We start from the raw sequence: 67,363 nt of genomic DNA on the forward strand, positions 1-67,363 counted from the left end.
GAGGCCGACGATAACGCCGACGACGACGCGAAACCCAGGAACGGACGCCAAAGAGCCATTTGTGTAGCCAGCCCTCCTCCACAGTCTCTCCTCCTCCCTTCCATCATCCTCCCTCGCCCGGAGAGCCGACAGCGCGCATGCGCGGCGGCGGAGCAGCAGATTCGTCGGCGAGCTCGTTACGAGGCCGACGACAACGCCGACGACGACGACGCGAAACCCAGGAACGGACGCCAAAGAGCTGCGCTCTAAAAAAAAAGTTAGTTCTGTAAACTGAATCGGTTAGAGCCTTCAAGCGGACCACTTTGAAACAGGAATTTGCAGTTTGCAGTTCTCGCAAAGGAAATGCGAAGCTTTAATAAAATGGAAACATCCGTGGCCTAGGAGTTTAAGACGATGACGGCGCTTCCACTTCTTCCGGATGTGACATTCTTAATTTTTTTCTTGACAATAGTTGTCCCCCAACACACTGACGCCTGAGGATGCGACACGTCGCCCATTTTCTAGGCGTACGAGCTAGCCGCGCTGCCAGTTTACATAGATACCTTGTTAGTAATGACTACCCGTCCGGCCTGAACCGGACCTATATATGTAATGCCGCCATGTCAGTCGATCACGCATTTCTTTCTTTGCATTCGAATGTCTGCGGCAAACCTCGAGAAAGAAAATACCGGATGTGTGCTAAGAGTAAGCAACAAGTACACCACGAAATTCAGTTCGCTTTATAATTCACTGTTTACAGCACAACGCACAGGAATCGCAACGATAGAACTTATAGCATTACAAGCTGTCGGGAAATCTGCGTTTTGGTGGACAAACACCGATAAGACGTGAAGAAACGCCCTCTGTAGCCAACCTGGGAAGAATACAGGAGTAATTAAGGCAGAAAGTTGGGCTAGTTGGTGTTGATGGATTTGCTAGCGCTCTGTCCTGTCCCAACGTTTTTCCTTTAGCGCTAGTAAAAATGTCTCAGCGAAGGATACAGGAGGCAGCCCTGTCCAGCTCAACCCTCGAGGACCAGCAAGCTCTCCTGGAAAGAGACAGGGCTCGGCGGTCTTAGCCAACGGAATCCCGGAATAAGGATCCGACCACCCGGCCTTCCCCTAACTTCCTTACCTTTTTCCCGTCAATCAAACGTTTTCAACACCATCAAGACGCAAAGAACACTTACGCGCTGGGTCATCAGTCCATTTTAATCTCATATTACGCGATTAAACAAATTAACAGTACAAGCTTAAAGAGATGCTACGCGGTTTACCGTGTAAGGTGTGCGCAAAAATAAACAAAATAGTTCGCAGCAGTGGTTTCACGCCGAGTCAGTATCTAACACCAACGTGTTCACGGTGACGCGCCTACCGTACCTGGTCACGGAGCCTGACACCCGTGGCGATGCGGTGTGAACGTGCAGGCGACAAAACTTTCTCCGGGAAACGACGGCTGTTACGAGTGTAGCGAAAGCCGACGACACGCGAGGACAGGAGTTTGGGGTGCGTGGCTGCGTGTCAAATTGTCCACTGACATCCGCAACGTCGTGTCTTGTCCCTTTTCAAACCACCAGCTGGCTAACCAACCTTACCAACCACTGAACACATTTCTCACCACCATTCGTATCGACGTGAGCGTACGACGTCTTCCAGGGAGCCCATCGTACTCCTGTGATTACAATGTCCATCGCGAGTATATCGATCGCTATACTCCCCCACTTTTCGCTATCCCGATCCTTGCTAAGTATGCATGACCTCAAGCATTGCCCACATACCGGAGTCCTTAACTCCCACTGGACCACCTACAAGCCGAGCCTTCAGATCACGAGGCCAACCATCACGTGACAGACTACGCGTAAAACCACCCTGATAGGCCTAGCTAGGCCTAACGCCCTGCCGACCGCTGCGCCCTCTAAGCGCAGCGATGCCACTTCGCCCACGCCTCGACCGCGACGCCTACCAATGCGTGATGCAGTCTTGCACGTCCGGTGCCGCTACGTAACTGCGGTTGAGGAAGCCGCGAATGTTCTCGAGGAACTGCGTCCTCTGGCTGGTGCCGTTGATGTTGAAGTGGTCGCACTTCACGCTGCCCTTGAAGCGGGCGTACCTCCAGACGTCGTACTCCACGTCGTACGCGGACACGGTGAAGTTCACGCGCAAGAAGATCCGCTTAGCGGTGCAAATCTGCGGAGAGAGAGAGAGAGAGAGAAATACCAAATTGATCTGTGTAAGGGTTGTGTTCGTGTAAAATAGTCGTACCCCCCACTTGGCAGCTCGAAATTAAAAAAAAAAAGACTGCTGAGGAAAAAAGAAAGAAAGATGAGACGACTGAAGGTGCCAATGCAGCTTGTATTCTATTTGATTCTGTATGCGCAACTTGCCGTGTCTTTGCACATGACTGCGAAAGTTGTGAAAAAAAAAAGAGTTGCTGTGGCACTCTCCACAGGTCATCATCATCATGCGCCTATTTTATGTCCACTGCAGGACGAAGGCCTCCCCCTGCGATCTCCATATATTACCCCTGACCTGCGCCGGCCGATTCCAACTAGCGCGCGCGAATTGACTAATTTCATCACCCGACCTAGTTTTGTGCCGTCCCCGACTACGCTTCTTTTCTCTTGGCCAGCAAAACTTTTTGTTGGGCTAGTTAGTGCATTACTGAAGTACTATAGCGCCAAACAGACGACACAGGAAGCGCTCGTCCGTGTCTCTTCTTCCTGTGTCGTCTGTTTGGCGCTATAGTACTTCAATTTTCTCTTGGCACTCATTCTGTAACCCTAATGCTCCACCGGTTACCTATCCTGCGCATTACATGACCTGCCCATCGGCTATAGCCGTTTGCCCTCTGATCCACGCCGCTCTCTTCCCGTCTCTTAACGTTACGCCTAACATTCTTCGTTCCGTCGCTCTTTGCGTGGTCCTAAACTCGTTCTCGAACTTCTTTGTCCGTCTCCAAATTTCTGCCCCATATGTCAACAGAGATCCGCATTCGTCGTGAAAGCCGTGCGCTGTGAACTTTTGCGGGTGACTGTACGTCGTTGTGGTGGTGGTGGCGCTTGCGTAGGGTCGCCCATAAAGTCCGGCAACTGCTTCGCTGTACCTCCTCCACTTTCACGGGGCGGAACGGTGGCGGATTTTTTTTTTATTTCGGGTCACTGCTAGTGTCCGACGAGGTCTTATAAGCAGGAGTGCATGTAGATACGTGTTAAGTCAGACAAGTGCATGTGCGCAACGACGAGATATAAAAAAGGGATCACCAATGTACGCGCGGTTGAAAAGAAGAAAAGAAAATTGGACGCAAACGGCGCGCTCCCGCCTGTACTTCGTCACGATCGGTAAAAAAAAGGAGTGCGGTTCGCACACGATCGAGGGCTATATACGGTGTGGCGCCAAAGTCAATCGCGATGAGCGCTTGGACTTCCAAGCGCCACAACTAAGATCCAAGTGTTTTTCTGTATCTTTTCTTTATTGGACTCATTGATTGTGCGTTAACATTGCTATGGCTTACTTGACTTTTCCCATATCCGCGTAAAGCGAATGAAAATGCCGTCCGTATACACTGTATAAAGCTTTCAAAATGATTTGCTTTCGCTTCACCTACACGTCCCATCCTTATGCCCATAGCTAGGGAGGATGTCAGTTGAACGTATATTATGGTGATTTCACGGATAACCATCTGGCTATCGCTGTGCCGCTAGTTGTACAACTTGAAGGAAGCAGGTGTTCGAACGCATGTCCAATCAACACGGATCTTGAGCTATAGGCTAGCATTCGCACTATCGATGTTTATTTAATTTATAAGCACCTTACAGAGCCCTCGTACGTGGGGCGTTGTGTAAGGACATCGGTGCAGTAAATACATATATAAAGGTAAATATACGTTAACACCTTCACGACGTAAAACAACGATGAGCGCAGTGAGGTGACATGGCATTTTGTGCTTCGATTGCGGCGTGTCGACATGCTCAGCGCTTGCCGCAGTATTCTTGAGCGCTCTACGTGCCATAATAGATGAATGAGAGAAACGGGTTTAAGAATAGAAAATTTTTTTTTTCGCGCGTGTAAGAAAATGCTTTCGTGCACCTAAAAAGCACTTTCGAATCTGCACATGCCAAAGCAACTGATCATCTGACTATTGCTTGCTGCACCGCCCTCCCCCCCCCCATCTTCCCATTTATATCAGGACCTTCACGCTATAAATAAATAAATAAACAAATAAATAAATAAATATTTATGAAGTGCCTGCCGTAATTTATCACTCACGGTCAACGCCGTGGACGCCGACGCCGACACCCGACACCGACGCCGACGACACCGGCTTTTCTGCGACACGAGCTCCTTAACGCTATCGCGTTAATAAATAAATTGTGACATATATGGTGTCATACCTTTATCCTCATGCCTGTGAGAGGGTCGAAGACTAGCGTGCGTCCAAGGGTCTTGTCGTATCCGATTCTCACGAAGTAGGTAGGGTCGTATCTCGAGTTGTTGCGAATGGTCCAGGACACGTTGCAAGCCTTTGGGTGCGTTGACAGAGAGGCGGGGAAGAATGCAAGAACTTGTTGAGCATTTGAATTAGCGGCACAGCGCAAGTGGGCATTTGGTTAGCGTGCAAGAGCAATAATGCCCGCATGTTGTCGTAATCGTAATTCGTCTACATGAAGCTAGATGAACCGATCACGGAAGCCCAACGGCGAACTTGGAATAATACATTTTCTCAGCGCAGGAGCTTCATAACTTTCCGCTTGTCTTTTTTGTTTCTGCTTTTATTTCATGTCTTAGCACGTGCTTCGCTCCCGGTTTGTGAGAGACATTGCAAGATCCGAAATACTTTTTTTTCCAAGCTACATTTTATTTTTGTACATCTTCCATTCTTCTGTAATAATTGTGATCTGCCTGTATTTTTTTTCTGCTTCTGCATGCAAGTTCTGTTCCTACTTGCTCGCTGTATGCCTTGCAATTGTTATTTCATCTTTGCGGCCTGACATCTTGCTGTGTCCTTCCTTCTTCTTTTAGTTCCCTCGTTCTCATCTTCAGCTTCCTATTCTATCCCCTCCTTCCCAAGCATCTGTGCCCATCTCGGTGACACTTGCTCACAGCCTGTTCCTTCCCCATTTCTCTCTTTATGTGTGCATGTTGTGCTTTCATATCAAATAACAACGATGAGAATATTTCACTTTCTTCCTAAACGTTTACCCGTTTAGCGCTTCTTTGTGTGCGTGCACGTTATTCGACCTCGGCTCGCAAGTGAAAAAAAAATATATGTAGAAAAAAATCTACGTAGTGATGTGTGCCACTGTGCTGAAATGCGTAGAGAAGTCGACGAGGATAGCAATAGGGGCTTGTTGGTACGGCATATCTTATTTATAATGCAAGCTTGGCACGGACAACAGAAGGCACATCAGAAGGACAACAGAAGGCACATCTGACACAAGCGCTGTGTGTGTCAGACGTGCCTTCTGTTGTCCGTGTCAAGCTTGCGCTATAACAAAATAAGATACGCGTAGAGAAATTGAACTGGAAAATTTTTCCACCACTACACTGGCCACAAGAGCGACGCGTCACTAAGGCACTGGGCACACCGCAATGGTTACACGCGATTGCAGTGTATACGCTGATGTATGTAACTTTTGACTTTTTTTTTTCTTGCTCTGTATACCGCATGAGTATCGACAGGTGCCCGCCACTATATATTGTTACGGAAGGATGCCCGCGCCCAATCTGCCACGGAGTCGTACGTCTCGTACATCCAGGACGTGCTGGCACTTTGTCGCAAAGCCGATCACGACATGACAGAAGCTGAGAAGGTCGGGCACGTGCTTACGGGCATTGCTGACGACGCGTTTAATCTGCTCACGTGCAAGAGCTGCTCTGCAGTTGACGCATTCATTAAAGAGTGCCGACAATTCGAGCGCGCCAAAAGCAGACGCGTCTTGCAACCATTCGCCAGACTTCCCAATACTGCCGCAACGTCGACGTGTGAAGATCAACCTGCACAGCAGCATGCGTCGCCATCAGAGGACGTGGTGCGAATCATTAGGGGTGAAGTGGGACGATGGCGCCCGCAGCTTTCTGTTCGCGTAGCCCTGATGCTACCACATTTTCAGTTCCTCTCGTACAAGCCATCGTTAAATTATGGGGTTTTACGTGCCAAAACCACTTTCTGATTATGAGGCACGCCATAGTGGAGGGCTCCGGAAATTTCGACCACCTGGGGTTCTTTGACGTGCCCCTAAATCTAAGTACACGGGTGTTTTCGCATTTCGCCCCCATCGAAATGCGCCGTGGCCGGGATTCGATCCCGCGACCTCGTGCTTAGCAGCCCAACACCATAGCCACTGAGCAACCACGGCGGGTTACAAGCCATCGTAGTCAGGAACTTGAAAACATTGGTTCACAATCTGTGTTTGCTGTCACTTGCCGAGAGAAATTACTCCGTCACTGAGTAGGAGTGCTTGGCTTTAGTTCGGGCTGTCGCCAAGTTCAGGCCATATTTGTACGGCCGCACGTTTTCGGTTGTCACAGACCACCACGCAGTCTGCCGGCTGCCTTCCCTACGGGACCCGACTGGACGGCTTGGTCACTGGGCTTTGCGGCTCCGGGAATTTTCATTTAGTGTCCATTACAAGACTGGACGCCTCCACTAGGACGCTGAATGCCTCTCGCATCACCCCGTGGATCGTCCCGATCCTGTTGCCCATGATGCGGTGACCTGCGTGATGGCTTTGACTGACATGACCGACATGCGCGCTGAACAACAACGCGACGCATGCTTACAGTCCATCATCGCCGAAGTGCAATCTGGCAGCGCCGACGGAACGTACCACATGTTCGTGCTGCATGACGGCATCCTCTACCGCCTCAATATCAACCCTGAATGCCCCGAGTTGCTCCTTGTGTTAAGAACGGCCTGCTGAGGTGCAATTTTTGCCAGCCAGTTGCGACAGCGGCGTCAAACTTTTCCTGGAAGGCCGCCGCAAGCCTCTAGCCACGGCGTCACTAAGTCGACTGCGTCCGGAGGACAATACGCGCGTCCTCGACCCTCCGTCGCAGGAGCCGAGATGAGTTCGACGAAACAGGCTTTGTGCCGGAACACGACACCGCCTACCCGGTCTGCCGCGAGCGGGGGAGTCCCCGAGGGAACGTAGCTCAGGGCTCCTTCCCACGCGCCATTCGAGACGCAAGACAATGGGCAACCGGCCGCGCTGCAGGGGTCCGCTCGGGGAATAAAAGGCACCTTTCCTGACGTATGCCCCGAGTTCGGCGAAGACCGCCTGACCTCGGTTGAGGACCGTGAACCTGTGCGAAAGTGTGTGTGTGTGTGTGCGTGTGTGCGTGCGTGTGTGTGTGTGTGTGTGTGTGTGTGTGTGCGTGTGCGTGTGTGTGTGTGTGTAATCTCTCGTGCAGAGAGGCGACTCGTTTACGATGACTAATCGAACGTTTCGCTCACTTTGGGATCGAGGGAGAACCGAGTGTTTATAAACCGCTGTTGCGCGTCTGCTCGAGTACTTTCTCTCGCAGTCATGCTAGACTGATGAACTGCAACGTCCTTATGTAGATACTGTAAATAAACCCATATTCCTCGTTCTCGATGAGAACCAGTTTTTCCCTTCATCAACGTCCTCAGCGTGGATAAGTTGGCCGACGGCACGGGCCAGCGGCCATCTAATTCATTCCCGACTCCAATCTTGACAACTGGTTACGAACGGTGGGATTGAGCCCCCAATCCTGACACTTGTCCTTCCTCGTCACCTGCGACCCGTCGTTCTCGAACAACTTCATGATGCACCGATGGCGAAACACCTTGGAGTTTTGCGTACATACGACCGCGTACGACGCCGGTTCTTCTGGCCGGGTCTCTACCGCTATGTGCGTCGTTATGTCGCAACGTGCGAATTGTGTGAGCGCCGGAAGAAACCTCCCCTGGCACCTGTCGGCCGACTCCATCCCACTGAACTTCCCTCTGAACCATTCTTTCGCGTAGGCCTTGACCTGCTTGGCGCTTTTCCGACAACGACTCGAAAGAACAAGTGGATCGCCATCGCTACTGATTACGCGACATGCTACGCGATAACAAAGGCATTGGCGACTAGTTTCGCAAGTGACGTCACCGATTTTCTCCTCCACGACGCCATTCTCCACCGCGGTGCACCTCAACAGTTAATCACAGATAGCGGCCGCTCGTTCTTATCTCGAGTTGTCGACGACCTCCTCCGCTCTTGTGCCACTGAGCACAAGCTGGCCATCGCCTACCACCCACAAACGAACGGTCTTACGGAACGTCTCAAACGAACGATCACAGAGATGCTGTCGATGTACGTCTCCAACGATCACCGTGAAGACGCCACGCTTTCTTACGTGACGTTCGCGAATAACTAGTCCCGACATGACACCGCAGGATATTCACCCTTTTATCTCTTGAATGGTCGCGACCCCAGACTGCTGTTTGACACCATCCTGCCTTCTGTACCACGTGTTGCAACTGAGTACGCTCGTGAAGTCATCGATCGCGCTCTCATGCCATGTCAAATCACCCAATCTCGTTTATTAGCCTCGCAACATATACAGAAAGAGCGTTACGACCGCTGCAATCACGATGTTAAGTTCGCACCAGGTGCTTGGGTGCTCTGCTGGGCACCATATCGTCGGGTCGGCCTTTTGCAGAAGCTTCTCTCTCGCTACACAGGGCCTTATGAAGTCCTACGCCAACTTAACGACGTCAACTACGAGATTTCGCCGCTACACTTTGATGCATCCTCAAGTCAGACGCCTGTCGACGTTCGCTCGCAATTCTTCACCTACCATGCGCGAGACGTCATTTCGCCACCCGGGGGTCCTGTTACGGAAGGATGAAAGAAGAGAGAGGAAGAAGAAGATCGGAGACGCTGACTGCTGCGTGTTGTTGGTTGTCTGCCATCTTAACTATTCTGAGTCGTGCTGTATATATATGGTGGAGGAGGAGATAACATTGTTGGGTCCTGAGGAACCCCTTCCCACCCACTCTTGGTTTAGTGGTCGGCAGGGGTCGCGCGCCGCACCCACGTTGGGACGGGAAGCCCGTGAGCCTTCGCCCTTTCGTGAGCCCTCTGGACGGCCCGGAGCTGGGTCTGGTGGTCGTCGCTTCGCAGGGCGTCCATCCAGTCTTCTTCTTTGCTGAACACGGTGCCGCTTAACGCGGAGCATTGCCAAAGCATGTGCGATAGCGAGCAGTACGATTCGCCGCAATCCGGACATTGCGGCTCTACGTCCGGTGAATAAAGGCTCATTCTACCTCTCGAGGGGAACGACCTTGTTTGCAGCATTCTGAATATAGATCACTGTGGTCTAGTGAGTTTAGCGTGGGGGAGTGGGAAGGTCCTCCTTGACAGCTGATAGTGCGTTGTTATTTCGTTGAAGGTGAGCAGCGGGTCTCGGTGCCTCTCTCCCTCCCCGCCACTTCGCTCGCCACGATCGCCGCGGTGCGTGAGTCCTGGTGCGTGTCCGTGTGCCAGCTCGTTGGCGTTGGGAAAGTCGGGGTGCACGTCGGTTCCCATGTGGGCTGGAAACCATTTGAGGATGTGATGACCCGGGGCTCCCTCACTGCCGAGGACGGCCGCCGCTTTCCGCGATATCGAGCCTGAGGTGAATGCTCTGGCCGCCGATCGCGAATCTGTGTATACGTAAGGACGTTCGGGGTCCCTCATTGCCATGGCTATTGCCACCTGTTCGGCCACCTCGGACGTTACCCCCTTGACCGATGCTGCGTTAATGATCCTACCATCCCAGCGTATCGAGGCGGCCGCGTACCGGTCGCTGCGCCCGTATACTGGGCCGCGTCTACAAATGCCGCCAGTCCCGGACAGTTGGCGGTCGATTTTAGCAGTGCCCGGGCCCTCGTCTTTCGGCGCCCCTCGTTGAATTGCGGGTGGACGTTTCTCGGAAGCGGTTCTACCTTGAAAGTGCCCCTGACCGCCACGCTGAGCGCGACGCTGCGTGCGTTGCACTCTGCCTCTGCATTTATCCCTGTTTCTTCTAAGATGCGTCTGCCGGCCATGGTGGTCGACAGCCGCACTACCTGTGCCTTGGTCTGTGCTTCGATGATTTCTGCTAGCGAATTGTGGACCCCTAGCCGATCGAGCCGCTCCGTGCTTGTACTGATCGGAAGACCTAGCACCCTCTTGATGCTCTTGCGCATCAGTGTGTCTATCTTGGCCGCGTCTCTCTTGGTCCATTTTAGCGCCGAGGCTACGTAATTTACGTGACTCATGAGGAAGGCGTGGAAAAGTCTGATGAGATTGTTCTGGTAAATATAGTTTTTATATACTCGCAACATCCCCGTTACAATATTATGCCTTTAGTCCCAGGCTCCTGGGCATACAGGTAGTCCGAAGTAAATGAGAAAAAATTAAAATCGAATTGAAATTTATATGCCGTGTGCTATTTAGCATTTCACCTGTTAAATTTACAATGTACCAGACTGCTGACTGCCTTTTGTCAACCATTCATTCACCTTTACCCATTGTACGTGCGGTAGTGTATGTGTATCAAATATTTCGTCCAATAACTAACAAATGAACTAGCTGACTGACCGACCGACCGACCGACCGACCGACTGACTAATTGACTAATTAGCTTCCCAGCCAACTAACGACCCAATCAAATATTTCTTCCAATAACTAACTAACGAACTAACTTCTCAACCAACTAACTACCCAATCAACTAACTAGCTACCTAACTAGCAAACTAACTAACCACAATCTTGGATGCAAATTACGTTGGCGACGCGGTACGTCCGCAGGGAGAACAACAACAACCCGTTTATCTGTTATAGCTCGACGCTAGTATTCGTCTCCAGTGGCGACAAAATTTTTTTGATAGATCGAGCGAGTGGGCGAGCTCACTTTGCCGGGGCTGATGTCCGGAGGGACGCCCGGGTCCATGCACGGGTTGAACAGCCCGAAGTTGCCGATGGCGGTGACGTTGGGGTCCGGGTGGCGCGGCCGATACCAGCGCGCCTTCATCGTGAACGAGAAGGAGAGCGCGGACAGTATGCCCCTGTCCCATATCATCTGCAGCAGCCGGCCAGAGTCGTTCTGGTCGACGAGGCAGAGAGAGAGAGAAAAAAAATCAACGCGTGCTTCTTTAATGTAAAGAATGGTTTCGAAAAAAACTGGAGGACGCTTAAGCTTCGCCTTCAAGAGTGGAACGCGACAGCGTTCCCGTCGACCCGCCAAGGGATGTAAGACAATGGGCTTCGGCGCAGCGACTACGCGCCCCGCATCGGACGCGGTGAGCGTCGAGCAACGCAGCGTTCGGCGCGGCAACGAAATGTGCGCCTGAGCAAGCGACGCACGCCTGAGCCGTAGAAGAGCTCGTTTCTAAGGCAACACCGCACTCACTAGAAACGCGTTTGTACGACTTTGAAGCATGGAACTCGTGGCTCAGTGGTAGCGCCTCCGTCTCACACTCCGGAGACCCTGGTTCGATTCCCACCCAGCCCATCTTGCAAGTTGTTTTTTATTCATGAAGGGCCTGCTGGGATTTATCGCTCACGGCCAACGCCGCCGACACCGACGCCGACGACACCGGCTTTTCTGCGACACGAGCTCCTTAACGCTGTCGCGTTAAAAATACATATGCGTACGAAGCGCGAGGAAATCGCTCGAATCTTCCAAGTATGCAGGTACACGTATGCGCGGTTATACTTGCAGATAACGTTGCTTTATTAGTACGCCAAATAGTTATCGGTGATCCAATCAGAACGACGTATGTGTCGGGTTGGTTGAAGGAAGCACCCCGTATACCCTGCAGTGTGCCTTTGTCAGTCACTTCGCACCGACGTGTACACGCATTGCACACCTTCGTTGATTTTGATAAAGACTATATTCAACAGTCGCCAAACTTGGGAATTCTCAGTTCTTACAATTTGAAGCAGCCTTACTAATATACTCAGAGCTTGCGCAGACTATGCTCTCGATCATGAATACAAATATGCTCTCGATCATGAATACAAATATTTCAATTCATAATAATGTGTATAGCTAACTTCTTTCTTCTATAAGCCATGCATGCATAATTAACACGGCAATTACATTGATATACCTACAATTCAACACGTGATGTGTTGCTGTAATATAGATGCATGCATATCCATAGTTTTACTTGTATAAATAATTTCTCAGAAGGATGCATTCTTTCACACACTCGGCAGTTACATTTTTATATGGTGTTGGAGTTGCTCGGTGACCTTTAATAATTACGATGGGTCCCGGAAATTGTCCAAGTGGGAAATATATACTGTTTAGGCGCGCTATATACGCTAGGTAAGTCAAAGTGCTCTCAGAAGTGCGCTTTAATTACGTGAACCAGCAAAAAAAGAAAGAGTCGACCTAAGCGTTGACACTAACGAAGACAAGACCTAATGATTCGATGATTAAATGATCGTTATGTATCCCGCATTTCGATGGGGGCGATATGCGAAAACACCCGTGTGCTTAGATTTAGGTGCACGTTAAAGAACCCCAGGTGGTCAAAATTTCCGGAGTCCTCCACTACGGCGTGCCTCATAATCAGAAAGTGGTTTTGGCACGTAAAACCCCAAATATTATTATTATTCGTTATGTATCTCTCTATTCTGTCTCTTTCAGGTTCAGTATTCAGTCATTTCGTATCTTATTTGTATCGTACTTCGCGCTTAATTACGTGGACCTCGTCTTTTTTAGGGTCGACACTTTCTTTTGACCAAGATGCTACGTAGGCTGATTCCGGAGATGGTGCTGTCTGCGGTGAAGTATAGTTAATTTTCGGTTATATTGACGCTAATTACACATGTACCGTTAATTTTACCTAGTCTACGACTAATTCTCGCTTGTCTCGTTGAGACCACAATCTCGATACCTTTTGCGACTCACAACGATGCTCTGCAGGTGCGAAAATGCCGTTTTCTCTGGAAGTGGTTCCAAGATACCCAGATCCTAGATACGCTAACCCGTGTCAAGTCGGCAAACAAGATCCCGTCTTCAAAAACAAGGGTAAGGCGAATGCTTCGTACGGTCATAGCGTCTCGACAAGAGAATTTGTGGCCTTAGTGGTGAAATAGTAGGTGACCTTGAATGAATTACCTTCCGTCTTGTCGAGACGACGGAGAGAGTTAGCTTGTCTGTGAACATTATACCGTTCGCCGAATATCGGAATACTGGTGACCTCGACGTAAGTAGAAGCAATAGTGACGTCATTTGGTGATGTTTAGTTTAGCCAGAATGTACAAAACTATCCAACAAAACGGTCATCATTGCATAGTAAATGATACGTTTCTTTAAATTAAAAAAATAAATACGATTAATACATCCAAAAGAGAAGATACAGAAGCAGTTAACAAGAACAGCTACGATTAGTAGAATTCCACGTTTACTGCCGACAGGTTCACCAGGCCAACTGCGCATGAGTAATCGGCAATGTTGCTTATATTAATGTACCTACCGCAAGAAAGAAGCAAACATTCGTGCTGCCGTCTCTATTGTATTTGTGTTTTGCTCCTGCCTCGCTCTTTTCCCATCGTATCTAGAAAACTACTTTGCATCGACTTTTCCGACATGGACCTGCATGATGCGGGGTAAGTTCTTGCAACACGTGTTCTTAAACAGTCGACGGCTTCTGGCATGGCTTACTAGAGTGAACGGAGTGTGGGAAATCTCCAAAACGGTGGATGCAGTGTGGAGTTCACTTTTGGTTAGAATGGGCTGTCTGACGCTCTGAATCGTTGCAACCCAGCTGAAAGGATAATGTACAACAGCAACACGGGAGTTCTACTCAGAGGCTTACAGGGGACACCAAAGGAAAACAGCGAGGCGGGCTAAACCGAAAGAGTGTTCGCTTAGAGGTCTATCACCGTTTTCTGTGTACCAGTATATATCATTGTTGAGTAGTAAATTGCCGCTGAAGGTGCTGCCGCTGCTTCCTCAACTTGAACCGTCCGCCTCGAGACTGAGGAGTTGACGTATTCTCCACGTGATCGCAAAACACGTCGCACGTGGGCGACGAGCTCACACTTAAAACGCGCTTGAATGCTTAGACTGGTTCTCCTCTATCGTCACTCTAGACCGCTCCAGCTAAACCAAACCAGCGCAACGCTTGTTCGCGTCTCGCTCCAGCTAGCATGATAGCGGCTAAAAGGGCGTGGAGAAAGAGGAGACACTCGCAAAACATGCCGCATGCGCGCGATGAGCTCACACTTAAAATGCGTTAGGATGGTTAGAGTGATACTCCTCCAAAGTTCATCTCGCGGCCGCGGTTAACCAAAACTCCATCTGCTTCCCATTCTTATTGACTGAGTATGATGGTGGCTGTCTCCACAGGCCTCCGCTCAAGCAGCGCTTTGTTTCCATTTATGGTATCGGTGGCGTCATCGGTGAACAGACGACACGCGCGCTACCCTGGCGCCATCTCGTAGCCATCGTCGCCGCAGAGCCTGTTGCGCGACACTACGCTTCTCACGCTTTCGCCATATCCTCCTCCTGCGCTTTCCTCCTAGCGTTCCCTTCGCTATCACCGTCTTTCACTCCCTCGCCCTCTCTGCAGCGCTCCGCGTTCGCTCCTTAAGAGGAAGCTTCAGCTCGTGCCCAACTCCGACGCGGCCTATTCAAGTACATCTAAAACGCAAAAACGTTTTTATGAGATAACCCCTGGACCGATTTTGATGAAATTTGTTGCATTTGAAAGAGAAACTTAAATTCTAGTGACTGTGGGAAGCGGAATTTAGATTTAGGGCTTGGATTTTCTGAAAACGATTTTCAAATATTTGACCGCTTAAAAAAATAGAAGCACGAAGTTTACAAATTCATAGTTCTGCATGAAGACCAGATATCGCGGTTCTGTAAACGGCATCCATTAGATCATTCAAATGCGGACAAACTCAATGTGTCATTTTACATCTTACGTGAATTCGTTACATTGGTTACAACGGTTTTGCAAAAGTTGTATTTCCCTATGTTTAAATTTTTTTTATATTCATGTGTAACATATCAATTTTGTCCGCTTTAGATGTACTATTAGATGCCATTCACAGAATTGTATTATCATTTTTAGTGGTTGAGTTACAGAGCTGTAAACTTGATAGTTTCGTTTCTTGAAAATCTTCAATTTTTGCCAATTTTTAGTAAAACATTGACGACCTAACTCAAAAATTCGAAACCAACAGTCACTAGATTTTAGGCTTGTCTTGTAAATGCAACAAACCTCGTCTAATTTGGTGCAGTGGTTGCCGAGAAAAACGAATTCTGCTTTTACGTGTATTTAGATAGGAGCACTCGAGCTAAAGCTTCCTCTTAATCCTTCGCTATGCTCGTTCGTTACGTTACGTGGTCGCCGACACTCGCCGCAGGAACGGACGCTTAGGAGCTGCGCTCTAAAATTACGTTTAGTAAAATTCGCCGTGTCAAAACCTTGCGATGTGTTCCACGTGTCCTGCCCACGTTACATCTTCCGAGAAGTATAGGCCAGGATATACTTGTAGTTAGACACTGTCACAAGTGACACATTGGAATGTTCTCGCGCCTCACATTGTGTTGCACTGTCAAGGCGCCACTTTCAAAAAAAGTATATTGAAGGCTGTTTCTTGTGACAAAAGTCCCGCCCTTCAGGTAATGCCCATTAGGTCGGTCATTTGTGGTGTAAACAAAAACAAACAAATAAACAACCTATTGACGTTAACGAAACATTAGCTTGACTGAATTAGAGAGTGTTTTCGAGAAAAAGCAAGTATAGCGACACTTGAAAACATTTAGGCAGCGTATCCCTCGCACACCAGCTGATACATGACATGTCACAGTAATGGTGTGGTGCGGTAAAGGCGAAGTTGCACAACGCGGACGTGTTTACCTTTAAGTAGATAGAAATATCAGCTCTGGTGCCGCCATCTAGCGACGCTGCGTTCAACGAAAGAGCTCAGGACCGGTGCTAAAGGGGCCTGCATCACCCAATCTCGGAGGACATGGGCGAACACTAAAGAAATAGAAAATTGGGCACCAACCACACTGTGAAGATGGTTGCCCAGCGAAGCTGTGGTGTCACCTGATCCGATAGGCCAGTATGACGTAACCTTGAACTGGTTCTTGCTGAGCCTGAGTGCACGATGTCGTTTCTAATGCAAAATGTAGAAATATCACTTACCACGGACTGAAAGTAGCGCGCCGTTACGTTTGCGGGGAAACTGTATATGGAGGTAGGCATAATGAGGCATTCCGGCAGGCTGTGATCTTCGATGGAGACGTGGCTTATGGCAATGAATATGTGCGGAGTGAAGAAGGTCCTGCGAAGAAAGCACGAAAAACAAGATAAAGCTTCGCTTATTATCGGACTGTTTATAGAGCCCTCTCAGAGCCGTCAAAATCGTAGTGACGCAGCACCTTTTAAAGTCAATACTTATCGTCATCCAGTCTGCTGCAATTGTCAGAAAAAATACTTGCTTGATCAATTGCATAAACGCATAAACTTGCATCAGAACCTACACGTACATAGGTAGAGTAAATTTTGTTACAGCGAAACCGTATATGGTTAGCCGATTCGTCCATCTGTCGCCTCTACGCCGGAAACTTCTCTGGCGCAACCCAATGCGCATGCGCGAAAAAAGAAGAGACATAGGCGTGCCATTGGCAGTGCCAGTAGTGACGTCGTTGCTCTCCGTCGCAGCCAAGCGCGCGCGCAGCAGTTTCTCTCCGACTCCGAAATGGATAGGCCCCGCGTCATACGTATACTCCTGCGGAGCAGGCAGCCTTCGATCAGCAATGAAGCGAGCAGCACAGGGAAGGAGCTCGTCTACGCCGTCCCGGTTCTGTAGCCTGGGCACAAGAACAGGCTCGTGCAGCCGAGCGCATTCATCAACTGCGTACCGAGGATCCGGCAGCGTGCCAAGCCATCGTTCAATGAACCGTCGGGATTAACCCAGTGATAAACACTGGGGACGCACGTTTCAGCGTCGCTGCTTAACCACCTGTACGAAGTGCTTGCGTGGTGATTTTATTTAGTTCATTCAGATAAAATCGTCTGTTGCTTTCCTGAACGTATAGATACAAGGCTAATGTGCGGCAGTTCCTCGCTTCAACCTCTCATTCTGGACTGCCGCGTCATCTGGTGGCATTTGAAACGCACAACATGCTCATCTTTTGTTGACGGTGGTGGCGCACCAGTACGTCTTAGACAAAGCGTCAATTTCTCTGAAACCAGTGGCAACGAAATTAGAATTGACATATGGTGTCGCCTGGGTCTAGTTTAGTTTACACCAGATTAATTCAGCTTATAGTTCCTGCTTCAATTTTGAAAATGACGAAAGCTGCTGTCCACAGGAGTGGACACATGGTCTGAAAAAGTTATACGTCCTGACAGCACCGAAACAGTATTCTTTCAGATCGGCGAGTTCAAGCTGGTATGGCTGGATAAATTTTAATATACTAGCCTCAAAAGATGTGCCCGAAAAAAATTTGCCAGCTAAAATTACAGTTGAGCGCTAAGTGATGCGAAACATTGTTGATTGGTAGTAGCAGGTTCTCACGTACATAACGTTGTAATTTTCTGGAGCGAAATGTACGCCACAGGTTGTGAAGGGGAAATCATTATATTACATCGCATCGTAGAGATGATGGCTACATATACAATTTCACAATTTTATATTGTTAGAGCATGTAAAATTATATATTTGTACGTCACTTTACACATTTACTCTATCTACATTGGTTCACTGATTGTGGCTTCGACCACGTCTTGACCAGTAACATCACGGCTGATTTCCCTGGTGGATTTCACCGGTTAGGGCGGAGCAAGCCCAATGTACGTCATTGCTGACGTCAATGCGCACTTGTGCAGGAATGCAGGTGCACCGAGCCTAGGACCCGGGAGTGGATGAGTCAAACGATAAGTGATTCAACAGTTTCATTGGTCCTCGAACTACCGAGTCTGGAGCTCAGATTGAGCGCTTTCTGGACGCCTATTGGTAACGGCTGTGCGCTCCAAATGTAGTCCTGGGTCACTGTTTGAAACACTTGACGGCACTGCCAACGGGATGGGCCTTCGTCAGCGGTCAGATACCTGGCAGAAAAAAAACCTATCTGTGTTTGACAAAAATTATTCGCATTAAGAGAAGAACCTAACGACGCGAGCGCATGCGTGTATTTCCTTTTCCTTCGTCTATGTCCTTTCGCACTTATATTACATTCCTAGTATTGCATTACGGCGAACATGAAGCGCCCCTCAAGTGGCCTAATCGTAAATTTCGGTTATGAATTAGCCAGAGGTTGTAACAATTCCAGGGGGGGAGGATAGGTATAGCCATAATTTTTCAGAAGGGTTCGATAACAGCGGTGACAAAAGCAAATTCATCAACATGCAATCCTCCACTTAATTTGGTGTATATATGTGGAACTCAGTAGACCTCTTGCATACTGCCGACAATCATGTGCCGACATTGGCTTTCCGCCTCCATCATGAAGGGTATAGGCGTGCGACCAAACGAACACAGGATGGGCGCAGGAAACTTTTTTTTAATGCTAACGCATAAAAAACGGGATTATACACGTCCTGCGGTATAGTTTTCGAATACACCGAGTGGACGCCGTTCACTCACTCGAGTAGCTCCAGTAGTTCGGGCCACTGGTTCTCGGGCAGCGGGATGCCCAGTGCGGTGGAAGGCTGGATGTCCGAGAAGTTGGGCTTCAGGTGCCAGTACGTGTCCAGACTCTGCGTATAGTGCAACGAGGTTCAACAGCACTTTCTTCTACAGTTGCAGCCCGCCCAGCTCTTTCATTGCTCACACTACATCGTGTTGGCCCCCACTCGATTCAACGTTCCTTACTATCACACTCCGACTCTGGAAACCTAGGGAGAATTGAGAGCCGGTTGGAGCTGGTACGCGTTTTTCGCAAGACCACAGGAACGGCGCACGATGGACCAAGTACACCGAAGAAACACAACGTGGTAGCTGACTCGCCACTGAAATTTTTATCGGGAATGCATTGAGTAAATGCTCACGAACCACAACGCGTGTGCCAGGAAGTGCGAAAAACAAGCAAATTTGCTTGAATTACAATGTCAATGTATACAAAACCTCAGCGGGAAAACTCAGTGGCAGTGCCTATAGGCTCTCCTGGATTGATAGACGGAGCGTAAGGTAACCTCCCTACCCCCCCTACCCCCTCTCCCGAATCTGCTCAATGGGCCGCGAGGCAGGCTGTGGTGGAAGCCTCCGGAAATACTACTGACCACCCGAGCAAGGAGAAACGCTTGATCACTTCAAACCGGTATAAGCTATGCTTCCAGAACTTCCCTCTCGTGTATTTAGCCAGGCAGGGTTTGCTCAGTGGCAATGGAATAAACGCAAAACTCCCCTTTTCCCAACTCTCGCGTCGCAACCGCAGTTCCGAAAGGTCCTTGTGACGTCAAGAACTTCGGACTGTTTTCTTGTATTCGGATCCACTTTCGTTCAGGAGCAGTTCTAGGAACCTGCTAGGTACATTGTTTGAAACTTTTAAAGTGCTACACGTGCTTGTTTATTAAAGTGGAAAGTTGGGCTAGTTGGTGAGTGATCATCATACCTTGCTGGTGAAGCAGCGCACTGACACGGACACAGTGAAGACAAACAGAGAAGCGAGTGTCGTCTTTTCCTGTTTGTCTTCACTGTGTCCGTGTCAGTGCGCTGCTTCACCAGCAAGGTATGATGTGCTTGTTTATCGTTACATGGTTAACCGGACAAGACCAAACGCTGTCGAAATCAGTGACGTCACGGGAAGATGGTGCGGGAATGCCAATGTGAGGGCGCCACCCGTCTTTTGCGTTTGCCTCATTTGATTATGATGATGATGATGATGATGATGATGATGATGTCCCCTTTGAAACTGGGCGGTGACAGCTAGTCACCCAGCCTGCTTGAGTAAATCAGGTATGCTATTACATGCATGATTTTCATTCTATCATTTTTGTGTACAGCGCCTTAATTTTTTTTACCTTCCTCAAAACTTATTAACTACCTTCTGGCCGACTACCAGCGTCATCTCGCGATTAAAGCCCCTGCATCTACGCGCCACCGCCGGCCAAGCTAAGTACCGCCAACCTACCCTCCTCCTCCACGCTCCTCTCCTCTCACCCCCTTAGCTTCCGGCGTGAAGCGGAACTTACGTAGCTTCAACTTCCTGTTCCGAGTGCAAGTGACGCTATGTTTTTTAGCGTTGTTTACTTTCGCGTCGATAGAGAGGCTTTAATTGCACCAGCTGCGGTTGAAACTGTGAATGCGATTCCATCCAAGAACCACCGCCTATTGTAATCGGCGATCTGGTCGTGTTCGCTGCTTCGCGTCAACCTGCGACGGGTTGTGCCACGAGAGACAACGTACAGTGGAATGTAGTGCCTGGGCGCTTGGAGACCGCTCCCGTTTTTCGTGCATTTGGAAAACAGCGGCCGCAAACTACTACTTCAGCGGAATACAACAGCTTGTCCCCTTTGAATTCTTCTTGTTTTGAAGCATACATCCCCTCCAGCCAGCACGTATGGAGGGACTTATCGGTCGTTATCGGTCGTTATCGCCGAGAGGCGCGGGTGTTTTCCAACATGCCGGACACATGCAGCAGCCGATGATGCAGCCACAGTCCATGGCTCTCCGCACTTTGTCAGCGAAAGAGGACGACAGGCAAAGCGTGTGGGCGCAGCGTACGCAAACAAGCGCGTAGATGCACGCGAATGACGCTTGGTGGAATGGCTAGTGCGAGCAACTCAGATTTGCACCGGTTGCTTAGCACGGACGTCTCACCATCGTCTGCAATGGGAGCGGAAATTCTCGCAGCGCAACTCCAGGAAGCGGAAACGCCGGAACCGGAAATACCGGAAGCGGAAATGCCGGAACCGGATTTGGTGTGAGGGGAAAAGGCGGCGCACACAAAGGTTGGCGCTACTTAAGAGAGCGGCGGTGGCGCGTAGATGCAGGGGCTTTACTCGCGATAACAGCGACCTCTCTGCTGTTGAAGAAGCGTAATTTACTAATACCGCTTGACTTATTACGCCTTGTTTACGTGTACCGGAGCTCAGAGCCGGCGCTCCCAAAGCTAAAGGAGCCCGCATCACCCAATCTCAGAGGACATGTATGAAGGACTGCTAGCAATAAAAAAAAATCTGGCTCTGCAATAGCTGGTCAACTACCTTCACAGCGTGGATTGGAGCCCAATTTTTTTAGAGCGCAGCTCTTTGGCGTCCGTTCCTGGGTTTCGCGTCGTCGTCGTCGTCGGCGTTGTCGTCGTCGTCGGCGTTGTCGTCGGCCTCGTAACCAGCTCGCCGACGAATCTGCTGCTCCGCCGCCGCGCATGCGCGCTGTCGGCTCTCCGGGCGAGGGAGGATGATGGAAGGGAGGAGGAGAGACTGTGGAGGAGGGCTGGCTACACAAATGGCTCTTTGGCGTCCGTTCCTGGGTTTCGCGTCGTCGTCGGCGTCGTCGTCGGCGTTGTCGTCGGCCTCGTAACCAGCTCGCCGACGAATCTGCTCCGCCGCCGCGCATGCGCGCTGTCGGCTCTCCGGGCGAGGGAGGATGATGGAAGGGAGGAGGAATCAGAATCAGAATTGGTTTTTATTGAGATCATTAGAATGATTACAAGTTGTTAATATTCAGGAGGAGGTCCCGGAGTCAAAGACTGCAATGGGACCTCCTTTACAAAGTAAACGTAATAAAACAAAAGTACAGCAGTTTTCAACACATTGTTAAAAAATTACAGGTTTTAGTATGAATACCATGATTGAAGAATTACATATGCATAAATGTCATGAAAAAAAGCTCTGTAACACAATCTCGTTCACAACTGATGAAGTAACTGCGTAGATGACGTAACGAACATAGTAGAATTTGTTAACTCTAATGTATATGTGATACAAGAACAGAAACCTAACGGTATGGCAATGAAAATGAAATGAAGGGACCCTGAAAGAAATGTTATGAGTATGGACTAGGCATCAGTATTCGACATAATGTAATCTTTGAGTTGTTTCTTGAATTCGTGAATTTTAAGTGTTTTTATGTAAATTGGTAGTGTGTTCCAAAATGCGATAGATGAAAAATGGACGCTCTGTTTGCCATAATTAGTATGGATTTTAGGTAAAATGAAGTTCCTATTTATTGCAAACCTGGTAATATTAGTATTTAATAGAGAAGACTGTGGTAACAAGCTACCGCGTCGTGTGTAATTGATTTGGCGGAACAAAAAGTTACCTAGATTATATTTAACGAGTTGTGTGACTGTAAGAATGTGATTAGTTCGTAAAAGATATGAGGCGTTGTTATTATATGGGCTAAACGTAATTATCCTAATAGCCTGATTCTGTATAATTTGCAATGAGTTTAAATGGGTTACGTAAGTGTTTCCCCAGCAAGTAACGCAGTAAATGATGTGGGAATGAATAAATGAAAAGTATAATGATAGTAATATTTGATGGTCAAATATGTTTCGTGCTTTTAGAAGTACCCTAATCCGAGACTGTGGAGGAGGGCTGGCTACACAAATGGCTCTTTGGCGTCCGTTCCTGGGTTTCGCGTCGTCGTCGGCGTTATCGTCGGCCTCGTAACCAGCTCCGCCCCCCTTTCATCCCCCCAGCGCTAGCAGCGACCGACTGATACCGCTTTCGTGAGTCCGCTACCGCACTCACGAAAGACGTCGTGCACTTCCTGCAACTCGCATTAACCGTCCATCGATCCACACCGATGTTAGTAGTGGGGGACTTTAATGTTGACATAAAGAGAAACAGCAATTTCCTAACACTTATGCGGGAGAACATCCCGTTCCTCTCGCTCGTAACGCGTCCCACGGCTGTGACAACCTCGCGAGGCACTTGTATAGATCTCGTCTTTGAGAATCAAGCATTGGTGTACCAAGTCGAACATATATCAGTCTATTTCTCCGACCACAAAGCTTCCTTCATGACTGTCAAGAACTGTTAGTGGAGTCTTTGTTAAAGGAATACGTGTGAAAAATAAAAAAAATTCTGTGATAGCGCATACATGTGTTGCTCGATTTCTTTGCCTCAATCTATCGAAAAGGTGAAACAGCTTATTTGCTGCGCTCAAATTTCGCATTAGGAAGTTACGTAATCGTCGGTAATTTTTTTTTTTCAGTAATCGTTCACATCCTCCGACATCGTCCCTCCAACGTGCGTCAGTCGCGGTACGTAAGTGTTTTCGGCGACCGCTCTTGTCGGAATGCAGTCGCGTCGGCGGGCAGTCGAACCCGATTCCTCGGGCTTCAGCAGCGGAACGCCGCAGCCACTGAGTCACCGCGGCGGGTCTTAACGTTGTCATTCTTCTGGCGATATCTTAAGCCTCTCTCATTGTCAAGTGACGGCAAGGCTATCATAGCTTTGTCCCGACGACAGATGACTCGATTTCTCCTCGTCTGGTAGAAACTGTTCATCTTATTTTTCGAGACGCGCACTGTCGTCATTTCCAGCATGGGTGGCTCGACGTCTGAGACGTGAAGGACGCTCTACAGACGGTACAGTCGGTTGCTCCACAGCTTCCGCTCGTGGCGGAAGTAAGAGATCTCGAGAACACGTGGTATAAAGGACGGTATACGAACTCTGGACAAAACGCAGCACTCTCGGCTTTTCGCGGATGCAGTGAATGTGAATGCGAGTCTCGGGATTGGTGGCGCCCTCTGTGCACAGATTCCAAGGCGTCAGCCGCGGGTAGGACAGAGCACATGGGAAACGCGCCACTGAGGCCACGACCGCTGACGAGACGTAAGAGCTCGCGGCGTCAGATGCGTGCGTTTCTTGCGTACGTCGCCCTCTTCCTGCGCTGCGGCCTGACTCTGAAGGAACAGCGCCAACACGGCACGCACAAGACGGAAAGAAGGAGGAGGAGGAATAAACTTTATTAGTAGAAATGAGCCGACGGTAAAATCGTCCGAGGTGGGCGGCTTCCCTAGTCCAGGATGCCGTGGGCCTGAGCTGATAACTTGGCTCTGCTCACCAGGCGATGCTGGTCTTCAGGGCTCGAGCTTGTCAGCTGGGCCTCCCACTGCTCGATGGTTGGTCCGGTGATGGGAGGTGTCGATGGATTTTGTTGGCATTCCCATACCATGTGGTAGAGGGTATTAGGCGTAGAGCCGAAAGCACATTTGTGGGTATAGCTCGTAGGATACATGGCGTGTAGCAGGGTGCCGTGCGGGAATGTGCCGGTCTGTAGTTTTCGGAAGATCACCGCCTCTTCTCTTGTCAGCTCGGTATGCGGGGGTGGATAGATCCTCCTACCCAGCCTGCAGTGGCTCAGGATATCGGCGTATCATACGAAAAAAAAAGAGCGCTGTACTAAGGAACCGTGACTTTATTACTTAGCGTCTTGCTGTTTCGCGTGCCTTGTGTCAACCAGCACAAGTTAACACAACCCTGCCGCCTTAGCCTGCCGTACAACCCATCATCTCGCGTTCCATATACACGTAGCTACCTTCTGCGTAGACCCATCACGTACACAGCCTGGATCGCGTGGCTATGGGAGTAAGCCGTCGCGAAGCTGTGAGGGCTGGGCCGAACCTCGCGGAAGTAGGGCTCGTTTCAGGTTTTTTTGTACGCGTGACTCACCTTGATGACGGTGAGCGCGTCTAAGATGTCGTTTTTGGTTATGTGCGGAGGCCTCATGTTTACGACGCCGTACTGGTATATCTTCTCCTTCCAAGTGTAGTCGAGGTTTCGTCGAAACTCGGGTGTCTCGTAGTCCTTCAACAGGTGCCCGTTGCTGAAACGAAACGTGAAAGAAGGAAAAAAAATATTGAGAGAAGATACACAGGGGCAGTGCCGTAATAACTCGCGTTGTAATGTCAAAATGCTTAGTAAATATTGACATGCGGCTGCTCTTTTTCGCTTCACCGCTTAGTAGTAGACCACGATGTAGCGACCGTCCATCACTTCAGCCTGCCTCGCCGTGAGGCTGATTGCTCCCGGCAATCCAGCTTGCCTCGCCGTGGGGTTCGTTGCGGCTAAAGCCCCTGCATCCACGCGCCACCGCCGCTTTCTTAAGTAGCGACAACCTTTGTTGTGCGCCGCCTTTTCTCCTCATACCAAATCCGGTTGCGGCATTTCCGGTTTAAAAATTTCCGGTTCCGGCGTTTCCGCTTCCTGGAGTTGCGCTGCGGGAATTTCCGCTTTGACTGCTGTTAAACTACGGTGAGACGCCCGCGCGTGCTTAGCAGAGCTGTGGCAGTCACCACAAGAAGAATGCAAAGGGGACAAGCTGTTGTATTCCGCTGAAGTAGTAGTGCGCGGTCACTGTTTTCCAAATGCACGAAAAACGGCAGTGGTCCCCAAGCGCCCAGGCACTACATTCCACTGTACGTTGTCGCTCGTGCCACAACCGGTCGCAAGTTGACGCGACGCAGCGAACACGAGCACATCGCGGGTACAATAGGTGGTGGTTCTTGCATGGAATCGCATTCACAGTTTCAACCGCAGCTGGTGCAATTAAAGCCTCTCCAGCGACGCGAAAGTAAACAACGCTAAAAAACAAAACGTCACTTCCACTCGAAACAGGAAGCTGCAGCTACGTAAGTTCCGCTTGGCGTCGGAAGCTAAGGGGGTGAGTCGGAGAGGAGCGTGGAGGAGGAGGGTAGGTTGGCGGTACTTGACCTGGTCGGCGGAAACGTGTATGGAGGGGCTTTAGTTGCCGCCTGCTCTTTCTTAACGACTTTAACCAATAATAACGTAGTCTAATGGAGCGGCAGGATCACCACGACGACGTGGCCACTGTTGCCAGATCACAGTAGCGAGTAATGCGAAGAGATAAGGACGTTTTAACTGCGTAGTTTCAGTGAATCAGCCGCTTTTAGATTAGGTTAGGTCATTTGTCGCCGGTATGAACCGCACCTACAACCTCAGCATATACGCGCGCGCAGCGCTACACCAATTCTTCGGTTCAGTTCGCTTCCTACGGGCGATATGTTACCTTTTCGCCCACTTTCATTTTTCAATTTCCTCCTTATTTTCCACATTTCAATTTCGACCACAGGTAATGGCCCCTATGCTTTCCTTGGACTCTGCGCCAGTTCGCTCTGTAAATACGGTCGTCATTAACAAAAATCGAGCTCCTTTGTTTTCTTATATATATATATATATATATATATATATATATATATATATATATATATATATATATATATATATATATATAGAGAGAGAGAGAGAGAGAGAGAGAGAGAGAGAGAGAGAGAGAAGGAACGCACGGTAGAAAGAGGTCCCGTTCGCCCCCCCCCCCTCCTTCCTACTCGCGAAATAGTTGGTACGCCTTTAGGATTGTTATCCCGTGGTCATCAAAATTTCCCTCCGTTTGTTTGACACGGCGATTCGAATCGTTCAGTTTTCTTTCTGAGCAGGCCTGTACATATATGCAAGTCTGCATGACCAATAAACACTGTTGGAAGTCAGGGTCTCGTTTGCCATTCTTTGTGTGTCCTCGGCTGGCGCGCTGTATGCTCGTTTTGCCCCGAATTACCAAAGCGCCCAAACTTCTGATCTCGTTAAGGGGATCCAGGGAGAATGACACGCGCGCGCGTGCGCGCGCGCATCTACATACATATACGTGAAGAAAATAATTCCCCCACGATTACGGTACTTCCTAATGGACCCGCCGCGGTTGCTCAGTGGCTATGGTGTTAGGCTGCTGAGCACAAGGTTGCGGGATCGAATCCCGGCCACGGCGGCCGCATTTCGATGGGGGCGAAATGCGAAAACACCCGTGTACTTAGATTTAGGTGCACGTTAAAGAACCCCAGGTGGTCGAAATTTCTGGAGTCCCCCACTACTGCGTGCCTCATAATCAGAAAGTGGTTTTGGCACGTAAAGCCCCATATATTATATTATTATTATCACTTCCTAATGCGAAATTAGAGCGCAGTTCGACACGTGTTTTCATTTCGCGATGTATTGGCTGGCGTGGACAATGTGTCTCACGCGGCGAACGGAGCGAAGTGTGGCGCGACTGCCTCGCCAATCGGGAGATCGCGAGAGGCAGCGCGTGGGTGGCGCGCCTGGGCGCCATGCGCAGCAGCCGCCGCAGACAGACCTCGCAGACGACGCGCGCTTCTCTGGCGCCATCTCGTAGCCGTCGTTGGCGCAGAGCCCGTCTTGCACGGCGCTACGCTTTTCTTCACGCGTTTTCGCCATACCCTCCCCCTCCGCCTTCCTCCTCGCGCTGTCTTCGCTATCGCCGTCTGGTGCTCTTTCTCTCCCCCTACTTTCATTCCCTACCCCCTGTGCAGCGCGGTTGAGGTGTCCTCTGCTGAGAGACAGTTACTGCGCTGAACTTTACCCCAACCTTTCCTTCCCATCAAGAATCTCCTTCTCTCTTCTCTCCGCCGATATATGCTCCGCGTTCGCTCTTTCACCTTTCGCCGCGCGCTTCGTTCACCCGGTTACCCACCACGGTTGCTCAGTGGCTATGGTGTTGGGCTGCTGAGCACGAGGACGCTGGATCGAATCCCGGCTACGGCGGCCGCATATCGATGGAGGCGAAAGCACCTGTGCACTTGGATTTAGGTGCACGTTAAAGAACCCCAGGTGGTCAAAATTTTCCGAAGTGCTCTACTACAGAAGGGTTGAAATCTGGGCCAGTTGGTACATACTTGGACATACAGTCGTTGTGTCGTGAACTTCTTCTCTTGTCCTTTGTGTTTTTGACTGGTTTTTTCGTTCAAGTATGCTCTACTACGGCGCGCGTCATAATCGGAAAGTGGTTTTGGTGCGTAAAACCACATAATTTCTTTTTCGTTCACCCGTTTACGGCTACGCGGCCGCTCGCCGCAGGGACAGGCGCCTAATGCTGTGCTCTAAAACAGTCAGACAGAATACAGGAGGAAACTCGTCTGCAACACTCACTCGAGGGCGAAGGACATGCCCAGCAGGGTCTGGATGAACAAGAAGTGGCGCCGCGCGAAGTGGCCCAAGTCAATGTCGAAAGGAACGTCCCCGGGCGGCGGAGGCCTGTTGACGAACGGGTGATCCCCGTTCTTGTAGGCAGAGTCGTAGAAGATGAACGTGCAGATGCCGTCGGCGGGCAGGTCTGCTGTGGCTTCAACGTACGCCTCGCTGCTGGTGGTGCAAAGCAGCGGGTACTGGAGCTTCTTGGGCCTCTCTGAAACACGATGTGAAAAGTACAGCTCATGTGAGCAAAGTCCCACCTCCTGTTCTAGGACGTTCCTCCACCCAACGCTCCACCTCGACTAAAAAAAAAAAAGAATGTCGCAGTTTCGCCCGAATCGCGATAGTAAATTATTGGGCAGCTGTACCAAGTAAGTGTAGCAATTTTAGCGGCCATGCAGATTTTTAAAGCGACACTAAAACGAAACAAAAAATCAGTTTAGACTAATGAAGCATTGTTTCAGAGCCCTGCAGGCAGTCATTTCAAAAAGATAGTTTGATTATTACATGAGAAAATGAAGGTCCAAGTATCAGTATTTGAATTTCGCGCCGAAACCCCACCGCTTGTACGTCAGCGTGACGTCAGGGATTCCAAAATATGTTTTCGCATTTGGGCAGCGTTGGCTGAGTAAAGGTTCCCGAAACTTGCCATGTTTAATATTTGGTTCCTTTAGAACACGATGTAGTCAATCTGTACCGCTATATATAATTAGCAGGCCCTATAGGATGCCATAAAAATCGATGACGTCACAGCCACGAGGTGCGGGAACTTCAGTAGGCGTCGCCACCCGTATTTCGTTCTGGCGCTTTTTCTGGCTTACCAAACGTGTTATCGTTGTAAGAGTGGTGTTTTTGGTGTTGCAGAAAGCTAATTTACTGATGCAGAAGGAATCATTTTTCCCTTTAGTGTCCCTTTAAAGATTCGTTAACTAACTAAATTAACATGGGTGGTGTCACGCGCGCACAGGCAAAGGTGAGCATGTCTCAATGCGCGCGGACACTCGCTGTCGAAGCGCTGGCGAAAGAGTGCCAGCAGCAGCGAGGGAATTGCCCTTCGCGCCGCCTCCCGCTTCAACGCGAAACTAGGCGGCGAGAACACACCGCACACGAAGCCATGAGCCCACGGCACGCCTAGACTCCACCTATAGACCCTTTTCACGCTTACAAACAGGCTTCCCAGAAGACTTCCGGTTAAGCCCTCTGGAACAAGGCAAGTAACAATAGCCTATAAATTTACATAACCCTCCAGCTGGCATAAGTTTTGCTAAGAAGTTGGAATGTTCTACAAATTAATTTTGTTGTTCAGTGCCACAAAAAAATCCCACACATGAGATCTACACATGCCGCACTTTCTTTATATCTGAACACATCAAGAATATGTGCCTACAGTACATTATGCGCAATATACTTCCGTTTTCTTGGCAAACTTGACTGTCAGAAATGCATGACCGGAAGTTTTCTGGGGTCATGAATTCACTGCTGCCACAGCGTGGATGAAAAAGGTCTATATTAGATGGCTTTCGAGATAAGGCCCGCGCGGCCGCGCTCAGCCGCATCATACGCAGCTGCCGCCTGAGTAGAACGTCCTCCTGCTGCTTCGCGTCAGTTTTAGAGCGCAGCTCTTTGGCGTCCGTTCCTGGGTTTCGTGTCGTCGTCGGCGTTGTCGTCGGCCTCGTAACCAGCTCGCCGACGAATCTGCTCCGCCGCCGCGCATGCGCGCTGTCGGCTCTCCGGGCGAGGGAGGATGATGGAAGGGAGGAGGAGAGACTGTGGAGGAGGGCTGGCTACACAAATGGCTCTTTGGCGTCCGTTCCTGGGTTTCGCGTCGTCGTCGGCGTTGTCGTCGGCCTCGTAACCAGCTCCGCCCCCCTTTCATCCCCCCAGCGCTAGCAGCGACCGACTGATACCGTTTTCGTGAGTCCGCTACCGCACTCACGAAAGACGTCGTGCACTTCCTGCAACTCGCATTAACCGTCCATCGATCCACACCGATGTTAGTAGTGGGGGACTTTAATGTTGACATAAAGACAAACAGCAATTTCCTAACACTTATGCGGGAGAACATCCCGTTCCTCTCGCTCGTAACGCGTCCCACGGCTGTGACAACCTCGCGAGGCACTTGTACAGATCTCGTCTTTGAGAATCAAGCATTGGTGTACCAAGTCGAACATATATCAGTCTATTTCTCCGACCACAAAGCTTCCTTCATGACTGTCAAGAACTGTTAGTGGAGTCTTTGTTAAAGGAATACGTGTGAAAAATAAAAAAAAAATTCTGTGATAGCGCATACATGTGTTGCTCGATTTCTTTGCCTCAATCTATCGAAAAGGTGAAACAGCTTATTTGCTGCGCTCAAATTTCGCATTAGGAAGTAACGTAATCGTCGGTAATTTTTTTTTTGAGAGGGTGTTGCTTGCGCGCGGTGGAAGTCGGCGCGCTTCCTCCCCTCCTTCCTCCCTCGCTCGCGCGAGGTCCACCCACCATGCTTCTCCGTTCATTCCCGCGCGCTTTCACTCGCATCGCATAATGGCCAGAATACATGGTGCGAACTTTCACGACGAAGTTCGGGCGGCAGAAAATCTGCCGCGGCGCGACGCCGTATCTTCGTCGGGCTGCGCTACATGGAGCGAAGACAGGGTGGCCGCCGCCGGCGAGTCGCTGCGTTGCAATCAGGATGGCTAGACCAGGCAAATGCGCTGTAGTGAAACACATGACACAAAAAAGAACTTTAACGACAACTATTATCGCTTTTGAATTGCAGAACACTCTGAAAACGCGTAAAATTTTGTTTAGAAATGATTTCTAGTGTTTTTTATGTGTTTGAGACATTCATGTACCGATGTAGTTTAAAGAAAGCGGCGATGCTATGCGTTGTGGCAAAATTGCGTGGGAAGCCTAGTCGGAAGTCGGGGCGGATAGTGAGGCCTGATTGGCTCGCTTTGGGGCGCCGCTCGTTTGCCGCTTCCGGTATCGTCGACGCCCGACGAAATTTTCTGCGCCAGCTAGATCGGCGGCGAACGACGCTTTCTCCGCCGCCGCGCGTCGCGCGTACGCCGCCGGGCGTCGAACGCCGACTATTCGTCACATATTCGCTCCATGTATTCTGGCCTTAAGGCGCGCGTCCGCGATGCGATCGCACTTGGACTTTATGCGGAACATCACGGCGACGGCGGAAATTCGCCTACAGTGTCCATATCAACGCAATAAAAGGTAAAGCCCCTGGATCCTCCAAGCGCCAAGAGACAGAGAGAGAAAAAGTGCATTTTTGTTGATGCCTGCAATAAAAAATTTGTTTGAGCGCCAAGAGGGGCGTTACGCTTAGCGGCGGTGTGACATCAAGCCCAGACCGCTAGTATGCTTGCCGACGCGCACAAGCTCGGGCCTGCGCGCCTTGCGTTCTTTTGCCGCACCTCGCGGGGAATGGCGAGAGCCGACGCGCGCCAGCACGCGCCCTCTATCTTGGCATTTCGAGAGAGCGTCTCGTACTTTATTATTAGAGAGTTTTAGCAGAGCGTTTACCGTCCGCTCCGCTCAGACCGGCCCATCACAACAATTCGCACGCAGCCGCTCAGCAAAACGCTACAGGGAACACTGACGCGCGTGCGCACAGCACACATAGCGGCAGCGGAACGTGGGACGCTGACCACGTTCCGCTAGGAACCTGATTTAGCGGTGCGTCAGGGGGCGTGTAGTTGCTTTCGTAATCGTTTTACCGCCAAGCTGAGAGCACGTCAGTGGCGTCTCTGGGAGACGCGCTTGTTAGGTAAGCGAAATCAATGCATTCTATGCAGCCACCGGCGCGCGTGAAACGTGTGCGGAGCGGAGCGCAAGCAAACGCTCTGCTAAATGGATCCATCCATCCATCCATCCATCCATCCATCCATCCATCCATGATGGATGGATGGATGGATGGATGGATGGATGGATGGATGGATGGATGGATGGATGGATGGATGGATGGATGGATGGGATGGGTGGGATGGATGGATGGATGGATGGATGGATGGATGGATGGATGGATGGATGGATGGATGGATGGGTGGGTGGGTGGGTGGGTGGGTGGGTGGGTGGGTGGGTGGATGGATGGATGGATGGATGGATGGGTGGATGGATGGATGGATGGATGGATGGATGGATGGATGGATGGATGGGTGGGTGGGTGGGTGGGTGGGTGGGTGGATGGGTGGGTGGGTGGGTGGGTGGGTGGATGGATGGATGGATGGACGGACGGACGGACGGACGGACGGACGGACGTTATGAGCGTCCCCTTTGGAACAAGGGGGCCGCAAGAGCTTGGTGGGTTGCGCCACCAAGCTCTTGCTATTACACTGCCTAATGTCCTACCTATAGGTTAACCAATAAAAAAGAAAAAAGCACTATGAACTCCCACAACCAAATTTTCTGATCCCCTATTGCGAACTGTGCCTTTGTACGTCTCCGTCTTTTGTCGTTTCCCTACTTTTCTTCCACCAATCCTCCAATCGCCTCTTACTAATGTCTATCGCGGATATGTTTGCTTTACCACTGCTCCCGCTGAACTTTATTGGAATTTCGTCTATCCCTGCGGACGTGCATTTTGGAACATTTGCTTCCGCCTTTTTTCCAGTTAAGATTGCTCAGTTCTAATCTGTTTTCTATTGTGCTATCCTGTGTTGCTCCCTCATTTGGGGCGATAACCCTAACGTCTTTCCTAAATGACTCAGCTATAACTGAACCTATGTAGTTCACAGCGTCTTCTCCCTCTAAACATTTTCCCTCGGAATCGTGAATCTGATCCTGCATTCTGTGATTCGCTTTACCCAGCCAGCTTATCTGGTTCCAGAATTTTCTTGACCCCCCTTTAGTTGCATCGCGAACTTCAGCCAGCCAGCGATCAGAGGACTGCTTTATTTTAGCCTGGACGAGGACCAGCACTTGTTTCTTTTGTCGATAAGATTCCCATTTTCGGCCTATTTCCTCTTCAGATAACTGCGCCCTCTTTGCATCTCTGCGTTCCCGTGATGCCAACCGTCGTTGTTCGATGGCCTCCCTAATTTCCTTATTCCATCAACTTTGTGGCTTCTTCTTTCCTCTCCAGCGGTTTTCTTCTTTTACTTCTTTTATTTTTGTACTAATGAGTAGTTATTATTAAGTAATTAACTGATTATAATCCCGCTTTACCGTGGGATGTTTTTCTATTGCTTCCTCTATGCCGGCCGCTATTTGCGCTATTTGTTCGTCATTTAATTTTGCATACTCTTTTTGACTTCCCTGCATTTCTCTTTTGAGCAGGGCTCCCAACCGTAGACTAATACGCTTATGATCACTTCCGAGGATGTACTTCCCCTCCTCGTCTATTTGCATTATCGCGAGCTTGCTATACATCGCCTGCGACATTAAAGGGGCCGTGAACCACCCCTCGGGCTTTTACTATTTACTATTTCTTTTTCTCCTAGCCATGTCTTTTTACAGGCAATTGTACCTGATACCCAGACAGGTTCTTTGCAAGTTGACTTTATTCTTTGCCAGTTTGTTCCTTGATGTATCAGCATATCTACTCCTCATCCCTTCCTCTCCGTCGTTGTTCTGTTGCTCCCTTCCCAGACGTATCCCTCAATAAACGGTGGGTCTTCTAGATCCCTGAGATGTGTTTCGCATAGCGCGTATACACCTACTTCTTCGTCCTTTAACTGCTGTTCTATTTCTAACCACTTCCCTCTCTTTCTACCGCCTTGCATGTTTATGTACCTGATCCTGATGTTAAATTTCTTTTTTTGTAGTTTTCTTCCTGGACCTCCTAGTGGCCATATTATTGGCGTCAGCCTCAATTGTTGCACTTTGTTACATTGTTTATACCTATCCCTAGGCCCTGAGCCTGAGGGGACCCCCTAAAAAAGCTACTGCCTGGCCTGCCAGGCGCCAGCCGATCTCGGCTCCTAGCCTTCCATGAAAGTGGATGACATCTCGTGTATCCGCCAAAGCCAGCTCTGTGCACTTCTCTGTTTATGTCTGCCACTTCAAAGCCTTTCTCTTGGCTTAGCTATCTTATCTCCCTATTAACAGACACAACGTCGTTGGTAATATCTCTGTTCCGTCCTTGCACCTCCGGCACTTTGTATACCATGATGTGGACTTGCTGTGCTATCACCCTTAAATCGTCAACTCCCTCCGCTAATCTTGCGACTACTTTTGCGGCTTCACCATTCAGGACAAAATTTAGCCCGGCCGCTACCACTACCAAATTGCGCTCTGCAACATACTTAGAAAGTTCGCTTTTTTCTGTCTCAGTACTGCGTCCATTGTCCTGTTTGGGAACGCCATGACTGCTACCGCTTATCACCCTTTACACGCTCCATTATAGTTCTTTTGCACCTACTCATATTTGAGTCACCACCGATGAGCACTAGGGTTTTCCCTTCCTCCCTACCATCTTCCAGATTACGCTGCCTCTTATCGTTGATTCTGACCTCATTCCTTGGGGTTATCTTGTTCCCCTCCCCTCCATCACCTCCTGTCTTGCTAGTTGCCACGTGTGCATGTGCCTGACCTTCTTTCCTATCGCTGTCCATGCCAGTGCAGCCCCCATCCACGTAGCTGGCACTCGTATGTCCGCCAATGCGACTTCGCATGGCGGTGTCAGCGATTTTTTCGTCCAACAATCCACTAAGCTGCTCTTGGAGTTTGCGCTTCTCTGCCCTCTCTTCCTGTAGCTCCTTTTATAGAGCATCCATACGTAACGCTAGGCTCGTATTCGCTTCGTCAGCCCTGTCCAGGCGTGCACTTAATACGTAGCATTTGAACACAAAATCCGCGCCTTCGGCCTCCTCTACAGATTCCAACCGTGTTTTCTTCCAATTCACCGACGCATCACACTCCTTGCATTTAACCTTCAGTTGACCCGCCGTGGTTGCTCAGTGGCTATGGTGTTAGGCTACTGAACACGAGGTCGCGGGATCGAATCCCAGCCACTGCGGCCGCATTTCGATGGGGGCGAAATGCGAAAACACCGGTGTACTTAGATTTCGGTGCACGTTAAAGAACCCCAGGTGGCCGAAATTTCCGGTGTCCTCCACTACGGCGTGCCTCATAATCAGAAAGTGGTTTTGGCACGTAAAACCCCATAATTATTAACCTTCAGTTGTTTGACCATCTTAGCAGCACTCTATTATCGCTATCACAAAAAGCTAGAAAAAAAACCTCGCAACCACGTGATCAAATAAAATTCTGCCTACCACAAAAAGCCGATCACATTGAAAAGAAATACTAACTACCTGTCTAAACAAGTTAACTCACAAATTAGCTGCTGCAAATCTACAGCTACCGGCCGGAAAAGACCCGGCCTTTAGGTAACTCACCTGCTCTTTCGCGAGCACTTCACCTGACTAGCCTAAATCTAAAATGACGATATATTAATGGAAATAACTCATCTATTTGTCGTAGCTACGGCGCTCTCGTAGTCGCCCGTCCGGTCCCGGTCACTACGCGTAATCCGAACGGCAGCGAAAGAAGCGTCCACACCGCAACACTGCCAACAGTCGTCACCTCCTAGTAGCACCCACGATGACGATGGTTAGGAACATTACTCCACCGCAATTCTCATTTTCGATTCGCATGAGAGGGGATAGCGCGAACGCAGTCCCCCACTACCAAAAATTGCATGCCCCATCTGCCCCAGTTTAGGGTAGTGGCAGGGGTCAGCACGGGCGCAGTGCAATGCCCGCACCTCACCCTGGGGACACCGCCTCGCTGATCACGGTAATCCCGGCACCAGGTAAGTATGCTAATAGCCGCTCCGGCTTCGCCACCCTATCCTTCAAATCCGAGTGTGTAGCTCTGGTTACCAGCAGATCGCTTGAATGATTTTTCTGCAAATGTATGCCTTTTAAGCTAAATTCATACTGAATTTGCTTTTGCATTCTTCTTCTTCATATTTCCTTTAATGCCGCAGATTGTATACTTGCCGGCATAAGTAATAATAGCACACAAATTGCACACACCAATTGCATTGCCAACATTTACGTCAAGTTTCACATGGCTGACTGGTGGTGGCGCAGCTTACCGCACCCCTTTGGCGCCATCGATAGCGGAAACGCTGGGCCGTGTTCATTTTGCAGCGTTTTCTGCCGTCGATGCTTCGCTTTGAGGAAGAATACTGTTTTAACGCGATAGCGTTAAGGAGCTCGTGTCGCAGAAAAGCCGGTGTCGTCGGCGTCGGTGTCGGTGTCGGCGTCGGCGGCGTTGGCCGTGAGCGATAAATCCCAGCAGGCCCTTCATGAATAAAAAACAACTTGCAAGATGGGCTGGGTGGGAATCGAACCAGGGCCTCCGGAGTGTGAGACGGAGGCGCTACCACTGAGCCACGAGTTCCATGCTTCAAAGCGGTACAAACGCGCCTCTAGTGAATGCGGTGTTGCCTTAGAAACGAGCTCTTCTGAGGCTCAGGCGTGCGTCGCTTGCTCAGGCGCACATTTCGTTGCCGCGCCGAACGCTGCGTTGCTCGACGCTCACCGCGCCCGATGCGGGGCGCGTAGTCGCTGCGCCGAAGCCCATTGTCTCACATCCCTTGGCAGGTCGACGGGAACGCTGTCGCGTTCCACTCTTGAAGGCGAAGCTTAAGCGTCCTCCAGTTTTGTGCTCTATAGGGCTGCTTCACTTGAATAACTCGCACGCACTTGCACGCACAGTTGATTAAGAACACGGCTCGAGAAGGACGGTGTAGTCCGGGATCTTAGTCTGTAGTACTGATCCGTGTGGGTAAGTGGATGTGTAGTGGACGTAGCGCACAGAACAAACGCTGGTGATCAGTTCTGTCCATTTCTTTCGATGGAAAGTCTGCCAATTGGTGGACAGTGTGGCTAGTTTCGGTATTGCCAACAAAGCGTCGCCATGACACTGGTAGCTAAAGAAAAATTAAATAACTTTTCCTTATGTGGGCCCTATCTTTTCAACCTACATAGCAATAAAGTGAAGTGATGCACTCATGTGTAGGAATAAAATGTACTTTTGGCTATTTTCTTTTCCGGCGTCTTATATCTTTATTTTAGTCGCTTCATTTGTTGCACCAGAGGGCGACGCTGTCGATCTTATCGCTTCGGCTGCCATTCAATTCGTCTGCTCCTGCCGCTTCCTATGCACGTGCACGTTTCTTTTTCGTGTGCTCTGGAGTTAAAAATTACCTTTCTGTGCCCTCGAACGTACCTGCAATCTCGCAAAAAACTGAGGAAAGCGCACAAGGTGTGCTGTGTGGCTATGCGGTATGGTGACTCGGGAATGAACAGCGCGGCGAATTATTTTTTTTTCATTTTCCCAGTGGGCGAGAGGTAAGCACACTTCTTCTGCAGTCGTTATGAAGAAACAAGTGATATCCTTATCAAAACAGTCATAGCAAGATCTTCCGCGGTTGTTTTTGAGTGAATGTACCTTCTTTGGGGGTTTGGCGAGGCGCATTTTTCTGCGGCGTTGTAAGAAACTGAAACTACTCGTTGACGGTTGCACATGGGCCAATTGATGCTAGCTGAAGTGCGTACGGAAATTTCACCTCGGTAGATGTTAGCGGTTGATTTTCATTTTTTTTTCACGAGTAGAATACTTCTAACTTATATTTGCCGAAGGAATTTGAATGTTTGCTGCACAAACTGGTTACGCTGGAGACCATTGCGGTGGCCAGTGTTTTGTTGTGACATGAACACCTTTGAATTTTCATGAACATGGTAGACGGCGGAAAAGGAAATCAAGTACTTAGCAGTCACCCTTTGCGTTTTGAATTAGAAGAAGTAGTTCGAGTTACCTGCGCGACGACTGAAGTTCGCGTCACTTTTCAGCCCGTGCCTTGAAGGACAGAATTTTTTCGTCGCTTCTTCGTACTTTCGACTTTGGTTTCTCTTTTAGGTGTTCTTCAATCATGAACAAGGGGTATCTTGTCCAATTTTTCAGATGGGACAAATGGCGAAATTACGCTAAACGTCCTGGCGGGGCTGACATGGGAGCAGACGTACAAATACTACCGCCTCTGCCCGGACCACTTTATAGAAAAGGACTACGTCGACCCGGCCGAAACAAGACCGTTGTGGTCGGCTGAGCCGACTCTAGGGACCGGAAGAGCGGTCTCTGATCGACAAAGGTAAGGAAAACAAGTTGTTAGTAGTTACGAATCTGTGCTTCTTTAGTTCGTTATTTTCGTGCAGAAACCAATTGATAGGGCACGGCGCAAGTGCCATGCGCACGGCGAGCGCTGTCTTTTCCACGTCGTCTGCTACGGCGCAGGGAGCCATGCGACGTGACGAAGCGAGATTTGCTCCGCGTGCCCCAAGAAACCGCGTGCTTATCAGTTTCTATTTATCGTTTGTTCGTGGGGGGCGCGATGTTCCCGATGATAGGCTAAACTAATAACCCGAACAGTAATCTCTGACAATGAGCGAATTCACGTTCGTAAATAGCCTCACCGTACTTGATGCTAAAGCATACGACACAGCGAAAACAGGTCTTGCCGCACGCTGCAGTGTTCTCCCTACGTTTGCCGTTTTATAGCAGAAATTCTTCCGGAGCAAAAATTCCAAGTCTCACTCGCCCACCAGCTTTAAACTCTCGTTAGTTTTCCTATTATGGGCATTTTTGGAGAACAATGAAGCCAAAGTAAATAAAACGCTCACTTACTAACTCCTTGACAATATGAATAAATACTTTTGTCGATCAAGAAAACTAGCTCTAAAAAACTTATGCCTAGTATTCTCGGCCAGCTATCGAGAAACCAGCAACACTTAACACGATGCATGAATATAGAGCAGCACTAAAACTTTAAACATAGCTAGTGCAGACACCAATAAGCATGATCATCAACATGACTGGTCGCCGGTTTGTCACCGACCGGAATTTTTTTGGTGTCAACGGGGTGACAGCGCTGCGTCGACCGGCACCATTTCACGCCTCTGCAAATTACTCCAACACAATGCGATCTCATTACTGTATGCAATCCTTTAGGAGCAAGTAGTGCTAAGACGGGACGCGATGCAAGAAGCCACAAATTCGAATGTGTGCGCCAACCACCGTGGTTCCAATGTTCGAAAGTGTTCGCGGATCGGGCGCTGCGTGCGTTCTCTTTTCGGCTGTTGCGGGCGGTTACTCAGGTGGCGTCACCTGACGGCCCTAACGAGCCTTCTCGCGGAGTATAGTCTGCTCCAGAGTATAGTCCAGTATAGTCTGCTCTAGAGAAACGAGATGGCGCTGTTGGCCTCCGCGCCACTAAAGCCCCTTGAACTTCGTAAAGTAGTGCCACGCTTTGAAGAATGCCGCCTCCTCCTCGCGCGCTCTGGCCGAGGCCGACGCGGCGTTGCTATTGGCCTAGTAGCATCACGTGGGCCGTCGCACCGTGCATCAGCGCCATTTTTGCTCGTGAAGCGTCTACGGAGTGGCAAGGAGCGCATGTTGGCGCCGTTGCTACGCTCGAGCACTGTAGGCGGCGCCACGGTCGAGGAGGAAGCGTGAACGAGAGGAGAAACGAGGAGGAGGGAAGGCGGAGGAGGAGAGTTTCGCTACTTTACGAAGTTTAAGGGGCTTTACCGCGCCACAGGTTGCCTCAAGCTAAAGTGCACGAATGCGAAACCATTACTCCGCCATTATACCCTGCTACCGTACGATCAGCCGTCGGAAATGCAACCGAGCGGTCGCTAATACTCCATTCGCGCCGCGAAATCAGGAAGACGTGTGCAGTAGTTGGTTGTAAAAATCAGAGACTGAGATAACGAATGAGTCTGTGCTATAGGTTCATGGACCGCCGCTACCCGAGGACTTCGCAACGCTCGGTATTCCTCGAAGATTAAAAAAAATTATTCATCCGCCAGCATTGAATTGCTAACTTCCAAAGAGAAGACTTGAAACACGGAAGGCCGGCAAGAGTGAGGATACCGCTAGTTACACAGTGAGCAAGGGTGCAGCGCCGCTTTCTGACACAGCATAACTTTGACGCCTCGTATGCGACCGGGATCCGCGATTTTAACCTCGAACACCGCTTCTTTTTGTAATGTCGCCTGCCGTGACAGCCGAAAATAAGCATAGAGATCGCGTCGTTGCCGACACGACATCTTCTCTCGAAATGGTTGCCGTTTGCAGTCGTCGGTGCCTTTATTTCGCCTATCAATAAACGGATAATGGCCTGGCAGAAGCCACGAACCTTGATGCTTCTCCTGTAGCCCTGCTTCTGTAAGTAGAAACTTAAGTGACGTAGTGGCGCCGACGAAGGAAGCATGTATTTCAGTGCTCAGCCCTCACGATACGTTAATCATTGAATTATGGCGCGTACGCCTCTCCATCGAACCTTTTGGAAAGATCTAAATGTGGTCAACATAAAAGATAAAAATGTTAGCGTGACCTTTTAAATTTACTGTAACTATACTGATCAGCCTATATATATAGTATACTATACTACACTAGGCTGCGCTCTTGTAATAGACTGAAAGCTGTGGCATTCTCACATGCAGCTCTGCATTGAAAGCTGATGAATTAGCTCGCAGTTCTTATTTTCAGCGACAATCGAGAAGCGCGGAAAAAAATATATCTACTATTCGTAACCATGCTGAATGACGTTTTTCTAGCTGCTGGACTGTAGCACCTCTCCTAGCTGTTTCTTATGTCCATGCTTGTTTCCTTGTTCCACGAGCCCAAAAAATTCTGTCAAACAACCAACTAGCACAAACCAATGTTTTGCTGTAGGGAAATATTTTTTGAGAATATCCCCCCCCCCCTTTTTTTTTTGTCACGAGCAATGTTCCAGGAAAACTATATGGTGGCCAGGTCATAGCTCGGCAAACTTATGTAGTGGGCGTTTGCCAGCGCTTCATTTTTTTTCTGTTTTTGAGGGAGTAGAGAGGAAGTCAGATTTACGCCTGCTCAACCACTCACGTATGATGAGCAAGCGCATGGGCTCTATGGTTGAATCAGTGCGCCAAATCATGGGTCACGGACTACGCCGACAACACACGAATGTTCAAAGCTGGAGGTGGTTCGTTATGATCCACGGAATGAGTGAGTGATTAGCGATGATATGCGTTTGCAACAAGCCATTACAAAGCACCGAACATCTGCGTTCCAATCCCTGGTGCGCGGCGAGAACAAATGTATCGCAATTGAGCACACGTGCGAGTGATTAGGCAGAAGATAATCAGTCGGAGAGCAAGCGCATCGAGGATATTTACTGAGTTAGAAACATCACGAGCCGCTGCCTCAAAGTGACTGGCAAATAAAGAACAAAAAAATAAACGCTATAATCTTGATTTAATTCTGAAGCGGGAAGTTTGGACTGCGCGTGAAACATTTGTAGCTCCGCTTCTGTAATGCAGGCAGCGCATATACTTCTCGCACCTTTTCGACGAAGCGTAACGAGCTCCGAAAGCGCTTACATGCAATCTGAAGCTGTTGCCTAAGCTTCGCGTCCCCGACGCAGACCCTGCCGATGGTATCCCTCCGAGAAAGAGGTTTGCCGAGCCGCACCGGAGGGCGTCATGCGCACCCATTGCGAACGCGGTGGCAATTAACGGAGGCTGTTGAGGCAAGCAATGGACGCGCCACCACGTGATCAAACATGGCGGCGCCCAAGCCTGTATCGTCTTGAAACGTGTCTATAGCTCGCTACATGCTTTGAGAAGATTTAGGGGCAGTCTGAAGACACCGCAAGGGTGATGACCACATTATTTCTACGCCTGACGAAAAAGTTGTCGAAAATTCCCCTGTGTTAAGGGGCATGACTCAACAGCTGGCAGGAATTATCGCTACACATGGTAATTTAAAGCGGGAACAAAAAAGAGTGACAAAGGTTGCTCACTTGTCGTAGTCGCCTTCGACGGGGGTATAGTTGTGGTCGTAGTAGTTGTAGTAGTCGTGGTGGTAGTAGTGGTAGTAGTAGTTGTGGTAGTGGTCGTCGTTGTGGTAGTAGTAGTAGTGGTCGTCGTTGTAGTAGTAGTAGTGGTGGTGGTCGTTGTCGTCGTGGTAGTCGTGGTGGTCGTCGTAGTGGTGGTGGTGGTAGTTGTCGTTGTAGTGGTTGTGGTGGTAGTAGTAGTAGTTGTGGTAGTAGTTGTAGTCGTGGTGGTGGTGGTGGTAGTGGTTGTCGTCGTCGTTGTTGTAGTAGTAGTAGTGGTGGTCGTCGGTGTGGTAGTCGTGGGAGTCGTCGTTGGGGTTGCGGTAGTTGTCGCCATGGTTGTCGTGGTGGTAGTCGTCTTGCGCTTGACTTTGACCAACACTCGCCGCACTACCGGCTCTGGGGATGTGCCCGAAAAAAAAGGAAAAAAAAACAATCTGATGTGAAAATTTACAAATTACACAGCATACAAAGAAAACTTACACATGCAGTGAGAATGTATCATTAATCCTGTGTTCCGATGTATTTTGAAGCCAAAAGCAAATAATAACGAACGGTTCAACTACCTTTCTGTGACGCCCGATAAGAGTGTATCTACTCCAGTACTACCTGCCATACGAAGCACTTAGGGACAGTTCATTTTCTGGCACTGCTTATGTCGACATTTCCCGATAGCCTCTATCACATTCTAAGTAAATGCATCACGCAAAAATGAGACAGGAAAATAAGAATTAAACTGCATAGTATCTTACAGACACGGCGGCAGCCCTCGGCTTACGGAAAAAAAGTATCGTGCGCAGCTCATTAAACGGGATGTTATGATTTATAAACGGAGTAGCATCAGAAGTCTGGCACACGACCGTTTAGCGCATTGCCACAGCATTGGCGGTGGCGTGTCCTTTACTATACTTGTGCCCATCAAAGTAAAATAAATTATGTGTGTAAACATGAGGTAATTTAACATACGGTAGACGCGCAACCTATAGATAACGTACACCATAAAAAACGTAGCCTCAGTGATCGGGCACCGGCGATTTCAGGGACCACGGTGCGAGATCACGGAAGCCATGCTGGGACATGCACTCATGCATTGTACGCACCGGGTGGATGGATGAGGAACAGCAGCAACATGAGGATTATCATGTACACGACCAGTAGGAACGCACATAAGAGGTAGTGCTTGCGCTTCCTCTCCGACCTCCTGAAAAGTTGTATACCCCTACTGTATTTCACTTTGAAGCTACCAGGTGCAAGTGCGGCGCTGCAATCGTTCAGAGATTGTCAGTCACTATTCTGGACACAATGTGATTGGCTGAGAAGGTAACTACGCCCCGTCTTATAGACGCCAAGTTGGCCGACTTTGGCATCATAGGAATTTGACTGTTCGCAGTATGGTACCTTGTCTGTGCGCATTATTTTATCTGTTTTAATTAACAATACTGCGATCGATTTGCACAGATCCGTCCATTTGGATCCGGATTTGCAGGATCCATTTGGATCCGGATTTGCACAGATCCGGATTTGCATGATTTGGATCCGGATTTGCACGATTTTATCCGGATTTGCAGGATCCATTTGGATGCGGATTTGCACAGATCCGGATTAGCACGATTTGCACAAGAGAATGTACATGAGCCCGAAAAAAAAATATCGCAAATGATGCGACTTTAGCCGCCGCAGACGAGTGCATAACGGCACGCCTACTAATCACCAATTCGTTTTTATAGTAAAAAAAATATTCATTTGTAGGCCGCACATCAGTTCTTGTTCATGGCTGGGCGGCGCCTATACGCAGAGCATGGCCACGTGACACGTACTCCTCCCGTCGCCGACGACCGTGGCACTGGCAGAGCGCCGAACACGCAGTGCAAAGCGGCAAACTTGTATGCTTCCCGTGCCACAGATAGCAGAACCAACAGACGACGGATAATTGCCGCTTCGCCATTACAGACTCTGCATAGGCCGAAGTTTAAGCGGCACTTTTACACAGCATCGAAGCACGTCGTCCTACGTATAGTACCTAGACAATTAGACGCGCATTAGAGGCTCAGAAGTCCCCAGCAAAAGTCCCCATATAGTGCCAATGAGAGAGCTTTAGTTTAGGGGACGCAAGCGGCTTGCGTACTCAAGAACTAAGGGCCACGGTACTGCGCATGCGCAATGCAATCGCCCCTACTTCGTGCGTACGCAAGCCGCTTGCGTCCCCTAAACTAAAGCTCTCTGATATATTCTAGGCACTATAGTCCCCAGATGTCGCTCTCCGTCTCTCTCTCTCTCAACTCGCGCATGCGCACGACGGTGGGGCAAATCCTAAAACGGAGCTCTCGTTCGGAGAGCTTACCTTCGTAGGGCGGCCTGCTCGCGTGTGATCCTGTAGAGCGGTGGTATAGCGGTCAACAACCGCCTGATGTCTACGTCCACCTCGCCCACGTCGACGTCCGGCACTTCGCCTGCAGGCTCGCGGTGGAACGTGGCCCGGATCGTGGAGGCCGGCTCGGGTGTCGGTTGCGGCGTCTCCGTGGCTCCCGCATTAGAGCTGGCGGCACGCTGCGCGTTGTCAACGTGGTGTCATCGCCGTCGTCATCACCGCATGTTTGCCGAAATCGTCACACCCCACGTGTTCCAGCTTCTCCGTCCGACAGGGGTCGAACGAAGGAACCCGGGTTAACTAGGGTGGTTGCTTGAGCTAGTTGGTGATTCATGATCAAAAATAACGTACAGCGCGAAAGAAAAGTGCTGTGAAGACGACATACACAGCTCTGGAGCTAGTTGGTAATTCATGATCAAAAATAACGTACGGCACGAAAGAAAAGTGCTGTGAAGACGACATACACAGCTCTGGAGCTAGTTGGTAATTCATGATCAAAAATAACGTACAGCGCGAAAGACAAGGACTGCGAAGACGACATACACAGCGCTGTGTATGTCGTATTCGCAGTCCTTGTCTTTCGCGCTGTACGTTATTTCTGAAGGAACCCTTAGCCCCGGAACCAACGTTTCGACGAGACGATCCGTCTTCGATGGAGCTGTATTAGCGAAAGCTTTCCGGTTCCCTCGCCACTTATTCTTGCACAGGTAGAGTAAAACTGAAGCGAGGAAATGAAGAAGAGGAGACGGAAGGGAAAGGGCCGCACACGCCCCAGGGGTTTCCCCAGGAATCAAATTAGGGGGCTGGGGGAGGAGAAAGGTGTGTCTAAATTTCTGGGGGGCCGTGCTGAGGCTGGAGGAGGAGTGGTAATTATTAATGTGGAAGCATTAAGTGACTCGTGAGGCGGATAATTAGGCCTTGTTGGCGTAGCGAAACGATGGTCCGAAAAGGCTACGAACCCTCGACCTTTGGTGGGAGTCGAACCTGTTACCTTTGGTGTCAAGCCTACGAACCCTCCACCTTTGGTACATCTTCGGTCACGTACCTTTTCCTTCTCACAAAGCTAAAGTCCCCGTGGCCTGACGGAGGCTCTTGCTACTGTTGACGTTTGTTGTGACGTTGTGACATCATTGGTGACGTTGACAGGTACGTTTTAACTTTGATATAGCCATGTTTACATGCGGCACATTTCCTGGCATACTTTCTTCGTGCGGGTTGCACACTAAATAAAAATCATACACGTGAATTATACGTCTCCCAAATTTGAAAAGCAACACAAAACGATGCATAAACAAAAATCGCTCCTCTTTGCCTCCACCGGGACGTGACATCTGCCAGCTCACCTCGTTTCACTAGTACAGCTGAATCAGGACCCGCAGTCATAAAAAAAAAGCACTTCCGCTAGAAGTGTTCGTAACAGAAAATTCCAGCCATTCGTGATGCTGGACATATTACTGGCCGAGGGACGATTAGCCAATGGCAAAAAACGCATACGAACGAAAAGCTTCGTGAAATCAGCCCCTTCTACCTATTCCATTCGGTTACTTATAAAGCGGGGTTAACCTCCCTACCTTTCATTTATCATTTGCTCTCTCTCTCTCTCACTATATATATAACCGGTTGGACCCGGCTCGCATGCGCCGCGCGCACGAGGTGTCACACGAGAAAAAAAGAATACGGATCTAGCCCAGTTTGAGAACGCGACTGCCGCAGATTTCTTCACGAACGCAGTGCCTTTTACTTGTGGGCACAAGTTCGCCCTTAATAACTATCGTTGTTTTATTAACATCGTTACAATATATATATATATATATATATATATATATATATATATATATATATATATATATATATATATATATATATATATATATATATATATATATATATATATATATATATATATATATATATATATATCAAGCGGTGCGTTCGCACCTAACCGCAGGAGCACGCGCACACACACAAAGAAAAAGGCGCGCATGCCGTATTTGACCATTCGTGACGTGGAGAAAATCCAGCCAATATTCCGCGGCTAAATCTGCATTCAGTAGGAGAGTTTGTAAGGGCAAGAATAAATGTTGAGTTGCGCGAGAACAAAAACCACCTTTATTTTACGACCAGTTCTCACCTCGCGTGTCAGTGTAAACACCACGGAAGAACGGGAAAAACGCACGCTCTTGACTACATGCACAGTTGTCTCGATGCACTCGCTTCTCATTCAGATTATTCCTCGGGAGTTTAAATATTTTTTTAAACTAAGGAGTCCTCTATGGAGAGCACCCTGAAGACCAACATTAGCACGTAATTTCTGTGCGGTAATGTGGAGTCAGCAATTATTCGCTGTGTCACGAATTCGCGACGCTGGACCAATACGGTGTTAGCTAGAGCTCAATTGTCCTGGCTTGACAATATCGTGACGCTTACCTTGGTGCGCCCGGAGGTTGCTGTGGGGGAAAAAACAATTTTCATTTACACAAATAGCGAGTATTTGGCGATTGAGAAGCTTGTTTTTCGGCTTTCGCGCTGACTCACTCACTCACTCACTCACTCACTCACTCACTCACTCACTCACTCACTCACTCACTCACTCACTCACTCACTCACTCACTCACTCACTCACTCACTCACTCACTAGTGCGAAGATTAATCGAGCGAAACAAGGAAATCAAACTGGTCGCAGATGAATTTATTTAGCTAGTGTGAAGATTACCCGAACGAAACAAATAAATCAAGCTGTCGCAGATGAATTGCTTTAGGCTAGCGTGAAGGTCAACCGAGCGAAACAAGGAAAACAGACTGTCGCAGATAAACGATGTACAAGCGATGAACACTTAAGTGCGCCTTCATCTTCGTCGCTGTCGCTGTCTCCACCTGAAAAGAGGGTGGGCCGTCGCAAGACCTATGGCTCGTAAAATGCTCTAATAGAGACCCACTGGCTACGGCTGCTATTGCATTCTGCGACGTTTGGCGCAGACGACACGCGCATCTATATTTTGTTTAGTAGCGCAGAAGCCGCCATGACGTCTCGGTCATAGTGACGCGATCTGTCTGCGAGCCGTAGCCGCCAACTTGGCTGCCCCGCCATTAGCTTAATTGGAAACTCATCGCTAAATAAATCCTGTGCAATTAGAAAACTCGCTTACCCATGGCTGCAGCTTCGCTGCTACCTCCGAGTGCTACAGCGGGGTGATCTTCGCATGCTCTAGACGATGGCAATGATGATGATGATGATGACGATGACGATCCGTTTAATGTTGGCCTATACTCACCGCGGGTGATCAGCCACTCACTAGGCGCTATAACAAAAAAATATAAATGAAGATATGAACGAAATCGATCGTATAAAAATAATATAATGCGCATTAGAGTAATCAGTTTTGTATAAACAAGAAGAAATAAAATTATGCAGATCCCACGCACAATGGTAATTGATGTTATGCAAAGCATTTTGCAGGCAGCTGGCTATCCAGGATCGTTTGAGGGTACGCAAAGCTTTTCGAGGCGTTATGTGACGTTACGTCACGGCATTCCTGTCACGGTATTTATGCATGTCATTGTCATGTCATTGTCATAAATACATTGTCATAATACATTGTCATAAATACAATGTATTTATTTATGTATTTATTTATTTATTTATTTGTTTGTTTATTTATTTTGAATACGTTCAAGGCCCGTAGGCGCTACAGAAAGGAGTGGTACATATACACAGAAAAAGAATGCACATCAATTAATAAAATATTTGTTAGATGGCATGGAAAACAGCAGTCTTGAATCTCGATAAGTCTATAATAGTAGCGACCGATGTGGGGTGGCGGTTCCAGTCATTGCAGGTGCGAGGTAAAAAAGAGTAATAGTACGCGTTCGTGCGACAAAATGGCACGGAAACTTTATTAAGGTGATCGCTGCGGGATGAAAAGTAGGAAGGAGGAGTAAGAAGTTTTTCTTTTAATACCGGGTTGTGGTAAATCTTGCGTAAAAGGCAGAGGCGACTGTATGCACGACGTACTGAAAGGTCCGGTATGTTAAGGGTTTGCTTCATGAGTGTTACGCTAGCATGACGACAGTAATTAGAATAAAGCGGGACGCGCGGTTCTGAATGGCTTCGAGGGAGAGGGTTAGTGATACTTGAGGGGGATCCCAGATGGCCGAGGCATATTCTAATTTTGATCGAACAAGTGTTTTGTAGAGCGTGAGTTTTAGAGAAGCAGGAACGGCGTAAATGTTTCTGCGCAGATAGCCTAGCGTGCGATTAGCGTTAGAAGTTATAAATTCAACATGCTTGTGCCATGATAGATCGTGAGTGATGTAAAGGCCGAGATACTTGTAAAAATTAACTTGACTGAGAGGAGCGCCATTCAGAAAATACAAGCGTGTGTATGCATGTCGTTATCATTACATGCATACAATGTCATTCACGCATATCCTGATATATATCCTGTTAAAGAAACGACCACGGTGGCATTACACACGCCGTAGTTGCTCAGTAGCTATGGCGTTTGGCTGCTGAGCACGATGTCGCGGGATCGAATCCCGGTCACGGCGGCCGCAAGTTCTATAGGGTCGAAATGCGAAAATACCCGTGTACTTAGATTTAGTCGCACGTTAAAGAATCCCAGGTGGTAAATATTTCCCGAGTCTTCCACTACGGCGTGACACATAATCATAAAGTGGTTTTGGCACGTAAAACCCCATAATTTAATTTTAAATTAACGGCATTGCGACCGCGAGCACATAACCTATAGTGGCCCAAATTAGCAGACAGCTTGGGTCACAGGATCGGCGTAACGGCCTAGATAGATGAACTCAAAGTGCCCGAAATAGGCAAACAGTGCTTCGCATTGAAGCTTAAACATAATTAATAAAAATCAAAGGATATAAGTAAATTACACTTAAACGATGTTGAGTGGTTTTCTATTGGTATCTAATCTTTAAATGTGTAATTAATTGCGCAAATTTAGTATGGAAGGATACAAATTGGTAAACAATAACAAGGCATTCTTTGTTGCACACGCAGAAGTAGCCATAGACGGCGCGGTAAATGTTTCTGTGTTCTAAACTAAAATATACGCTCCAAGTGAGACGATGACTGCCACGGTGGTGACGACCTCGGGAATATTAGAGCACACTGACCTCAGAGGTTTGGCCTGGAATCGGGATGCCTCTGCTATAATATTTTGAGGGGTCTCAAAAGTAAATTAAAGTATAATAAACCTGGAAATTTACGCTTTGACAAGCGAGGAGAGCAGGAAGAAGAGGAGGACAGTTTCCTGCAAATGTTAATCCCATAAAACGGCGCACAAAGCCGTAGTTCGGCCGCGCAGCATCACCTCCGCAACGCGTGTGTGAGGGAGCTAACCCAAAGTGGATGGATGGATGGATGGATGGATGGATGGATGGATGGATGGATGGATGGATGGACGGACGGACGGACGGACGGACGGACGGACGGACGGACGGACGGACGGACGGACGGATGGATGGATGGATGGATGGATGGATGGATGGATGGACGGACGGACGGACGGACGGACGGACGGACGGACGGACGGACGGACGGACGGATGGATGGACGGATGGACGGACGGACGGACGGACGGACGGACGGACGGACGGACGGACGGACGGATGGATGGATGGATGGACGGACGGACGGACGGACGGACGGACGGACGGACGGACGGACGGACGGATGGATGGATGGACGGACGGACGGACGGACGGACGGACGGACGGACGGACGGACGGACGGACGGACGGACGGATGGATGGACGGACGGACGGACGGACGGACGGACGGATGGACGGATGGATGGACGGACGGACGGACGGACGGACGGACGGACGGACGGACGGACGGACGGACGGACGGATGGGTGGATGGACGGACGGACGGACGGACGGACGGACGGACGGACGGACGGACGGACGGACGGACGGACGGACGGACGGACGGATGGATGGACGGACGGACGGACGGACGGATGGATGGACGGACGGACGGACGGACGGACGGACGGACGGACGGACGGACGGACGGACGGACGGACGGACGGATGGATGGATGGACGGACGGACGGACGGACGGACGGATGGACGGACGGACGGACGGACGGATGGACGGACGGATGGACGGACGGACGGACGGATGGACGGACGGACGGACGGACGGACGGACGGACGGACGGACGGACGGACGGACGGATGGATGGATAATAGATGGATGGATGGATGGATGGATGGATGGACGGACGGACGGACGGACGGACGGACGGGTGGGTGGATGGATGGATGGATGGATGGATGGATGGATGGATGGATGGATGGATGGATGGATGGATGGATGGATGGATGGATGGATGGATTCACAAATAAACCGAAAAGCTGGTGGAACAGGGAGATATGAGAAGCGATCGCTGAACGACAGAAAGCTTCCCGAGAGCACAGGCAGGCAAAAAAAACGCTGTTTCTGCAGGATGAAGTAGCCAGTAAATGGGAAATATACCGGGAGAAAAAAATATATGGTTCAAATACTGGTGCAAAGAAAGTTAAAAGATGAAAGTGAACGTTGGTCGTCAGAAATACGTGAGAAAAAGAAGGCTGTACCGACAATATTTTGGAACCACATAAAATTATTAGACAGGAAGTCTACAACAATACAGCAACGTGTGCTGGACGAAGATGGAAACAAACTGGAGGTGCAAGTGGCACTAAATTACACCCGAAAATTAACAGCCGAACCTTTCCGAGGCAATGACGAGGTTGTTTTTGAAAAAAAGAAGGGCATGAAAGAGAACCACATGGAAAAGGAGCTGCTGCTGACAAATTTCATCTGGAAGAAATCCGAAGAGAAAATTCCTAAGCGCACAGCCGCCGGGCTAGGCGAGATTCTAGCCTGATTAATGAACTAGGACAAAAAAACAAGGGAACTAAGATAGAAGCAGTGGAAAACGCTTTAAAAGATCGACGAATACCAGACAGTTGGCGAAAAAGTAGAATGAATTTAATTTATAAAGATAAGGGGGGAAATATAGAATTCACTCGTATAGCCCGTTGGCAGTGAAATTAAAGATTCAAGCATGGGCACAGAATATAGGCATTTTTGGAGAACTACAGAATGGCTTCAGAATAGGCAGGCGTTTGGATGATAACTTATTAATTCTTACTTAGTGTATTGAAATATCGAGTAGAAAGCAAACTGTTATACGGGCCTCTTTAGACTTTACAGGTGCGTATGACAACGTAGACCACAACAATTTGTGGGATATCCTGGAAGGGGAAGGCTTAGGTAACGATTGTATACAGCTTTTGAGAGAGATTTACCTAGAAAATACCATTTGCGTTTAATAGGAAGGGATGAGGAGCGAGGAGAAAGTAGATATCGACAAGGGACTGAGGCAGGAGTGCCTTTTTCCCCACTGCTGTTTATGATGTACATGGTGAGGATGGAGAGAGCACTAGAAGGAAGAAATATCGGGTTTAATCTCTGATACGAACAGGCGGGTACAGTAGTAGAGCAGCAGTCTCAAGGTTTATTTGATACGGACGACATTGTGGTGCTAGCTAACAAGCAAAGTGATTTGCTACGTCTGGCTCATATGTGTGGACAGGAAGGCGAGAATTTAGGTATGAAATTTAGAGTTAGAAAATCAGCTGTTATGGTATTCAATCAAAACAGTGAACAGACAGTGGCAATACACGGCCGTGAAATACCTCAGGTAAAAGAATATAAATACCTTGGTATGTGAATAAACGAAGGCAATGGATATATCAAAACACAGGAAGAAACAATAACAGTATAGGGGTAGCGAAATGCAACCGCAATGAAACACAGAGCGCTATGGGGATACAATAGGTACGAGGTGCTCCGAAGTATGTGGAATGGTGTAATGGTTCCAGGACTTACTTTTGGAAAGCGGTTGTTTGCTTTATCAGGGGTACAATCAGGACTCGATGGCAACCAAAGTCAAGTGGGACGCCTCGCATTGGGCGCTCACCGGAAGACTACAAATGAAGCTGCGCAGGGTGATATGGGCTGGACTAGTTTTTAAGTGAGGGAAGCTCACAGTAAAATTGATTATGAAGAACGATTGAGAGATATTGAAGATAGTAAATGGGATGGGAGAGTGTTGAGGTATTTGTGCAGGAGAAACATATATACACAGTGGAGGAAAAGAACTAGGTAGTTTACCGGCAAGTATGCGGCCTGTAGGGTGAGCAACACAGCAACAAAGAACGTCAAGCGGAAAGTCAGGGAGGTTGAAATAATCTCATGGGGGGCGGCAATGGAAAATAAACTTGCCATGAGTAACTACTAACCCCGGCTGGCCGCACAGTCCTCCGGAAGCTCAGTCTCGAGGCTATCCCCGAGGTTACAGAGTACATGACGACTCCGCGAAAGCTCAGGGGGCATATTTATGCCCCGCCTCTATCCCGCAACATGAACCCCGAGTTCCATCAGGGCCCCCGGCAGGCCCGTAGTGAAGCCATTTGGCGACGCTACGGCTCGCTAGATGGAGCGGTCTACACAGACGCAGTGAGACATCCTCGCGCCGACCTCATGATCGCGGTGGTAGCGGATCACAACGGACGATTGATACAACACACAGCAATCACGGCTGGCCGAGTGGTGGAAGCGGAGGAAACCGCGATTGCCATGGCCATGCATGCGGATGCTGATGCCGTCATCAGCGATAGCAAGCAGGCCATCGGCAATTTTGTCCGCGGTAGAATTTCCGAACAGGCCTACCGTGTCCTCACGTGGCGCCCCCTAAGCGGCTGGAAAAACCTCGTGTGGACCCCCGCTCACGTGGCTATGCCCGGCTACGCGTTGGCTCATGGTCTGGCTCGAGATCTCGCGCACCTAGCCTCGACCGCGGATGCGGATGGCGTGAACGAGGAGGACAACATGAGGAACCCTGCGATACTTATCACAAGATAGCCAATAGGCATCGCTTGAGGCGTCGCGCGCTCCCACTACCGGACAAGCAACTCGATAAAATGCAAGCGGTCGCGTTTAGGTGACGCCGGACAAACACATACCCACGCCCAAAGTACATTAAGAAAATCACAGGGGACAAGGAAAGCGACTTATGTAGGCTCATTTCACAGACAAGGGCGCTCACACACATAATGTAGGAATGCACCTCGCTCCCCTTTTTTCATCCCCCGGTCAGCAGCGAGACTGACTGGACAGCCTGGCTCAGGTCCGGGGACGTCGACCGACAGCTTGAACTGGTGGACTGGGCGGAGAAAAGCCAAGCAGGCTCAGGGCCTTGCTTGAGCCCGATCCCTCAGTCACCTCCCCATTTCCCCTTCCCCTTTAAGTAAAGTTTACCACCACGATGATAACTCAAAGGGAAGGATCAGGATGCTTTTGAGCACGCAGCTATAAAGCGAGTTATAAGAAGGAAGAAGAAACATGTGCCTGCTGCAGTAAAGCTAGGGAAGCGATGGAATATGTTTTATTTTAATGGGAAAACATCTGCCCAGCGGTAGATTTAGGCACCACTGGCCTCCTTGAAGCCCTTGGGTTCAGCGAGAGCACGGGAAAAGTAAACATGTCCGCAATAGAGGCTAGTAAGAGGCTATTGGAAGATTGGTGGAAGAAAAGTAGGGTAACGACAAAAAAATGGAAACGTGCAATAACAAAGTGCACAATAGGGGGTCAGAACATTTGGTTATGGGAATGGATCGTGGGCTCTTTCTTCCTTTATATTTAACCTAGGTAGGACATTACGCAGTATAGTAGCAAGAGCTTGATGGTGAAACCCACCACCCGTTCCAAGGGGACGCTCATAACATCCATCCATCCATCCATGCAAAACGCGGAGGAGTCCCGCGACTACGCACGCCTCGTACATAATTCGTTACGACTCTGCGAATACGCTTTGTCGCTATATCGATCCTCTATGCTAAACGCATTACCGTCGGCAGTCATGCTGAGGTGTGTTCTTCCGAATTTCTGATTTTTTTTTTTTGCCCTGAAAGCGCCTTGTCTTATTGGCACAAAAGTGAAAGCGCTTTCACTCTGCGTCGGCGAAGGTCGTTTAACCATCCACATATCAACGCAATTTGGGTATAAAAATGTTTTCTGCTGATCCACAACGGGATCTCTGGAAAATGTTGCACGAGTGGTATTGTTACTGAACCTAACCTGTAGCGGATTAACCCTCCTTGACAATCTTTGCATCGACAGTTCGCGGTACCAACGCGAAGTCAACATCCCGACTACTCTCCTCGAGGTTTCGAGGCCCACCCTTCTATTTCACGGGACCCCAACAAGGTTCCTGGCTGTTTGGCTCTGCCAAACAAGGTTTCTCGCTGGGGTGCTGGTTGGTTCAGCCCTGGCTCATGCTCCGACCGCAGCGAAGGCCAACCTGGGCAACACAATACCACCAACGGCGGCGCATCTCGCTAGAGAGCTCGCCGTTTACCAGAGAACACCAAAGCGCTCAATAGCTCGGTAATCGGCCTGGTCGGTGGATAATATTTTATGACAGGCTATAAATGTTGTGCACACACAGTGCAGAGTACAAACAGAAGAAGAAATTCTAGGGTGCGCTACTCGATGGAAAAGCCTTCTGCACGTGTCCACAAACAAGTCTCGACACGAAGCTGCTCTCCTATTCGCTGACGATGCGTCGCCCACATGAAAGTCATGCACAGCGCCAATGAACACAGCAAAAGGTATGTGCCACTCTTCAATCAACATGTCGCCATCTTGCGTCCATGAGCGTGCATGACAATGGATGTGTGGCAAGCGAGGTAACGATTCTCAGCGTTCGCAGCGCCTAGGGTGCCATACTTCTAGTCTCGGAAGCCGTGCGCGGAGTTCTCAGCGGCACCGTTAGATGGCACACCGTGTCGAGAAAGAAGCGCGGGAGAGGAACTCTGGTTTCCGTATGAAACCTGTTTCGCATATTGCGAATTTTATCGCAATCGGAACTGCGCTTTCGGTCACATGCGACGGAAATCGCAGTCGCGTTGATCGGTGGGCCAACTGAAATTTGGGTGTCGGCCACCTAGAAATTTTGTGGCTGGGCTAACTTGAAATTCGAGTGTGGGCCAACTTAAATTTGGGTGCGAGCCAACTCAAAATTTAGGGGTGGGCCGACTTGAAGTTTCGGAGTGGGCCAATTGAAATTTGGGGATGAGCCTATACATATTGGGATAACTCCAGTGGAGCTTCTGCGTGAATTTTTTCACGCGTGCTTCGGGCGATTATAGTACGTGCTTTTGCGTGACTTTTTCGTTTCTTACAAGCGCTTGTAGTGGTAAATACTACGAAACGCCCCATTTATTATCGCGGTATGCACTTGCGGCCGCAGCAATTCAAGCAATATCCAACCACGGTCAAATGCCGTCTCGAGGGGATGTAACACGGCAACATATTATTCGATATTTCAACGTCGCGCTGCACGCGCGACCTTGTAGTTCCCCTGCGTTCGTGTCGGCTTTCGCGTGCATTTTTCCCGGTCAATTAAGCGTCTCATTTCACGGTTCTTTTACTTCCGCGGCGAGACGCGATTGCCGGTCAAGCTCGCAAAGCGAGCGTGCCACCTATATATCGCAATTAATTTTCTACACTAGCAAACTCAGCGCTTTCACTGAGAATAAACGTCATGTTCAATTTGTTTTCAGATTGTTAATGAACGATTATCATCATTTAAGCACTTTTATTACTTTTAATTGCGCGAGCATTTCCGTGTTTACTCACGATAAAAAAACCGTCCGTCCCGTAAGCGGATCGCTTGCAAGATAGGGTGTGCAGCAGCGTGCGAATTCGCCTTCGCGCTGCCGCCCGCTTAAACGCCAATTGGGGGGGGCGAGTACACAGCGCACACGAAGCCATCAGTCCTCAGCGCACCTTGACTCGGCCCCCATCGCAGATCGCTTTCAACATAGTGCGCGCGCGACCGCGCCATACGCAGCTGCCGCCAAAGGACGGTTGATCACGGTTCGTAATGGTTCGACGCGGACGGTAAGGGTAACGGATGGATGTGCACCCCCAAAGGTATGTGATCGTCTGCGGTTAGTGCTTCGCAGTGCCTGCAGTTGGGCTCAAAGTACTGCTTATCAATATAAGGCAACCTCTTGGGACTTAGCACGGGTCGAGTCTGTGCCATCTGTAGAGTCGTGGCCTGCTCCCTGGAAACAATCGGGCCCGCAAACGGACACGCTCTGTGCGAAAATGGAAATTGAAATTATGGGGTTTTACGTGCCAAACCACTATCTGATTATGAGGCACGCCGTAGTGGAGGACTCCAGAAATTTCGACCACCTGGGGTTCTTTAACGTGCACCTAAAGCTAAGTACACGGGTGTTTTCTCATTTCGCCCCCATCGAAATGCGGCCGCCGGGGCCGGGATTCAAACCCGCGACCTCGTGCTCAGCAGCCTAACACCGTAGCCACTGAGCAACCACGGCGGGTGCTCTGCGCGAATCCTGGTTAAAATTGAGTTAATTCGTGATATGTGGAGATGGGTTCAAGCCGGCCACCTGGGTCTAGCAATGCACCTCCCTCCCGGTTACCCGCTGCTCGGGCGGCTAGGTGAGCCGTTTGGTTACCGGGTTCCCGGCGTGAGCTGACATCCACATTAGATGGATAGCGTCCTGAGGTTTGGGAAGTCTGCTTGCAATGGGGCCGATTGCCCCAACGGAGTAGCTTTTTATGGACGATTTAGAGACTTACGCAAGGAACTTAGCATCAGTAGCAACGCTCCCATGGCGATTGCATCCTCTTCCGCCTCCACAATGGAGGAGGTGTCGACCGTGGCGGTGCTAATGGTCCGAGCGCAGCCATCAACGGCAGCGGCTGTGCAACGGCCATTACCTGCGCAAGTGGCGTTCACGTGGATGGCCGCGTTGTTTTGAAGATCTCGCCTGAGAGCGTCCGCCCTGGCTTTACGTCGCTCCGTGTTGTCATTTCCCGTGTACTTGGTGGAGAGGAGTCGTAACAATTTTCGCGCGAAGCTTATTAGGAATTCGGCAGCGATGTGGGATGTGTAAAACGGGATTGTACCCTTGTGCTCCGAGTATTTCCCGTCCTGCGGCAGTTCCAGATCACCTGGTCATCTGTGACCATTTCTGTTCTTCGATAACTTCCTCTGCCGTAATGTAAATGCCTATTCCTAGCAGCCGATCGCTGTTGGACAATTTTGGCCGTCCAAGAGCCTGTTTTTAGACTCTGCGGATGAGGTTGTTGATCGCGTCTTGTGCGCATTTTGTTAATTTTTCAAAATTTTAAAACACATTAAAATTGGCTTTAAACGCTCAGGAAGGCGTGGAGAGGGACATTAACGCAATGAGCCTTTGTTCAGTTCTGAAACAATCACCAAAAAATCTCAATTTGTCGCACCATCAACTAATGTGGATCCTGAGGCCCCTGGTGGAATTCAGATGACTGCGAGTGACATTCTAGACGCTGAAAAGCTGCATCGAGAATAACTTTCATATAACCAATGCCCTGCTGATTTGGCTAATTATGCATATGTGACTGCTACACAAGCTAATGGTCTCAAAAGATAAGTGCGATTGTAATTTAAAGCACTACAAATAATATTCAAACTTTAATAATAAAAAACACTCTTTAAATTTATGTAATCTCGTTTAGTTACTACACCAGCACCATTGAATATCGACTCTGTCTTTCTATCAACAACAACAAAAAAATCACAGTTCTGCCCGGAAGGCGAAGCATTGATTGCGATAGCAAATTGGTAGATAGCTGTACGAAGTAAGGATAGTAGTTTTATCGGCCGCATAAACTTGTAAATATTCGCTTACTAACTAAATTAACAATGATAGATTGCATAAATGTGACTCAATGAGGACGTAGAAAGCAACAAACACACAGTACAAGAGCTGTCTTTGCGTGTCTGCTTCTTTCTACGTCCTTGTTCAGTCGCGCTTACCAACTAGCCCGTCAACGTGTTTTAACTAAATTAACCAGCACGGTGTCACGCGCGCAGGTAAACAAGAACACATTTCGCTCAGTGACAGCGGAAACTGTGTGCGAAAGCGCTGGAGATAGGAATCGCGGCAGCAGCCGCGAGCCAATTGATCTTTATGTGTCTGTCGCTTCAGCGCAAACGAAGCGTCGAAATGCGCATACGAAGCTACCGGAACTACGCGCACTCTGCAAACATCGCAGGTCGCTTTGAAAAAACTGGAGGACGCTTAAGCTTCGCCTTCAAGAGTGGAACGCGACAGCGTTCCCGTCGACCCGCCAAGGGATGTAAGACAATGGGCTTCGGCGCAGCGACTACGCGCCCCGCATTGGACGCGGTGAGCGTCGAGCAACGCAGCGTTCGGCGCGGCAACGAAATGTGCGCCTGAGAAATTGGCCTGAGCAAGCGCCGCACGCCTGAGCCTTAGAAGAGCTCGTGTCTAAGGCAACACCGCATTCACTAGAGGCGCGTTTGTACCGCTTTGAAGCATGGAACTCGTGGCTCGCCTTCCGAGAGTACGGCGAGATAAAGGAAGTCATCAGTGATCGGTGGAAGGCCGAGGACTTTGAGGGCGCCGAGTCAACGACTCGTCTAGTTCGTCTTCTGCTGCGCGATGGTGTCACACCGGACCGCATCCCACATCAGATGCGTCTTGGTAGCGGCACTGCGCTAGTGGTTGTGCCTGGACGCGCCCCGTTATGCCTTCGTTGTCACAACACTGGACACATACGACGTGAATGCCGAGTGCCCAGGTGTGGTGCTTGCCGAGCGTTCGGGCACGAGCAGGCTAATTGTACTCGCTCGTACGCCAGAGTTGCAAGCGTAGGCGGTGAAGCAGACCGGAGCGAGATGCTCATGGACGAGGAGGAAGCGGAGAGCGTGGCTGGGATGGTGGCGTCTATCAGCGACGCGGCCGCAGTGGCGGCGTCCACCAGCTCAGCAGGTTCGCAAGAAAACGGGGCTGCAGACGCTCGGGCAGCAGACGCCACTCTGGAAGACGCTACGACAGGAAAGTACGAAGAAGGCTCGGCAGAGCGCCCTTCTGAAACCCACTCCTTAGGAAAGCAGCTCCCACTAAGTGCGTCCGGGAGTGGTGAGAAAACAGCTGAGCTCAAGACTGCAGTAAGCGAGGTCGTTGCGACGCTCGAAGACAGTGATTCGACGGATGAGGCTGCAATGGACGCCGAGGCAACACCTACGAAGCGCCGACTCAGCAAGGCAAGCACGACTTCTCAAGACACCCGGCTACGAGCAACGGAGAGGCGTGGGACCGAGCCTGGAACCAAAAAGCCTCGGGTGGCAACCAGCCATCAGCGGTCGGCGTCGCTTACACGCGGCGGCGGCAAGTCGACGCCCTGAGCGTCGACTGGACTGTGTGTTGCTACAAGGCAAGGTCTGTGAGGGGAGCGCCGTAGGCTCGGTCTGGTGTCACTCGCCAATATGGAGTCCTTAGAGAGGTCTATAAATATTGCAACACTTAACGTCCGAGGGCTTAGTGCCAAGAGGCGGCAAAACCAACTTTACCGCCTCGTAACGGAGCATGATTTAGATATTGTAGCCATTCAGGAGACCAAAGTGGAGAGAGAGGATCAGACAGAGCGTATGGTGCGTCCTTTCACGAAACGCTATAACGTATGTGTTGCTCATGCGGTGGGGAGGTCTTCGGGGTGCATTTTGTTAATTCGGCAGAGTCTTGGTGCTGTAGTGCAGTCGGTGACTACCTGTGAGTCAGGCCGTTTCATTGTATCTGACTTTTCGCTGTCAACAGAAAATTGGCGAGTAATTTGTCTTTATGCACCAACTCAGGCTCAAGAGCGAAAGCTTTTTTTTGAAGAAATGGAGACGTACGTGAAATGCGAGCGTAGAATAATCCTGGCGGGAGATTTCAATTGTGTCTGTACGGAACGTGACAAAACCAGTGGGAAACACAATGATGCAAGTACTGCTGTTTTGAAAGACTTGATTGCAGAATTTAATCTAGAAGACGTGGGTGAATGTCTTTGCGGTGGAAAAGCGGTCACCTTTACCCACTTTCAGGGTGCGAGCCATGCTAGACTTGACAGAGTGTACGTGTCGGCTGAACTAATTCAGTCGTGTCGAGATTATCGAGTCACACCTGTTGCATTTAGTGATCATTGTTTGGTTTCTTTCCTTTTTGGAAAGGAAAAAACAAACAGCAAGCAATTTTCCTGGGATCTTTGGAAATTTAATGCAAACTTGCTGAAAGACGACGAGTTTTGTGATCAGTTTCTCAAGGCTATAGATAAAACAGCAACTAAAAACTTAGATAGTTGGGGACATAAATGGGAGGTTTGTAAGCAAACAATTAAATTGAAAGCAATTGAAAGGGCCAGTGTTTTAAGTCACGCGAAAAAAGAACTCGAGTCCCGGCTTAGATTGAATCTGAAGCAATTATTGGAAGCTGAAAGTATACAACCCGGTTATTTCTTAGAAGACATAAAAAGCATAAAGCAAAAACTTGAGCTGATAGACCAAGAGCGATACAATGGAGCATTGATTCGAGCCAGAGCTGAAAAATGGTGCACAGGAGAAATGCCGACAAAACGTGCCTTGGGAGTCGAAAAGAAATATGCTTCCCAAAATGCAATAACAGAAATAGAACATAATGGGTTACTGTCTACCAACAAAGAAACAATAGCAAGTTGTTTTCTGGAATATTACAAAGTATTGTTTTCTCGTAGCCAAGTTGACACTGATAGATTTAAAAAAGACTTCATGTCATTGATGCCAACATTAGATGATGAAACCAAGGAAGTATTAGAAGTGCCCATAACAGTAGAGGAAGTTAAGAATGCGATTGACCATTTAAATAATGGCAAATCACCGGGACCGGATGGCTTAAGCGCTGCATTGTACAAGGCGTTTAAGGGTGTTGTCGCGCCTGTTTTGACTGAAGTATACAACGAAGCTTACGCGAACAAACATCTACCGCCGTCCTTTTTGTCAGCACACACGGTCCTAATACCAAAAACTGAAGACCCAATTAAATTACGTAATGTCACATCGTATAGGCCGATTAGCCTGACAAATATAGACTATAAAATATTAATGAAAGTATTGGCTAACAGGTTGCAGACCGTAATGAAAGATTTAGTCGGTCCACATCAAACGTGCGGAATAAAAGGAAGGACAATTATGACAAATATACACATAGCACGATCAATCCTTGAATGCTGTGACGCAATGCAACTAAGTGTCGCTATGCTGCAGGTTGACCTTGAGAAGGCATTCGACCGCGTGCCGCACGATCTGCTTCTATGTATGCTTGAATATGTGAATGTAGGCAATGTGATCAGTGAGGGTGTGCGGATGGCTTACGCCGGATGTACGACGAGATTGATAATAAACAAATCAGTAGGTGAATACATACCAGTACAGCGCTCGGTCAGACAGGGGTGCCCATTATCACCGCTTCTTTTTTGCATATATATTGAGCCCTTTTGTCTAAGCATAATTAGGAACAACGCGATACGTGGATTTCAGTTACATCAGGCCGAGGTAAGCCTTCTTGCTTACGCTGATGACATTGCAGTTTTCTGTGTCGATCATGAAAGTATAATGCATACCGTCAATGCTGTTAAAAGTTTCTGTCAAGCAAGTGGTAGTGCAGTAAACTGGGACAAGTGCGTTGGGTTCTGGCATGGGGAATGGGACGTCGCACCAAGGATGTTTTTGAACATTAAATGGCAAGAAACACCGACAAAATACTTAGGAGTACCCCTACAGTACTACTCTGACAATGAGCCTTATTGGAAAAAACAAACAGAGGTGTTACGTGAGAATGCACAAAAGTGGAAAGGATGGGATAAGTCGATTTTCGCACGGGCCACGACGTGCAACCTATTTCTTGTAAGCAAGCTATGGTACGTAATGCAAGTTTTGCATTGCAGCAGGTTAAATGTACAAAAAATGCACAGAGTGTTCGCGGATCTTTATCTGGAGCTCTCTATGGGAAAAAACGAGCCGAACAAATCTGTTTAAAAGAGTGAGTGATGGTGGGCTTGGTTTAGTGCATCTGTATGTGAGACAACTCGTCAGTCGATTTGTTTTTCTCAGAGATGTAGACCATACCTTTCTCAGAACTATGATTCAACTGAGGCTGGGTAAAGTGCTACCAGAGTTTGTTGTGTCTTCGGTGTGTCAGCAAGGACCAGTACGTGGATATCTAAAAGAAGTGGTGTCATCTTTCCGCTTCTTATCGGTGCGTTTTTCTTTGCAATATTTGACAGATGTGTCACGCAAAAAACTGTACAAGGACCTTGTGGATGTGTTATTTCCTGTGCCATTGTACCGTGAATTATACTCTGCAGGCAAAGGAAAAGATGTTTTGAAACGCGTTAAAAAAATGCTAGTTGCGCCAGGGTTTAAAACCTTTTTTTTTAATCTGCACACAGGAACCTTACCTGTTAAAACATGGTTAGAAGAAAGGGGTTTATTTGTTCCGTGGGGTATCATTGTTTGTTATGCAAAAAACCAGAGACAATTGAGCATGTGTTTTTAGATTGCTGGGGTGGAGTGTTCTTCTGGGACATCTTACAAAGAACCTTGAAAAAAGAGTTGCCATTAAGTCCGCACGGAATCCGTTATCTCACGGTCGAAAACGACGATGGTGTGCCTTTCGATCTGGTTATGCTCCTGGGCCTGCACAGTATATGGCGAACTCGGACTGCTGTACACAATGCGGATACTGACGCTAGACCGGTTCGCGAATATTTTTGCGAATCTGTGTCCCATTTTGTCGAAGTGCAGAAGGTGCAGTCGTATGTACCAGAATGGGTTCCAAGATTAGAAATGTTGTTGCAGATGCCGAAATACTGATGGCTTGTAGTCAGCAAACAGCTGACGGTTCTCGATACCATTATCTTGTTAATCTGTTCTTCTGATCTCGTAAACTCTGTGAAAAGGGAGGCAATAAAGAAAAAAAAAAACTCGTGGCTCAGTGGTAGCGCCTCCGTCTCACACTCCGGAGACCCTGGTTCGATTCTCACCCAGCCCATCTTGCAAGCTGTTTTTTATTCATGAAGGGCCTGCTGGGATTTATCGCTCACGGCCAACGCCGCCGACACCGACGCCGACGACACCGGCTTTTCTGCGACACGAGCTCCTTAACGCTGTCGCGTTAATATGAGGCCCGCGCGGGCGCGCACTATGGCCACGTCGCGGATTGCTTTATTCAATGACGCACGAGCGCCGGCAACGCGTCTCTACGGCGTCCGGCAAAAGGCGTCTACTACGGCGTCCGCGATTCGCGTGGCCAACGCCGCGGTAGACGCCGCAGTGTCTCCACTCTGTACGGAGCGGCAGGCGAGAAGGACATCAAGACACCCTGCCTGGCAGCGGCCGGAGAAGACCGCCCTTCCTCCCTCGCCTGACCCCCCTTGCCACGCGCGCCACGGGAGAGGGCACGCGTCCGGGCCGCGTTACTCGCTCGCGCACGCGACATTGAACCGCGTTCGCCGGCTCACCCTCACACGCTTTCATCCATACGGAACCTCACGGCGACGGCGACGGCAGAAATGCGCCTGGATTGTCCATATAATTGCTATCGCAATATTGATTATATGGGTCACTTGAGAAAATTGCTCAAGTCCTGGAGCGACGTTTCACACATTAATTTCCGGCAGTATTATCGAAACCGCCCTCGGGAGACGACTTTGCTGAAGTAACATCGACAGAGGTTGCGGGCATTAGTAGATTACTACCGGCGTCAACCAGAGATCCAGACGGAATTACAACCCGAATACTGAAAGTTTTTTTTGGATAGGCACCTCAGGACCTACTAAAGATTGTACTTTTCTCTCTCAAAACTTCCAACTTTTCAAGCTACTGTTGAAAAAAGGCAGCTTGACTTCACCTAGAAAACATAAGATCAATTTCTCTTACTTCTTATGTCGCAGAGCAAAATAGAAAGGCTTGTCTATGGCCGCAAAATAACTTCTATGCAGGATGGTACACTTCTCACTCCTTGCCAGATTGGATTACTCGTCCCAAACACTCCATATGGTGCGCCCACGTAGGTCTAGAGAGCCGCATCAAACTTGCTCGCCGCAAACGAGAGTACGCATATTTGGGGACGCTAGATGTAGCAAAATGATATGACACTGTAGAATATCTAATTATATTCGAAACTTGAGTCTACAAATGTCGCAAAGTATACAATCGCTTGGGTATATGAATTCATGAGATAAAGAGCTTTGTTGTTATCAACGCGGTCTTTCGACGTCTAAATGCAGGCAGACAAGAGGTGTACCAAAGGGTTCCGTCCTTCCTCCTGCATTATTGAACATTCTTGTAACTACGATTTCTGTGTCTCGAGAAGTACATGGTTATGCTTATGCGGACCATATCGCATTTTTTTTTACATCCGCAACAAATACACATTCACTACACCAGTCATTGCAGACTTAGTTTGGAAGGCTTGAGACATGGCTAGATAAGCTATGCGTGTCGTTATATTATAGTAAAAATGATGTACGCTTATTTCGCTTAATTGCACGGTCGCATATATCTCTCCACTACCGCCAGAAAACCATTGCTCAAGTTGACACAGACAAGTCGAATGTCTAAGTACCTTGGTGTTATATACGATGGCATGCTCGCCTGGTGCAGTCACACTAAATATATTACATCAAAGGCAGAACGTGCCGTAGCCATGCCACGCCCGCTTAGTCACCGTCACTCTGGGCTAGGCAGGGATATATTTCTGATGATACATTCGACCCATATTAGAATTTGGCTGCGTATTATTTTTCGTTGGTCTCGCCTATGAAACTAAACCTCTCATACTTTTAGAAAGAGAATGCCTACGCTTATGCATCGGGTCGCCTAAATTCGTTGCCAACAGACAGACAGACAGACAACGAACTTTATTTAGTCCTGAGGAGCTACTTTTGGGACCTCCTAACGGGAGGCCATTGTAGCCGCTGGCCGCGCCCACGTAAAGGACAGAACGCCGTGACGCTCCGCTCTTTCCTGGGCCCTCTGGATAGCCTGGGCTTGCTTTCGGAGTACCGTGCTTCTGATGGCCTCCTCCCACTCGGCTTCGCTGGAGAGGAAGTCGTTAGGCAACGCGGGACATCGCCAGAGCATGTGAGCCATTGAGCAAAAGGTTTCAGTGCAGTCAGGACAACTAGGGTCCACATCCGAGTAGATCCTACTGAGGAATCCCCGCGACGGGAAAGATCCCGTCTGCAGCATTCTAAGTGTAGCTGACTGACCTCTACTGAGCTTCGGGTGAGGCAGAGGATAAATTCTCCGACCAAGTTGGTAATGTTTAGTGATTTCATTAAATGTGAGGAGTGGATCGTTCTGCTGAGGCCCTTCCTGCCCCTCCGGAGCCTCCAGACCGTCGCGGCGCGTTAGTTCTCGCGCACGGTCGTGGGCAAGCTCGTTGAGGTTTGGGAATCCCTCGAGAACGTTCGTCCCCATGTGTGCGGGGAACCACGTGATATAATGAAAACCGGAGCAAGCCCTTTTCTCTAAAATGGAGGCCGCTTCTCGTGCGAGGTTACCCGACTCGAAAGCTCTGATTGCGTCTCTCGAGTCGGTGTAAATGTAGGTACGCTCTGGATCACACAAGGCCAGCGCAACCGCAATTTGCTCTGCTATACTCGCGGTGGCCGCTCTGACCGAGGCCGAGGACCGAAGAACCCCCCGCCCGTCTACAACCGACAGCGCGAACACTCTCCTGTTCCCGTACTGCGCCGCATCGACAAAGACCGCGGAATCTCTGTCTTCCCTAACTTTCTTCAATATGGCTCGTGCACGGGCTTTACGTCTACCCTCGTTATGCTGCGGATGTACGTTCCGCGGGAAGGGCCTCACCAGGTATGTCGCCCGCGTTTCTCGTGTCAATGTTATACGCCGGTCCTCCATTATCCTAGGAGCCATGCCAACCTCGTCGAGAATTCGCCTGCCAGCTTGGGTCGACGATAGCCTAACCACCTGGGCAGTGACCTGTGCCTCTATGATCTCGTCTATGCTATTGTGCATACCGAGTTGATCTAGCCTGTCGGAGCTCGTGGCAATAGGCAAGCCTAGCACTTTCTTGATGCTCTTGCGCATGAGTGTATTTAATTTGGTCTTTTCCGTTTTTGTCCACACTAGAGCTGACGCCACATAGTTAATATGGCTCATGAGGAACGCGTTGTACATCCGAAGGAGGTTGTCTTCACCTAACCCCTTCTTTCGGTTGGACACCCTAGAAATTAGCCGCAACATATTCTCTGTTTTAGCTGTAACGTGGGTGATTGTTCTGGCATTACAGCCCCTCGCGTCTATGAGCCAACACTGTTCTTTTTTTTTATCAGGAAGCTCATTATCCTACCCCACATACATTGCAGATTCCGCATGCTTACCCTTCAGATATTTTTTTAGAATTTATAATTTTTCAAAGATACAAGCTCAGTATGTATTCGTCACTGAACGGTCTGAGTTTTCTTACGTATCGTGGTCGAGATTACACAGCCGTAATATAATATTTTTGCAAGCACAGTTACAACAATGTGCCCATACTTCACGTTTGCCATGCGAATGATGCCTTGCCAGACCTCAAAATTGAGTTCGAGGTCATATTTGCAAATTATGCTAAACTACTGTCTAGCAGACCTTTAATTCATATATTACAAGAGCATCTAAGCCAGCTAGCTACTGACGCTTCTGTGTGCAAAAAGAAAACGGGAGTCGTGATCTTCTCTGAATCTCTTCAATGATTTACTCTGCCTTCACGACTAGACATTCATATTTCAGGCGCAATTGTTAGCAATTGTGTTAACATTATGAAAGTTTCTCTAAAATGACTCATTACTTGTTATCGTGACCGCCTCGCTGTCTGTATGCACAACACTTACTGGACCTTCAAATTCAAGGATTCTGCGAACATTTTGCTCAATGGTTCCTCCGTAGTTACGGCACGTATACTTCCTTTGAGCACCGGGACATCGTGGGTTGCACTTGAATGAAATGGCTGATTCGCTCGCACGAGCATCCCTCAGTTGCCCTGCCATATTTGTTTTGCCGACAGCGACTTATGTAACCGCGACCATATATACAGAAATTTATCCATACCGCAAAATTCCCCAAAGTTCATTCTAACACTGTCTCATAAATTCCACCACATTTCTTTCCCGTAAAAACATTAATTGGTATCCTTGGAGGTAATAAGGCAATTTGAAATTTCCTTACAAAATTGAGATGTCGTGTACCAGTGTGTAGTCACTTTTGAAGGAGAGGAAGAGAGAAGTGCAGTGCCGTAACTGTCTCTCAGAGGAGGACACCTCAACAGCACTGCACAGGGAAAGGGGAGTGTGGAGA

The 67,363-nt window shown here is 49.1% G+C and overlaps 1 protein-coding gene and 1 non-coding gene across 5 annotated transcripts; both read right to left on the reverse strand.

Annotated features, from left to right (window-relative positions):
• Nucleotides 1-1,169: 1,169 nt before the first annotated feature.
• LOC135912938 (uncharacterized) lies at nt 1,170-47,278 on the reverse strand. Of its 4 annotated transcripts, XM_065445556.1 has the most exons (12): nt 47,222-47,278; nt 46,503-46,522; nt 44,049-44,254; nt 42,808-42,908; nt 41,675-42,106; nt 27,841-28,096; nt 24,556-24,709; nt 18,575-18,687; nt 16,129-16,267; nt 10,863-11,054; nt 4,370-4,498; nt 1,170-2,165 (listed from the first exon to the last, which is right to left on the reverse strand). In XM_065445556.1, exons 1-12 carry the CDS (start codon nt 47,223-47,225, stop codon nt 1,938-1,940), a joined length of 1,974 nt encoding a protein of 657 aa, XP_065301628.1. In that variant the 5' UTR covers nt 47,226-47,278; the 3' UTR covers nt 1,170-1,937. The 4 variants fall into 4 exon arrangements, with proteins under 4 accessions (XP_065301628.1, XP_070379892.1, XP_065301630.1 ...); XM_070523791.1 differs by lacking the exon at nt 41,675-42,106; XM_065445558.1 differs by lacking the exon at nt 10,863-11,054.
• Nucleotides 35,477-35,640, reverse strand: LOC135912955 (U1 spliceosomal RNA). Its single transcript, XR_010567834.1, has one exon. It is a non-coding gene; the product is annotated as a U1 spliceosomal RNA (small nuclear RNA).
• Nucleotides 47,279-67,363: the final 20,085 nt, after the last annotated feature.

Source organism: Dermacentor albipictus, chromosome 8 (genome assembly GCF_038994185.2).
Source record: "Dermacentor albipictus isolate Rhodes 1998 colony chromosome 8, USDA_Dalb.pri_finalv2, whole genome shotgun sequence".
Taxonomy (NCBI): domain Eukaryota; kingdom Metazoa; phylum Arthropoda; class Arachnida; order Ixodida; family Ixodidae; genus Dermacentor; species Dermacentor albipictus.

Bases quoted from the DNA above. Each gene is read 5' to 3' on its own strand.
- LOC135912938 (XM_065445556.1), bottom strand. The intron at 16,268-18,574 runs GTGAGTGAACGG...CTTTCTTCGCAG, and splicing joins GAACTACTGGAGCTACTCGA to GACCTTCTTCACTCCGCACA. The intron at 2,166-4,369 runs GTATGACACCAT...CTCTCTCCGCAG, and splicing joins TCACAGGCATGAGGATAAAG to ATTTGCACCGCTAAGCGGAT.